General features: G+C 40.7%; 1 protein-coding gene across 1 annotated transcript; it reads right to left on the bottom strand.

The window, feature by feature from the left end:
* Window positions 1-2,996: 2,996 nt before the first annotated feature.
* cpped1 (calcineurin-like phosphoesterase domain containing 1) lies at window positions 2,997-54,908 on the bottom strand. The gene is given in 8 exon segments (XM_051939782.1): window positions 2,997-6,199; window positions 6,202-6,321; window positions 22,749-22,882; window positions 23,047-23,149; window positions 23,152-23,179; window positions 27,696-27,868; window positions 47,448-47,666; window positions 54,543-54,908. Coding segments are annotated over 8 exon segments (945 nt in total). The 5' UTR covers window positions 54,607-54,908; the 3' UTR covers window positions 2,997-6,095.
* Window positions 54,909-58,573: the final 3,665 nt, after the last annotated feature.

The following is a 58,573-nucleotide window of genomic DNA, read 5'->3' on the forward strand; positions in this document are numbered from 1 at the left end:
GCTGGATATTGGTGGGAACTGGTACACGCTGTCATATACGCCGATCCAGAGCATCTCAAACATGCTCAATGGGTGACATGTCCGGTGAGTATGCTGTCCATGCAAGAACTGCGACGTTTTCAGCTTCCAACAATTGTGTACATGCAACATGGGGCCGTGCATTATCCTGCTGCAACAGGAGGTGATGTTCTTGGATGTATGGCACAACAATGGGCCTCAGGATCTCGTCACGGTATCTCTGTGCATTCAAAATGCCATCAATAAAATGCACCTGTGTTCTTCGTCCATAACAGACGCCTGCCCATACCTTAACCCCACCGCCACCTTGGGCCACTCCATCCACAACATTGACATCAGGAAACCGCTCACCCACACGACGCCACACACGCTGTCTGCCATCTGCCCTGAACAGTGTAAACCGGGATTCATCCGTGAAGAGAACACCTCTCCAACGTGCCAGACGCCATCCAATGTGAGCATTTGTCCACTCAAGGTTACGACCACGAACTGGAGTCAGGTGGAGACCCCGATGAGGACGACGAGCATGCAGATGAGCTTCCCTGAGGCGGTTTCTGACAGTTTGTGCAGAAATTCTTTGGTTATGCAAACCCTTTGTTTCAGCAGATGTCCAAGTGGCTGGTCTCAGACCATCTTGGAGGTGAACATGCTGGATGTGGAGGTCCTGGGCTGGTGTGGTTACACGTGGTCTGTGGTTGTGAGGCTGGTTGGATGTGCTGCCAAATTCTCTGAAACGCCTTTGGAGACGGCTTATGGTAGAGAAATGAACATTCAATACATGAGCAACAGCTCTGGTTGACATTCCTGCTGTCAGCATGCCAATTGCACGCTCCCTCAAATCTTGCCACATCTGTGGCATTGTGCTGTGTAATAAAACTACACCTTTCAGAGTGGCCTTTTATTGTGGGCAGTCTAAGGCACACCTGTGCACTAATCATGGTGTCTAATCAGCATCTTGATATGACACACCTGTGAGGTGGGATGGATTATCTCAGCAAAGGAGAAGTGCTCACTGTCACAGATTTAGACAGATTTGTGAACAATATTTGAGAGAAATGGTGATATTGTGTGTGTGGAAAAAGTTTTAAATCTTCGAGTTCATCTCATAAAAAATGGGAGCAAAAGCAAAAGTGTTGCGTTTATATTTTTGTTGAGTGTAAGTGGGACGCAAAAGCTGGTCTGTGAAGAGATGCAGCCTAAATTGTGTATTTTAAATAGCTGAAAACTGTAATACTGTCTATGATTTAGTCACTGTCTTCAGCTGAAAGCACCTACATTAGACATGTGATGTCCAGACTGGACCATGCAGCAGTGGAAAACGGTGAATCATGTTTTCATTTACATCATGTGGATGGCTGGGTTTGTGTGCATTTTATAACATGATGTACTATGTAATGAAGGCACAACAATAGAGACGGTGTGATGCTCCGGGCAATGTTCTGCTGGGGAACTCGTGGATGTTATTTAAACACATATGACCCATTTAAACATTGGTATAAGCCAAATACACTCCTTCATATTCCCTGGCAGTGTCCTCTTTCAGCAGGATAATGGTCCCTGCCACACTGGAAACATCATTCAGGAGTTCAATGAGTACTGATTCGGCCTCCAGGTTCTTCAAGATCTCAATCCAATTGAGTGTCTGTGGGATGTGCTGGAAAAACAAGTCCTATCCACACAGGTAGAGCTGTCTTGGTGGCATCAGAAGGACTTACACAATATTATACAGGTGGTGTTGATGTTGTGGATGATCAATGTACAAGGTTATTCAAAAAGAATAAACCAATTTCATGACGCAATGCTTCAGTTCTCAAGCATAGTCATGGAATGAGTCAGTGGCCATTTGAAAGACTTGAAGTCTGAAAGTTCTGAATGGCTGCCATGGGGGTGCTGTAGTCGCGTCATTCCTCTGGCAATGTTCAGTTGTTGTTTACCCTTGGAACGGCGAGTCCTCAACAAAAGGCATTCTGCGTTCTTGAGTTCGCAAAAACAAATTTGGCTGTCACGGTGCAGCATGCTTTTCGAAGGTGACTCGACATTAATTTGCCCTCTCCTAAGAACATTCGATGGTGCCACTAACCTGAATGACCTTAGACATCGAATAACAACAGCGATGAACTCAGTGGATTGTGATATGCTGATCTGGGAGGAATTGTCTTATCGCAGTGATGTTGCCCATGCTGCAGGTGGTGTCCACATTGAACACTTGCAAGACAGGAAATAAACGTTGATTGTGACTAGAACACTTGTGACTTGGCTGGAGTTTTCTATTGCATACTGAAATAACCCTGTATAATACATATATATACTACCATTCAAAAGTCTGGGGTCACTTAGAAATGTCCTTATTTTTGAAAGAAAAGCAGTTTTTTTCAGTGAAGACGACATTAAATGAATCAGAAATACACTCTAGACATTATTAATGTGGTAAATGACTATTCTAGCTGGAAACGGCTCATTTTTAATGGAATATCTGCATAGGGGTACAGAGGAACATTTCCATCAACCATCACTCCTGTGTTCTAATGGTTCTTCGTGTTCGCTAATGGTGTTGAAAGGCTAATTGATGATAAGAAAACCCTTGTGCAATTGTTGGCATGTGAATAAAAATGTGAGTTTCATGGAAACATGAAATTGCCCAGGTGACCCCAAACATTTGAACGGTAGTGTATAATATGTGTACAGATTCTGGGTGTCTTTTAATAGTTTTATTTATATATTATGGTGAATATCCTGAAAATAAGCCTGACTTACTTAACTAAACCCAGCTTACCTTGTTGCACAAAACACTCAATTATAAAATAAAACACGGAAACGGGTTGATAAACACAAGCAGCTTTGTGGAAGCTGAAACCAAAACTAGTAAGTTTCCAAACAATACGAGTTAACACTAAATCTCACTACTACTTGTTTGTGCAAGTCAGGCTTTTAAAGTATAATGAATGACTTGACAAATAAACACAAGCAACGCCATGCAATCATTAGATAAAATCAACATTTATTATAAAAATACAACAGGTCATCACAGTCATGGTGTTCAGTATGGTCATTCATTAGAATTCAACACAGGAACAAGTCAAAGTGTGCAATGTTCCCCAAATCCATAGAGCAAAGCAGTGCTCTAAAACAAATTCAAACAAACACGCACAAAAAAGATAACGAACAATGTGACTGAGCTCGGCTACCATGAGGATATAAAAATAGATAAGGACATAAGGTTCCTTCTCAGACAGGAAATGAAGGAGATGGACTGACTGGTCTTTCACACATCACACTCATTATCCATTCCTCTCAGACGCCCCCTCCTCCCTCCATCACTTTGCTGACTTTTTGGGAAAGAGACAGAATCCGTCAGTGTGAAATTAGGTCAGTGATCGCGTCGCTGATGGAAAATCACCTACAGTAGCCACCAGACCACGGATGGACACAGACAGACTGGGAGGACGTACACTTTCTCCCCGACACTCGCAGCCTCTCTCGGAGACACACAGATGTGTTGCTAAAGGGTTGCCATGACAACTCTCTTACGTTCCCAGTCGGTCAGAGCGAGTGTGAGAGTCTGTGTGGAAAGCGTAATCGAGTAGAGTCATTTAGGGCTCAGAGAGAAAGTCATTTTGTTGCAGAAATGTCCATTTTAAAGACAATTTCAGGACTGGGAGCTCCCAAATAAGCCTGCAGCGAGTGCAGCGTAATACTGTGAGGTTGTTTTAGCTGTGACTAAACAGTCAGGAAATACTGTCCTCCTCCCACCAGTAATCACCAGCAGATCACATTACTATTACTGTGTTACATCGGTCTGACACCTCCTTCAGTTTGGCTTTTAACGACACAATTACACTTCATTCATTTTATTTACTGAGCACTTCTGCATGTGCAGTTTGCAGCAAGTATGCCAAACATGTGCAGATTGAAGTGATTAGATGCGCTTCAAATTTGAGCTGCTGCATCATTAATTGTAGCTGAAATTGCGGTCTAATGGTGAAATATTTACATGGCAGTGAGGGAAAATCACAGTCAGCTTGATCTATGCTTTAATAAACATGTAACTGGGAGACACCAAGTGGATGCTTCAACACTTGCACGGAAGAGTCATTTGCTGGTTGTGGAGTAATCTAATGCGATTCCAAATTTTCCTTGAGACTTTCATTAAATCAAACACCCATAGTGATGCTGTTTATGATCCCATTCAATTTTGTTTGTAATTTCCTATTAATCTAAAGGAGTTGTGTGCTAGTAGCAGGGTCCACCATTCCCACACGGCCTTCAGATTGCACACGCATATAAAAGGAATACAGCAGGCTATGCAGTTTTAAATTTGATCTCAGATATCAGCCTTTCTCTCTCACAACCCTGTATCAGAGCTACTGCTAATGCAAGACCATCACTCCCTCCTGCTGCTGCTTTACTTTCCAAGTGTATGACTGGCGAAACACAGAGCGGCTGTTAGGTTTGTGCTGACAGAATCATCTAAAACAGGCATCGCCCATCAACCGGGACTCAAGCCGTAGGGAAAACAACAACTTTAAAGCCCCTCCCTCCAGTAAAACTCAAGTTTTTCACCTGTTAACATGTCCATGTGGCGTTATATATTTGCTGGAAGACATTTCATGAAGGAAACAAGCAGTCCACGCCATGGCTGAGTACCAATGATAGTCTTAGTTGAGCTGGTGTGCTCGAGCTACAGTGAGCGTTGGAAGAATGGATGGAAAGAGAGGCAAGGATTTCACATGGAAGCCTTTTAAGGTAGGAAGGGATGACTTTCATGGAAACAAAACACTTGAATATGTAACTTGGATGCATAGAGATGAGTTTTGAGGTGTTTTAATCAATGACTAGAGGACTTAAATATTATCCTTAGTCAAAAAAAGACTGTCATTTTTGTTATAACTATTAGTCTGGGTTAAATATAATCTCTCGAGTCGACATACATTTAGATACTATAGTTTGTAGACAGTTTTTTTATCAGCTTGAGTCTTATCTTTTGTCTGCAAAGGCGGTGTCAAACAGACAACACAAATCTGATCAGAGGTCAGTCAGACAACGTACCGCACTAAACATAAAAACACAAACACACAATATGGTGATGTAAATAGCTTGCATAGGATGGCCAACAAGGCATTAGACTGCAGCAACAGCAAACAGAGTACAGCTATGACAGCTAGACAGTTTAGGATCATTAAAGGAAAATTCCAACTTATTATAAATCTGAAACTGATGAACAGTTTAAATCTGATTTATTTATTATTTCTTCTATCTCCTATTATGCTTTCAGAGAACAATCTTGAAGTCAGTTTACTAAACAAGTCCTGCAGCTGCCTGCTGTTGGTCTTTTGTTTGTCTTTGCACTTTTACCACAACTGAAACAGGAAGAAAGCTGCACCACCAAACAACAAATGTATCCTGAACCGCAGAGATCACCTCTAGTAGCTGCTTAAAAAGTGGTTTTAGATATTTCTAGACGTGGAATCTTCCTTTAATGATGGAAAACTTTGGACATATATAAAGTTACACAAACAACATCTGCACGGCACAGACAGACAGCGGGTGCCCGAGGATGTAATGCTTCTTCAGATATAGGAGGACTGTGCTTCTCCACAAAAGAACCATGAGAATAAAAACACATTCAGTGATCTCTTTGCTGCCTTTTCAGCGCAGCAGATGCAGAGATAACATCCAATTCTCCAAGAGACACTCTCAGGAAAACATTCAGTTTTGATTTTATCATGAGATTCTGTACATTGTATAATGTGTGACTGGCATGTCGCCTCATTTTTGCTGGTCTGAATTCACTATTTTTGGCTCATTTCTGATGAAATGTTCAGTATGTGCTACAATATAATGATGTTACTTCTACTTTGAGACTGGGTCATTGGTCAACCGCTGCTGGTAGTTCACAAGTTTAAAGTTGAAGCTTGTCACATTGGAGCAAATGATCTAAGAGGAATTTACATATGACTGATTTTAATATCACCCAATATTGAGTTGACCAAGGCATTAAATTAAACCAAATCAACCAACAAAATACCCAGCTTTGTTATTGACAATCCGAACTTCTCTGCTTTTCCCTCAGCCGGCCCTCAAGCCTGCAGGAGTTTCCTGAGATCCTCGTCCATGCCTTGCGCTCTGAGCTGCTCCAGGCTGTGGTAGCGATGGATGACGCTGTCGGCAGTCACTACCACCACCTGACGCCGTGGGGGTCATCGCCAAGCTGGCAGCCGATGGCTGAGCTTACGACCATGTCCAGGCCACCGTGGCAGCCGCCGGCATTTCGGTGATAATGACCGGAGAACACTGCCTTCACCCCTGTGGTGATGAAAAATGTGTAAGGATGCTGCATTAGGTACAGTAATCAAGAAACTGAACAGCATTTAATGGGGGAACTCAAAAATGAAAAGAATGTGTATAAGGAATTCAGTACCAGATGTTGCAAAAGCAGCAGCAATTTAGAGCTAAAGAAAAGTGCACACTGATCACATCTCGTCCCTCCCTTCTTGTCTTATTTGCCACCATAAATGCTGCGTACACATGAGCCAACAAAAAACATTATCCATAGTCTGCCCTGGCCTGTGTTTGTCCATTTCATCATGAGTCCGTGACACACAGCAGAGAAAACGCGCACATGGAAACAGAGAGCAGATGAAAATGGACGAGCGGTTCAAAACAGCAGTAGAAACTCTAGCACTGAGCTGAAATTGAATGAGTGCACATCAATGAGGTAAATAGCAGAAATAAAAATCCTAGAATATGGCAAATTTTTGAGCCACCGGCTGAATACTCATGGCTGATCTCTTGCTTTTACAGTGTGGGAAGTCACACGCAATCCGCTGCCAACAGTTTCAAAGTGAGGGACTCACATGCACTAATGTGTATGAACACACGCCAACATGTGTGTGGATGACCCACCCACAGCCAAAACACAGAACAGAGAAACTTAGATTAAAACACAGAGGGAGAGAGAGAATGGGACAGCTAAGGGCGTCATTACTCCACTACATCTGTACATAGTGGATAGCTGTTTGCTGCTCTATCATTGCTAAAATTGTACTTAAAATTGTACATAGAATCTCTAAATTTGTTTTAAGAGGCCTGATTTACTCTGCCTAAGCTTAAGTCACTGATCTAAATTGGGATATTAATGAGCAACGTGGCTTTAAAGGTGCAATGCAATTCACATCAAGCCTGACCCTCTGTCCCTCATGAAAATCCAAATAAAGGTGCAGCACTTACAATGATTAACACCTCATGGTACAAAATAATCTGAAAACATCTGCATGGAATTGACAGATTGCAATGCCAGGCTTTAAATAACTGTGATTACAGCTCCTCGTGTGTTTTTCAACAAGAACCTGCTGCTCTGTTTTTTTCAGTTTCTGAGAGATAAATGTATATTTAATTATAGCTCATTTACATTAGCATAATGTAATTATTAGCATGTCTCATTGATTCCGTATGCAATATACAGTAGTGCATTTTTAGAATGAAATTTAGAATCACATCTGAACCATGTTCCTTGCAACAGCGACCTGTCTAGATAAAATGTTAAAGGATACAAAAAGGGAAGAAGAAAAAACACGAGAGGAAAAAACGCAGAAAAGAATGAATAAGAGAAGGAAGAAAGAAAAAAGAAAAAAGGGGAAAATATAGTGGGTGAAAGAAGAATCAAACTGCAAAGATCAAATTTGAGGAAGAGTGGGTAGAAGAAAAAGAGAAAGAACAAACCATGGAACCCTTTACTTGTCATATATTTTGAAAACCTGGGGAACTTTCATTAAGGTGGCTGCGATTTTCAATTTGATTTCAATTTCGTTAACAACATCGTTAATAGAACGGTGAGGGTATGGTTGGGCCCTGCGGCACAGATGCCGTGTCACTACAGTTAAAATGACTGCACACTTAAAATGGCACGACAAACAAGCTTCACTTTGAATGAGGGCTGCAAAATGGGTTGCTTTTCTGTGCGAGGGCTGCATTTGTCTGAGTCTGTGAATTTGTCTCTTATTCTGGGAAGAACTAATTTGACTTTCAGGCAAGTTGTTGTCGATTTTGGCCAATTTTCACTTGAACAAGGGGAAAACACAGGGTTAGGATTGTTGGGATAAGATAAGATGAAACTGGTCATTGGGTTTAGTTGCTTCAAATTAGGATAAAAGAAGACCAAAGTGTAGTATGACTCCATGTGCATGTTCCAATCTGTGAGTGTGTGTGTGCATGTTCGAAAGCACATGCATGTGTAGGTAAGAGGATTCTGAAATGAGTTTACTGCAGCTTTTTGGCAGAGAACATGAGCTGTTCTATTTTCTAACTGCAAGTGTTTCCATGGAGGGAAGTCTGGCTGCTCACTGCCTCGTCTCCAAAGAGACACCCAGCCAAAAAAATAATGAAAACTGGCAACAAAAGAGGATAAATTGCAGCTTGTGCATGAGAAAGACATCGGTCTGTCCCAGAAATCTGCACAACAAAGACAAGGAAGATCCCTCCAAAAAAGCTTGTATGTATCCGCTGCTGATACTACTTCGATGTCAGCACCGTGAAATTGCCTTGAATCATCAAGTCGGCCACTCTGCATAATCAAACAGCACCAGAATACAAATGTGACCTAAATTTATATTAATATTTGGAGCTCTGTGAGGACAGCGGTTCCACATGCTGGACCATTAAATAATTAATCCGCCATAGATGGAAATTGATGATTTAGGCTCGTATGTGTGCATGCCTTGGCGAAATCCATTTCTAATCAAAACCTGGGACAGCACTGTGTGCAAACCCTTCTGTGACTTGTAGGTGGGCCTGCAGCCATATCATTACAGACAGACCACACATTTCATGAATCGGTTTGTGTACGTGTGTGTGTGTGTGTGTGGCCAGGAATAGTAGCCTTCCATGTAACCTTGCCACTTCTCCGGGTGACTGACTAACTGGGCAGGGTCAACATTGTTTAGTCACAATTGTGTGTTTTTGTAAATGTGCGTCCTTGATGCAGTTTCCAAATGAGGACCGAAAGGCCATAAATATCCTCTGCCCCCCTTAGCCAAAGCATGGACTCATTATTTAGTCTAACTATGTGTGTGTGTGTGTAACTGTGTTTGTGTGTGCAAGTGTGTTCTGTGGTGGGGTCCGTACATGTGTGTGCTGTTCTCTATCCCACGAGGAATTACACAGCTCGACTACAATTATTCAGACCCTGCGAATGAAAACAAAGCCAAGCAGCGACAGAAGTGTGAACCGGGGAAAATGTTTGATGGGATCACCTGATGACTCAGTTAGCGACACCGATTGTGGAAATGTTGGATTTGTTACAGTATCCACATGAGAGCTGCGCCTTCTTCGTCACCTCAGCGAGATGAGGTGGTGGGAGGAAGACACTAAGACAGTAATAGTAAAGGAGTGATAGACAAGAATTAATCCTGTAATAATGACGAATAAAGCAGCAGGAGAGGAAAAAATCCCTTTGAAGCTGAACCTCCTCTGAAACTCCTAAAGATACCGTGATTAATCATGCCACTAAATAAAGTACGTGGGAGTGTGTAAGTGTGTATATGTACACGTGTTAGTGTGTCTGCGTTCTGTCACCACATTCTGATCATCCGCATCCCACATGCACTGCATGATACTACCACGCAGCAGCAGTGAGCTCCTCCCATATGTATGTTGCATATTTGCGCCAAATCTATGTAGCTCAGTGTTTGTTGGTTGTGGTTTCAAAATGAAAACTAAGTCAAGATAGGCACATTAAAAGAATAGTTTCACATTTTGAGAAATATGCTCATTCCCATTTTTACTGAGTTAGCAACCTGAGACCCCTCTTATATCTGCTGAGTAGATATGATTAGCTTAGCATAGCATAAAGCACCTTGCACTCAAACCAAACCCTCTGCTTTTTCATATTGTTCATATTGTAACATCCCACGTCGGGCGAATTGTCGAGACGAATAAATGTTCGGATACCATCGTCATGACCGAATATTCAGATCCAGCCCCAATAGGCTTACATAGCATTCTTGAGTTACTGGTGTCGAAAGGCCTGGTTAAAAAACACAAGATGATTAAATTCAAAACTTAAAGCTTTCAAATAGTGGTCCACAAACCAAAGGGTTACACTATGGTTGCTACAAGTTCTTTGCTTGTTGGAGGACTCAATGCGAGTACGTCTCCGTAGCCTTTGTGTTAGTTAAATTCCAATAATCTTTCACTCTGAATACACAAAGAGCTACACAAATATCAATGCAGACACATAAATCTGCCTTACGAGGTGACGTCTGCTTCGTAAATTTATATGTAATGAGTATGCACTCAGAACAGCTCTGTTACAATTTTTAAATGTCTATGAACACGTCTTAGCCAAACAGAATTTTTTTTTTTGAAATAGAGACAACAATTCTGTTCTTTTAGAGATTCACCTCCTTCTTTTCCCCTGCAAGGTTGTGGGAGAGTTGTGCTTGACTAACCTGTCGATCAGACCTCTTTTAGGTCACCACGGCACACTACAGACTTTCTTTCATGGTCTTAAGTGTATCCGAGAACTGAAGTGGACTGGACCGAAAGACAATTTGTATGTTGTGGAAATTAATCAGCTTGCTCTGCTGGCTTGTTCCAGTGGCTTTTTTTTAGAGCAAAATCAATTTCATAGAAAGAATTTAGCAAAGACCCAGCGACCTACCCTGACCCGAATTCATTTGAGTGTGTCCTCTCCAGAGCAGCGTTATTTTGTGGCTTTAGAAGTCAAACCCCTCTAGCTGGGCTCTTGTTTGTTAAAAAAAAAAATCCCTGAGAGAAAAGACAGTCTGTCTGAGAAAGGAAAGCTTTTTCCATCTCCAAAAGATTGGCGTATGAATAAAAGATAAACAATTGAACAAAAAAAAAAAATTGAATAAAATGTTGAGAAAGCTGTCCCCTTTGTAATGCAGCCAGAAGATGAAGCTGACCTCTGAAATTGTCTGCCAGAAATCAATGGGTGGAGGCTGAGAGTGCCTGCATGAAACTGAAAAATGCACAAAATAAAAAGCAAAAGACATTTTGAAAGCCCCGGTAACCACATAAGAAATAGATAGTGTGTGAGATGCATATTTAGTAGCACAAGCAACAGGCGAATTAGAAGTGGAGACGGCATTAAAGGCGTACCTAGCCTACATGTTGACACAACGCTTGTCGCAAAAGCAGTATGTCAGCAGAGCAGTAGCAGCCTCTGTCCACCCTCTGCCAGCACATGGTGTGTTCAGGCACAGTACTGAGTTTCTAATTAAAACTGAACACAGATGCGGCCACCTGCACAACTACATGTCACTAGAATAACCTGGAAAAAGTGTCTCAAACTGTTGAAACCAACTTCATGATGGCAAAACAGAAGCTCCACACAAGTTGTCTGCATGACGTAGCTTAAAACAACGTACTCTTCTTCAGACATGGTATCTACTGTCTCCAAGTTGTACTAAAGCTTAAAAGGTTCTAATCTCTTGCCTGCCTGTAGCTGACCGGCTCTCTTTCTCATAAAACACTATAGTAAAATGTACCCACCTTCAAACCTGAAGGACAAGTCATGAGTGCAAACAACCGCCATAATCCTCCACTGGATGAAAACCTGAGAGCTTTTGGACTTCCATACACTGCTGTAGGCCACTGCTGCCTCCAGGAAAATGACAGCTGGCACCCTTCTGGGGAAATTGGCCTTGATTTGACAATGACGAAATATGATACGCTACCTCCCTTCACTCCCGAGTAGCACATATCATCTCTGTACATTGTTATCCAAAGTGCCTCGCAGAACAATTAGTGTGGGCGGCCCGCTGGGACTTAAACCCTCGACTGTGGTACTGTGGCTCTCGCCGTTGAGCTACATCAGCACCACACTAAACCCATTCAGCTATATAGAAAATAGAAGATAAAACCATGCAAAGTCTAAGTGTCTGGCTTTACTCAGGCGAGAGGCACACTGCGTGCTCAGAGACTGTTAAATAGCAGTATCACGTTCATTAAAGGATCGCTAAGTCCAATTTTGCCCCATTTTTTTTTTTGCCTCTTTTCAATGGCTTGCTGCATTCTTCCCATTTCCTTTCCTTGCTGAGTGGAAAACATGCACTCTCTCTGCTGATAATTCCACGTCTTGTCTCGGTCTCTGCGGAAATCCCATTTACCTGTCAGCCTTGAAACAGCACTGGTTCTTTTGTGCTTTTCTTTGTGATAAAGACTCCCATGCGGGGACTGGCCTTTGCTTGACAGACAGAGGCAGGGAGGGGGGCGACGGAGGGAGGAAGAGGAGAGGAGGGGTAGTAGAGCGATCAGAAAATACCCGGAGTAAGCAGTCGGAGTGATGAAAACATATTGAATGCAAACGGAGGAAAATTACCCACAGTCAAATTGAATTCTGGTCAGGGGTTGCAGAAAAATGCACAGAAAGGAGAGGAGAGGCGCTTCTCGTATGCACTGTATTTTGCGTATATTATAAATCTTATATGCTGCAATCATCTGAGCCACATTATCCATAATTGGTAGATCTGTTTGAATATTCTAAAGCACCTTTTACTATTTAAATGCTAATAGCTGCTGTGGCTGTAGACAGTAGAATAAAGGCATAAAAGAAGTGAAGAAAAATCAGTCCACATCTAATTAGGTTTGATGTTTGTGATCCTCCCGCCAATCTGCCCTCCCCTTCTTGCAGTTCTCACTTTCCATCATCGCCCTTTCATGTCTTGGTCACCGATTTGCAGGAAGTAAGATTGGATTTTCTAATTGCAAGCCAAGTTCCTATCTTGCCACTAAACCTCTTCCTATCAGTGAAAACCTCTAGGAGAATCATTTTCTCGCGCTTTCTCTTCTGACACGAACTCCTAATGTAGTTCTGAACAAAGCTGTCATCGGCACATCTGTGAGAACGGGCTGCGTAGGAGTGAACATCCAATGTGTGCGCGTGTATTGAAGGGCGGTTGTCATTAAAGTGCAGGTCTGGGAAATAATTCATCATGAAAATGGTGGCTGTTGATAATTTGCATGACAGAGGGATACAAAATGATGTAGCGTGGTGAGGCATCTTGCAGCCCCGGTTCCTCATAAATCACTCTCAGCCATCAGTCACCACGCAGCATCGCCTTCCTGTATCCTCCAGCAACACACACACATGCAAGGAAAAAAAAACGCGTGCACACCATCAGAAAGAGAGCTGGGAAATTAAAGTAGTCAGGATGTCATCTATTCCTCAAAGAGCATGCATGACTTTTGGCCATTAGATCCCCAATCTGGTACGTAATCATCCTGAATCCTCCAAGGTACAATCCTCATCCTTCTCTAAGTACGACGGGTCTTTGAACAGGTATGACGTTACTGATTTATCATGTGTGAATAGGGATGCCATCATTTATTAATCACGAGATTAGGAAGTTGAAGATGATGCATATTGTGCTCAGATTTCAAGACACCACAAAGAAAATGAGTGGTGAAAGTTCTATCACCATTATACGTAGGGCTGTTTGCGATGTTAAGATCATATTCCTTGAGAAACATGAAGATTTCTTATAAATCTCTTCTTGTGATTCACAGGAGAAGCCAAACTTCTTAAAAGTTAGATGTCTTAAAAGAGAGGAAGCCATTAAGGAATTTGGTTCTAATTAAACTGCACTTAGCAAAACCTTGGTGAAACATCTGACCTATCAAAAAATAAATTACCATGATAAAGTATCTCATTAGACATACAGACGTTGAAGCTGATTACGCAAAATTGCAAAGTAGGTCTGCACGATTATGGTCAGCCAGCCCGATCTCACGGGGATTCGTGAAACTGTCACGTAAGTTTTAGTTTCGGTTTCGTGTGCACCAACACGATTTCGTCATGTTTTTCGTGCCGCTCACCACGAAATGCGCACCAATGTATTTTAAACGGCGGACTTTTCGTGCCACTCAGAACGTATTTCAAAAGAATGTGTATATTATATTTTTAATGTAAAACCGTGGCGAATCCAACGCTATATTTTGCATGACATCGTCCCTAAACATAACCCTAATCATAACCCTAACCATAACCTAACCATAACCTAACCATAAGCCGGTGGTACACTTACCAATTTGCATAGGAATTTCAAGAATGTCCGGCGGCCGGCGGCCGCAAACGCGATCACACAAGCAGTATACGCCGATGGACAGCTTAGATCGTCATGAATCCGCCGGTATAAACCACTTTCAGATGTGATTACCACAGCGAAAAACATTTCGTGGTGAGCGGCACGAAAACATGACGAAATCGTGTTGGTGCGCACGAAACCGAAACTAAAACTTACGTGACAGTTTCACGAATCCCCGTGAGACCGGGTTGGGTCAGCATGATAATCGTGATTATGTTTGATCAATACTGAAATCAGTTATTTATCACAATCCTACTTGTGTTGCTTGTGCTTCATTGCTGTACTACATTCCTGCAGATTTAAAATGTTGATATACTGTTTGCTTGAAAGATATAACTGTACTCAAAATGGTTCACTTGCTAAACATCTGTTCAGCAATAGACAATACAACTGATCATTCTTCCCTAAATGCTTCACATATAGCCCACAACATGTGCTAGCTTGACGGCTGTGCTAGAGAAGACTCTAGTCTCCCTACTTGGTTACTGCAGTGCAATAACTCAAACAGGTGTGTGACCAAAAACTACTTTGAAAAGAGGGGTTCTGAACTCCTTATCCATGTTGAAATCAAGTGACTATCTGGAAAAGGATTGACTTCTGTTAGCGCAACTTTCTGTGTGAAGCATACGTCAATGTCAATATTACAGTCAATCATGTTTATTTAATTTTCATTTCACTTTGATAGAAGTGAAAATCATGATTTGTGTTTAATAAATGTGCAGCTGTATTAGGAAGGAATCACAAAACAAGAACAAAGCAGTCATATGCATCTATTTTTATGTGTGTTCATGCTGTGGAAGAGACAGATGTTGGAATCAAACTGAAACAAGGCGTGCTTCACCAGCTACAACAGTAAAACGGTAAACAAAGAGAAAATGCTTCAAGTCCCTCCATGCATATCATCCATACTCACTGTTTCAAGCATGAAGAGATAATGGATTACTATAGTAAAGCTATGCATGGTAGGGCACTCCACAAACCTGTGTCACAATTGTGTTTATATCCTCCAGACAGACAAAGTCATGGCTGATAAAGTGTACTAGAGCTTATCCAGTAATGTAAAGCAATTCTAACATTATCGTATTGCTCAAATTAGCCTCATTGTCAAAGAATAACACACCCAGATCCATGCAGCCTCTGTTTTTGTAATGAAAGCCCTGTAGGACCCGATCATCACCTTCCACTTTTGGGTGCAGGAGAAAAATAGACAGCGTAAGAAAGCAAGAAACACAAAAAGCAGAAGCAGTTTTCAATCTCATCATTAAAACAATGGGGTTAAAGGCTTAACCGTGGCCTCTTATCGAATTCCCAGTGGGTGATAACCGAATCTTCGCTTCTGAACAGAGCAGAACCCTTGCTGATAAAGACAACCAGCGGCAAGAGAGCAAGAACGAGTGAGAGACAGAGAGGAAGGATGGCGAGACTATGCAGAGCAGCACACAGCTTATCTTTGCCTCTAATTACCTACTGTACGTACAACTCTACTGCCGCCAGCAATGTTGGGAATTCCAATGAATTTCTCTTGTTTTGCGCCCCCCCCCCCCCCCCCCGCTCCCCGACACATAAACAGGGTTTGGAGGCGAATCAAGGCAGGAGGGGAAGTGTGTGGCTGTGTGTTCACTCGTCCTTGTTTGTATGCGCGCTGATCCTGAATGTAGGATATAAACCTGGGAGGAGGAGAAGGGAGAAGAAGGGAGCAACGAAATCTAATTACAGTACTCCATCTATAAGCAGAGGAGAGGCTGAGAGCCCTGCTGAGATTTCTGTTACTCCACTCGCTTCTGGGAAAAGCAGACACCCGTCCCCAGCCACGGGGATTCAATCTCGTCTGAGGAGATTCTGGGTGTGCGTAAAACCTCTTCTCCCTAAATTCGGCATCCTCAACAAGCGTGCAACCTACAACTTTTGCTTCCTTCATTTGCAGCAACTAAATGTCGGCTGAGTTGCATCTATGCATCGAGAAGCTGGCGAAGGTGGGGTTAATAAAGCCTTAGAGAGCATTATTTACTGTGATTATGGGTATGACAGTGACGAGGCAGCACAGAGGTAACCATAATGGGAGGGAAGAATTTCCTCCAGGGTGTTTTGGGCTTTGTGTGATTGTTACCAACAAACTGACTGTACTGAACTCAGCCACAAAAGAAGCAAAAACAAGTTGTTTGTCAAGCTTGTTTTGCTTTCTGTTTGTCGTAACAGTTTGCTACGCGGCAAATAAATTCCAGACATGTATGTTTGCACATTTGAAACATCCAATTAGTGATTTAAATTCAAAAGATATTAAACACAGGGAGCAAGTGCACAATTAAAAGCACGATTTAGAAATAACATAATCACTGCAAAATCACTAACTCTAGTAATTGCTTATACAGCTAAAAAAAAGCGATTGCATAATACTACCGAGAGGAGGTCATCACACAGAGTATTAATATGAGCTGGAATGCAGTCAACAGCTCCCAAAGTAGAACTGCTCGCTCTGATGAGCCAGAAGAAGCCTAATTGGCGTTGCACCTTTTCCATGTGTAGCTGTGCTGCTGAGATAACATATAGATACTGCAGAACATATCATGCATAGAAAAAGGCCCCTCTGCATAGTAATTTATATGCAAAACGCATACAAAGTATGCACACAGACGTGAGCACAAAAACATGCACAGAGCAACACACAATTACTCAAACAGCTCCTGGCTCACAAATCCTTTGAGATGAAGAAGTAGAGAGAAAATGAAAAACACCTCTGTGAGGAAAAATCAATTAAATGTATTTCTTTGTCTGCAGGGGACTATATTCTTTGTTTCCATCATATGTCACTGGAGTGGTGTGGGGGCTGCTGAAAAACACAGCAGCAGCAATAACAGCCTCGCAAATGCTGAGCCAAATCCCCAGGTGCTCCAAATCAAATGACACCATGAAAAGACACCTCTGGAGTGGTCAGAAAGCTCAGTTACACACACCACTGTGCATGCATGTACTTATGAGGATTGATCTGATGCAAATAGACATTTGTGTAACATCCAGTGATCCTATTCAAGGCTGCTTTTTGTAGTATTAGAATTACTACACAAAGAATGAGGAAAGCTGTCCAATTTTACCTCTTAGTTCTTGCCAGACTGCTGCTTGGCTTTGCTCAAATAGGAACCAATGAGAACTTTGAGGCAGCCAAGTAAGAAGAATATCCTTAGTTAAGATATCCCCGTTTTGGAACAACGTTTCCCAGTGCAAAGAACGGTGTTAGAATATCATAAAGAGCTTTCCAGTACTTTTACACAATAAAGCGTGTAATACTTCAACCGCTGATACAGCTACATTTATCTTCCAGACAAAGTTATATGAGAGTTAGCTGCAAAAACGCAGATAGAAACCTATCCTTGTCAGCAGCTTATTTTAATGAAATCTGGGAAGAAAATGACATTCATGCCGTATGTGCCAATGCTTATTAACTGTTCCTCGGTGTGCCCAACTCCTCAGAGGATAAGGCATGAGAAAGCATTGTGCATGTATGTGTGTGTGAGGTTAATGATGCTGCCCTTTACTTTAATGACAGTAATGATCACCAGAGCACATCTGGAGGCTTCAGATCAGGGGTTGCAGCGGTGACGACAGAGAAATGGCAGAGGAAGATGATGCGTTAATAACGCATGTCAAAAAGAGGAGGAAAAAAGACTATACATGCCGATGCCAATGTACGTCCAAGAGAGACATAATTTATCATGCATGAGAGGAAACGTGGTCCCTGCGACAGAGATAGAAAGACAAACAACACATTTTCTGTGGCTCCCTTTTTTATTCTTCAGTGAGCAGTAAATAACATATCCTTGTTATCTGCAATTTCTCACTCGTATCAATTGTTTTCAAAAATTGAAAACCCTTCAGTTGCTTCATTGAGACATTTTATTATTTGCTTGCCCTACAGGGAATTTCTTTTTTTCTGAACTGTTCCTACACTTCATTAACTTTACAGCTGATATCTCAAGGAAAAGTAAATCTTTGTTTTATGAACATTTTAATTTATGTGAAGGTCTTGAAACACTAATTTTACTTAAAACTACAGGTATCTGCTTTGCATTGTATGTGTCCATATTATGTGATAAAAACATGAGACACTTTTGAAAATCTTTATGATGCAGTTGGTTATGTATTAATTGATACAGTATACTTGAACTGTAAGTAAATCTGATAAAATCAATAAAAACTCATAATGTTTACATATTGAAAGGTGCAAATAATTTGCAACCTGATCGTCGAGTGGTTAGAGCACATGCCACATTGTGGCAAGTGCTGCCAGCAGTGATTCTGGGGTCAAATCCAGGCTGGCCTGGACGTTACTACATGTCATACTGCTGATGTCTAACTGGGATAATGCTGTGACTTTCAGGTCATTTGCACAATACTGTGTTCCCAGTCACTGTATTATTTCCTGCCCTTGCAGTGACCCCCGATAATTACACTGTTATGGTACTGATACGGCGTAGCAGCTTTATCACAAACTGACAACAGAGCAGTGATGATCACAGTTCTCTTTACAAGCATGCCTCCAGGACAGACTCCAGTAGATTTACAGTATAGACGTTAGAGCATCAAGTCACCAGTCACTTCTAGTAGGAGATGAAGGAAAAGAGAGAGAGTCTGAATGTGAGAAGAGAGATCAGAAGGGAGCAGAAAGAACTAAGATGAGGATGTATTATTAAACAATAACTGGTCTGATTTCCTTCATGAAAGTTTTTATGATGTGAATGAATACAGTGGTACAATTTAACATATTTAGCAGAATATTCAAGAGCTACAAATGATGACATGCATGTGCTGTGTCTCATAGCTTCATCTGTCATTGGGATGTGGAACTCAGGCCTTTTTTGAATACTTAGGCTTCCCTGTAGTCAGGGTGGGAGCCTGTTATGACTATTTTTTAACTTCTGTTTTGATTAATTAAACACGAACATAATGAAACTTGGGAAGACAAAAAATATTTGTAGTTGTGTTAATAAATTGTGATAAAATGTGGAGAGCAGACACGTTCCTTTGGCAATCAGTTGATTGATGGCACTATTGTATCAGCTGGTCAGCTGATACGGTCATGAGGTCTGGGCTCTTTTGCTTTGTGGCCACACAAATTTTTGATCGCTGAGGGACAGCAGAGTTTATATTTTTCTCTTATTTTCTGCGTCAATACAATTCTATACTGTCTGGTAAAAACAATTCAGTTGTTTGTGAAATTTCTTTGTTAATGGAAAAGCAGAAAAAAGTATGAACAATGTCTGAATGAGAAAAGGAAATAAACAGAACACAAAGACATCTGGGGATTCTGAGGGATGTTTTGTGCTTTGACCAGGTGCATTAAAAATGACAGCAAAAGAGCAGACACTAATTATAAAGTAGTCAAAAAGACTGACGGTCTTTAAATACAAGAGAATGAAGGATATTTTAACAGTAAAATAAAATCACCTCAGCTGCAGCAGAAATTTAGAGATATAACTAAGAGTTTAGGCTTCACATCACTAGGTAGAGAAGCTAAATTTTAGGGCTGCAGCAAGTTCATATTATGACCCCTACTTTGGCTTCCACACAGCTAATGATTAACTGCAATATACATTTAAAATACACTGCTGTTAAAAACAGTCTATACACTACCGGTCAAAGTTTTAGAACTCACTTTTTTTTCCTTATGCCTGTTAATGTCTCATTTACCTCTGAAATGAAAGCATAGAACAAATAACAGTTAAAAATAATCAGAAACCAAAATGCATTCTAAACATGCTTCCATTCCATGTTTTTAAGCTTACCATCCTGTTCTTTTTTCCCAAGGTAGTTATGGCATAGCTTGGACTTGTGTTTTGGGCATTATCTTGCTGTAGGATGAACCCTGACCAACTAGAACCATACCAGAGGGTACTGCATGGTGCTGCAGAATGCTGTTAGTAGCCGTTTTGGTTCAGGGTACCTCACACTTTGTACAAGTCACCAACCCTGGATCCAGCAAACAGCCTCCTCCCATGTTTGACAGTGATGTCACTCACTGAGGAAACCATCCTTTCTCCTACTCGACGGCATACAAAAATCTGTTGGATGAACCAAGATTTCAAAATTTTGATTCATCAGTCCATAATACTTTCTTCCAGTCTTCAGGAGTCCATTGCGATGTTTCAAGGTCCAGGCAAGCCTCTTTTCTTATTCTGACATCTAGCAATGGCTTTCTTGCTGCACCTCGACTGTCCAAACCTGCAACTCTCTCCTCACAGTGAAACTTAGACTTCTTACTACGACATTATTAAGCTGTGCTTGAAGCTGTTGTCCTGTGAGCTCCGATCACCAAGCTGTTGACTCTCAGGAACTTGTCTTCTGATTCTGTTGTAGATTTGGGTCTTCCAGACCTCTTCCTGTCAGACTTTCCCCAGTTTCTGAGTGCCTTTTGATGGTGAATAAAAACTGTACTTACATCTTGACTTTATTCGCATTTTCTCTGTAGGAATGACCTACATTTTTAAGTGTTATGATGGTCTGTCTCTCTTCTATTGTTAATTGCCTTTTCCTCGCCATTTTTTTTTTTAGCAACCACTACTTTCAACACATTACTTCTACAGTACGATACTGTTCAAAAAGTACTATGTTCCCACACTACTTTATGCAGACAAAGGGGTTGTAAGTAAATCAAGAACAAGTAGAGACATCTGTAGGATTTAGTAGCACCAAACTTAAGGCTTGATCAACCTCTCATTGCCTGTAGAAGAGCTTTAAGCTATTAACCCATCTTTTGCTCCCTGAAAAAGGTCTTTTTGTATAATTGTGAAATGTACATTATTTTTCAGTTTTGGGTAAACTTACCTTTTTTTTTAACTTCTGGCAGTTCACCACTTACCTTTGTACCATTTCAAGCTATTTACTGCACTTGAACTACTTGAATTTCAATTAAAAAAATGGGAAATTGGGGTGTTCTGAAACTTTTGACCGTTAGTGAATATTAAATCATTTGTTTTCAACTTAGGTAAATCTGACAGCAAAACATATTTCACATCTTTGAAAGTAATTTTTGGTCATATACCTATTTGAGTTGCTGCATTGCAGTAAGTGAGTTGGGAGAGTAGAGGCTTGACTGTGCACAGTCGCCTAGCTAGTGTTCACCACAGCTTGGATACAAGACATATATGGAACATTGAGAAATTGTAGCATCCATCGATAAGCAGATGTTCAGCTAGTACGGCCTTTTGAGCCCAATTTGGTCTATATTTTGCTTCTTAGAGGTAAATTTCTGTGAAGAAATGATTTGTATAGCATAAAATGAAAGTAACAAAATTGCTCTGCTTATTTAAATGTAAATGCGCAGTAAAATATTTTGCATTTAAAAAATAATAATGGTGAGAATAATCATGATTTTATTATTTCGGCCATAGTTGTGCAATCCCGATGCATTTCATGAGTAAATCATGACTGCTCTGAGATAAATCACATCCTTTCTCTCTGCTCCCATCAGAAGTACCATTTATTGTACTTACTCACATAAAACCTAAAGGTATAAGTATACAAACATGAAAAAGTCATGTCATGCGTACAGCTTAAAAAGAGCAGCAGCATGTCTGCTATGCATTTTAATAACCACATACATGTATGTATGTGTGTAGCTCATACAGCACATGGCCTGTATGTAGTCTGAATGTATAATTGCTGGAAGGGTACATGTGAACAAGAGTGTGGGTGGGAAAGGAACTTGCACATATCACGTACTGAGCGCACAGCAACATCCTCCATTCCTGCATATAAAAAGCTTGTGCGGATTGCCCTTTTAAATCTTTAACCAATGTTCCTTAGAGGAGCAATCCGTTATGAGAGAGGAGGGTCATCAGACCAAAACGGGTCAACACGGTTAAATACATGCTGGAATAATGGATGAATAATGAAATTACCACTCCCCCGTCAGTCACCTTGATGCATGATTGAGAAGAAGACATGTTCGTATTAGAGGTCCTGTCAATCAGTAGCGCAAATCTGTCCAGAATGCATGATGTGTTACGTGTGTCTTAGTTGAGCCAATTTTCTGTCCTTGTGAGAGTTTCCCTGTCCGGCACCCTTGTATTGTTCTGTGATAAGCCTGCTACAATGCATTTCGATTATGGAATTATTCTCCTTATAGGAAGTGAATGCATTAATTAATTCAATTATGTCTGTGCTGTCTGTGTGCCAGAAGCTCTTCCTGTAGTTCTGGATAATAGCGTATTAATCCTTTGGGCTGGGATCTTAACTGTGCTTCAGTTAGATATGCTTGAAATGAACAGGTTCAACAAGAATATTAGCTAAGACGTATTAAGACAAGAAATTTAAGAACACTTCACAGTGGCCTAAATCCATAATCAGAGAAAATGCTGCTGATATTTTAGGACTCTGGAAGAGGCATCTGCTTCACTGTTAAAACAAACTGAGATTTATCTCCTCAGTGACTTCTAATTGTAGGCAAACATAGAGAAAACTGACTCAGAAGATTAAGTATTTTAAGGAAAGAAAAGATAGTTCTTGTTAAAGTGCCCTTGAACAAAATGCTGGACACAAATGTACTGAGTCACAGTAAAGCTGGTCCCCACACAATGAACTGAGGACACACGGTTAGAAGAAAACCATCATTTCTCACCCACATTCTCCTACCTGCCTTCTTGAACCTGTCCAGCAGGTTTTGTCTGACTTCCCTCTGCAGGTTGAAGTATTGTTCCTCTTCATCTGGACTCTCCAGGTACAGAGGAATATGCTGGAACACCAGGACGTGTTTGGGTTTTGGGTTCCTGAACAGAGACACATGCAGTGGGTGAGAACATCACAGATCTCCAGTGACAGAAATTCAAACGATGTGTCCTATGGCTACAGATGGCAGCAAACACTCAGACACAGCAGCAAAAAGGAAGCATCATCCACCTGAACATCATCATGAATCAGATTAGAGTCATGCCATCCTACCGTTGAGGAGGAGGCCCTGCTCAGCTGCGCCTCCAGCCAGGTCTCCTGAGACTCCTTCAGCTGAGGGCAGGCCGAGGCGTCGTAGAACAACTGGAGTTCAGAACCAGGCAGAGAACTCCACCCACCTGAGACAACAACAGTTAGAAAGAGAGTAAAGAGAGAAAAACAACAAGTTAAATGCTTTTAAATTGCATCCATAAACCTTATGTATTGTTATTTCTATCTTCATTTTACTCTGCTAATTCACTGTAGGTTAATGGACTCAAAACCTAATTCTTGAACAGAGGATCAATAAAAATAAAAAACACAGTCACAAACTTTACTAAACATACAAACATTAATGCATGTCAATGTGAGCATATCACCATTAATTTTTTTAAGTGTTTAGAAAAGTGAGTCATGAAATTGTTGGAAATTAGAAAAAAAAGGATACAATTGCAGACAAGAGATAATTAGTGCTAGAATTCACAAAGCAAACACTCCCCCGATATCCCTCTGAATTAGACAAATATCACTGATGAACAGATCCACTTCAAAGTGCAACTCCATCAGCGCTAGCCCTTAAGCACAATGCAGACTTTTGAATTACACTCAACATTCCCTATTGTGCACCTTAAGACATATCTAACGCTTGTCAGCAACTATTTTATTCTCAGATTTCAAGGACCTAATGATACACGGATACCTGAAAATGCTGTGACTACAGCCACCTAATAAGAACTCATCTGATTGATGCACTTTGAAGACCTGATCAGTACCCGGTCTCTATACAAGGACAGACAAAGCTTGTGGGCTAACCAGAGTACTTTTTTAGTTTAATCCTTTTTTCCATTTATTAGGCAAAATTAGCTTCGCCACCGTGGCTAAACATGCTAAAAATGGGTTCGCCATCCTGAGGAAGGCTTCGCCTATGGTGAAGTGGCGAATGGCTAGCACAAGCACAGTTTGGCGTTTGTCTCCTTTCTTCTTTTGGAGTTAATGCATTACTGTCAGCTACTGGGCTGAAGTATGGAGCAGAAGTTTGTCAGCAACAAAAATATTCAATCGTAATTTAAAAAAAAAAAAAAAAAATCGACAAATTTACTGGTTGCACATGCGCAAGTAGATGAAAAATTTACTCGCACTCGCTCAAATTTTTGGTGCAAAATGTGACCATTTAGTCGCAGTCTGGAGCCCTGAACTCTATGCAGAAAGGAAGGCGAGGCCACAAACCGGAGATCTTTTAGCTGCAAAGCGAAAGTGCTAACCACCAAACCACTGTGCAGCCCTTTATCACCATCATTAAATCACTAAATGAGTAATCATCTTTTGGAAGACATTGTTCATCCCTCCAGCAGAGTTCCAGAAACTTTGACAATTAAAGACAAAGTGTATCGAAGCCTTCTGGTTGCGTGTTGAGGCCCAATACCTTGCTAAACACTTGATGTTGTATGCTGGATGTTACTCTTTCCTTTAATTTTTGCCTTCTGTGTTATGTTTCATGAACGCATCTTTAGTCACATATTATTTTTGTTTTGACCCTTAAGGTGACACTCCACTGATTTGTCATGTAAATGATTAGTGCTGCTCAGCCTGGAAAAACATACGTGGCTATAAAAATTACAAGTACAAGTCTGCACAAGTGTACAAGTACAATGTTGCTCTTTAGTGGGACTTAGCATTGATGACGAAGGTCTGTGTAATAAAATAAGGATTTGAAGTTTGCCTGGTACTTCCCAGGCAGTGAGGGTTTAATGAAAAATGTTATTCGGGTGCAATATGGAAAATACAAATCGCAACATTTTTAAAGCATGATCTACACTTGACACTGTAAGTCAGGAAATCTCAGTTAGTAATACTTTCATTGTGATCTTTTTTGTTTAAACCCTGTAAATCCTAGACTATTTTCAGGCCTAGACCACAACAGGTTCTAAGCTCTTCCCTTAAAAGAGCTTCAAAGTTATAAGGATTTATACAGGCTAGGCATACATGCTATATCTTATTTTTCTTCAGAACAGTCCAGATTTTCTAGATGTTCAATTATTGATATATATATTTCAGGACAAAATATTGTGTATAATGAAATTCTTATGTGTTTACGTGTACCTCACTAAACCATATTTGCAGTAGAGATATCTTTGTGGAAAGGAGAATGTCTGGACAATATTTGGACACTGCCTGACTTAATTTGAAAAAACATGCGCTTAGTGCCTAACAGAGATAAATGTCATTGCTTAATTCAGTAAATGTTCACATACAGTGGCCTACTGGCAGGGTTGGCAAACCAGACAAATGTTAGTGTAATGTGGCCCATATCTATGTAATGACGAGTAATTCAACAAGATCCAGGCATGGAGGTGATTTAGTTTGATGTAAATTCAAAATATAGCCGCTAACACGCCGCCCCAGAGCCGAGCAAATGGAATAGTTTCAAAGGTCAAGTTTGATATGTGGTACACCTCGAGCATATATCTCATATATGAGAGCAATTCAACAAAGTGCATCCATTGTGTTCTAGGATTACATTACTTGCTAAACTTTGTGGAAGGACAATATCTAAAAGATATTTAGTAGAGACTTGTAGTGATTTAAGTCGGGATCTTTCTGCATGGAGCTTGCATGCTCTCAGGGTTTTCTCGAGGTACTCTGACTTCCTTCTACAGTCCAAAAATATGCTGAAGTTACTTGATTATTTTAAATTGTCCGTAGGTGTAAATGTGAGTGTGATTGTTAAGTAGCCCTGTGATAGGCTGCCGATTTGCCCGAATGTCCTACTTTCACCCCAAGTTAGCTTAGGCTCCAGCCCCTCCACAACCCAAATGAGGATTAAGCGTTGTATAGATCGCAGATGAATGTCTATTAAGAGGAAAACAGAACCAAAATATAGCAATTTCACACACCAAAATCAACAATATAATCACTGCAACATAACATGTGGTGCTGTGAGGTGGGACAAAGTGTGTATACACACGTGGACAAAATTGTTGGTACCTCCTCAGTTAAAGAGGAAAAACCCACAATTCTCACTGAAATCACTTGAAACTCACAAAAGTAACAATAAATAAAAATTTATTGAAAATTAAATAATCAAAAACAGCCATTACTTTTGAATTGTTGATTAACATAATTATTTAAAAAACAAACTAATGAAACAGGCCTGGACAAAAATGATGGTACCTCTATAAAAGATTGAAAACTATTTGACCAGAGTGACATGATTAACTCAGGTGTGTCATTTAATTGACATCACAGGTGTTTCCAAACTCATAATCAGTCAGTCTGCCTATTTAAAGGGAGACAAGTAGTCACCCTGCTGTTTGGTGAAAAGGTGTGTACCACACTGAACATGGACAACAGAAAGCGAAGGAGAGAATTGTCCCAGGACATCCGAAAAAAATGATAGACAAACATCTTAAAGGTAAAGGCTATAAGACCATCTCTAAACAGCTTGAAGTTCCTGTGACAACAGTGGCTCATATTATTCAGAAGTTCAAGACCCACGGGACAGTAGCCAACCTCCCTGGACGTGGCCGCAAGAGGAAAATTGATGACAAATTGAAGAGACGGATCGTTCCAATTGTATCCAAAGAGCCCAGAGCAACCTCCAAAGAAATTAAAGGTGAACTCCAAGGCCAAGGTACATCAGTGTCAGATCGCACCATTCGTCGTTGTTTGAGCCAAAGTGGACTTCATGGGAGACGACCAAGGAGGACACCACTGCTGAAAAAAACTCATAAAAAAGCAAGACTGGAATTTGCGAAAATGCATGTTGACAAGCCACAAAGCTTCTGGGAGAATGTCCTTTGGACAGATGAGACCAAACTGGAGCTTTTTGGTAAGGCACATCAACTCTATGTTCATAGACTCAAAAACCAAGCATACGAAGAAAAGAACACTGTCCCTACGGTGAAACATGGAGGAGGCTCAGTAATGTTTTGGGGCTGCTTTGCTGCATCTGGCACAGGGTGTCTTGAAAGTGTGCAAGGTACGATGAAATCTGAAGACTATCAAGGCATTCTGGAGAGAAATGTGCTGCCTAGTGTCAGAAAGCTTGGTCTCAGTCGCAGGTCATGGGTCTTCCAACAGGACAACCATCCAAAACACACAGCCAAAAACACCCAAGAATGGCTGAGAGAAAAGCGTTGGACTATTCTAAAGTGGCCTTCTATGAGCCCAGATCTGAATCCCATTGAACATATGTGGAAGGAGCTGAAACATGCCATTTGGAGAAGACACCCATCAAACCTGAGACAACTGGAGCTGTTTGCTCATGAGGAGTGGGCCAAAATACCTGTTGACAGCTGCAGAACGCTCATTGACAAATACAGAAATCGTTTAATTGCAGTGATTGCCTCAAAAGGTTGTGCAACAAAATATTAAGTTATGGGTACCATCATTTTTGTCCAGCCCTATTTCATTAGTTTGTTTTTTTAAATAATTATGTTAATCAACAATTCAAAAGTGATGGCTGATTTTGATTATTTAATTTTCAATAAATTTTTATTTATTGTTACTTTTGTGAGTTTCAAGTGATTTCAGTGAGAATTGTGGGTTTTTCCTTCTTTAACTGAGGGGTACCAACAATTTTGTCCACGTGTGTAGGTGAGCCAGTGCCTCATGTCATAGAAATACTACTATTAAATCTATTAGGCGTCTGCTTACCCAGAAGCTGAAATAGTCGTCCCCCCAAGCATTGCAGTACTGCTCCACAGTGCTGGGGGTGGGGGTGTTCCCCAGGTCATGGTTCCCACTGACAAACACCAGCGGGATGGAGGGATCCGTCCCCTTCAGGGCCGCCTTCAGGTCTCGCTCCTGTCCATCTCTGAATGGTGTGTCTGTGGGGAGAAATGGGGAACTCACAGTCACAGCCTAAAAGACAGCTTAATATCCTCGTGACAAATATGGTGGCGGGTACAGATCGATATAAAAACAAAACAATATTGACTTGGTACTAAAAAACAGATGCTTGATTATCATAATATTTTACTTGGAGGAGATAAAGTGAGCAGGGGAGTGAGCCAGAGATGAATGTTGATGAAAACTGTCAGGCTGAGAGTGTGAAGGGTACTACAGGTGAGAGTTGCCTAAGGGAAAGGGGATTATTTGGATGATGACAGCTCAGAGACTGATCAATGCTCTGCACGGCTACACTTTATATCACCATGGTTCTGACATGATAAGTAGTGTTCTGGTGGGATCGTCTCAGTCTGCATGGCAAACCGAACCCTGCAGGCCACAGCTATGTGGAACCAAATTCAGAAGTCCACACCACACACGTTTGTTTTTCTATACCGGTGGGGACTTACCATTGACTCCCATTCATATCTAACTCCTAACCCTTACCCTAAACAAACGTTTTTTTTCAACAATATGGCCAAGAAAACGGTGTTGCCACCCGTGGGGACCTCATTTTAGGTCCCCACCTTTATAGCAAATAGTCAGGTCAAAGTCCCCACCGGTATAGCAGAAACAAGTACACACACACACACACACACACACACACACACACACACACACACACACACACACACACACACACACACACACACACACACACACACACACACACCACACGACACACACCACACGCCCCTCCCCATCACCACCTCCCGTTCCCCCACACACACACACACACACACACACACACACCACACACACACACACACCACACACAACAACCACACACACAGGTTCTTTGTTCAACGGGATCATTAACTACATGTTCAACTGATGGTTTAAAATCAGGCACATTGTGATATTAAGTCTGGAGTTACAAAGGAGAATATAAGGGTAATGTTTGAGCTTAATGAATTTTCGGCCAGTGTGAGGAAAAAAAGGCAGAGAATGAGTGAGACTTAAATCTATTTAGAATGTATATCAAACCTATCAGCCCTGCTCTTAACTCATTTCATCCCTCCCCTCTTCACCTCCTTCTTTCTTTTCCTTTTTATTCTTCTGAGTAATTATTTTATTGGCCTACTTTGGAGCAAACGTTTCCTTGGATGTTTGGATTAAGACTTATTACATAAGAGCCTTTTCCGACAGAACATCTTGTGCATGAGAAAACGTGGAATTCAAAACGTATCCAGATAAAAGGTAAGTCGTTTTCAGCTGTCATTCTACTGCAGTTAAACTAGCTCAGACCTCTAATTCCTGATGCATCAGAAAAAAACATGCAACTCAAATACAAAGAGATAAAAAATGAAGGCCCTTTTTGTTATGTAAAACAGACTCTGTGTGAAATAGTGCATTTCTAATCGGGTTAGAGAAAAGCAACTGCTTACAGTATGTTCATTTCATCACATATGACGGGTAGTATTTCATCTGGGCAATAAAATTGTGTAGTGAAATGTTCATCATCAACCATAGCAGTGAAGGAACTCATAAAGCACCTGATTGGTTGGTCAAACATGGGCTGATGACACCTGAGGGTAAATCTTGTTGAATAGTGAGCTGCAGTAAAGTTCTTGCTAGAATATATATTGCTGGGACACAAAACATGTATACAGTCATTCTCCTACTACTTTGAGTACAAACTGCAAACTAAATTTTTTTCTTATAGTAAATATTCAAGGCATTGTAGATGCCACATGTGCTGGAGATACTAGTTGATAACACCACCTAGTCTTGGTAATACAGCTAAATAACATACAGCAATAAAACGTTTAATTTTTGGTCAAAACTGCCAATGTACCATTAGAGAGTAGATTGCACATATAGCTACTATGACAAATGCTATGTGGCAAATTCACTGCAGTGCAGAACAGCGCTTCTATCTGTGGTCAACATACTAAAACAACCTAATCCATCACAACTGGAAAAAAACAAACAATTAATTCTTCAAACAGCTAAAGCAGGTAAATTGCAAAATTTTTCTCAGTTTCAACAATGTTGGAAGGATATAGAAAAACACAGTCAAACACAGAACATTAGTCTGGTTGTTTCTTAGACAATTTAAAGTGCAAAAGTTACATATTGTACCTTCTATCTAGCATACTATATTTGGCACCTCAGAACTATTTCCATAACTATTACAAAACAAACTAAATTTTAATTGTGTGGAACAAAACGCCATGAAATGATTTTAAGTCATGCATAATCAAGCTGCATTACTTATAAATTTGTAGAGTATTCATTGATTATTAATAACTACTAGATAAGTGGTCAGAGCGACGTGTTCTACCGCGAGGTAGTGCACAGTGCAACTGGAAACAACTAAACATCTGCTTTGTTTCAGGGGAGCTGGCAATTTGAAGCAGAAGCATAATGAAAATGATGACAGCTACAACAAAGTGAACTCATTATTCCACAATCACAAAATTTGACCGCTGCTACAATCATACAAACAAAGGCAGCCTCATTAATGAAGCAGAGATGGAGAATAGAGGGCATAAAGGTTGTCATTTAAAATGCTGAGGCAATTTTTGCAGCTGGTAGCTCTCAAGTAACCCTGTCGTCACAGACAAATTGATTTGTAGCCTATTTTATCCAGTTATTCACGGGGTTTAATTTTGTATAAGGTTCAGTTTTCTTCACATCTTTAACTAGGTAGAAGAATCTGGAAAGACAAGTGAATAAGAAGCACTCTACCGTCTTTTAAACACCATCAATGTGCCCCTTAGTAAGGGCACCTGACTTTGTCAGCTGCTCCAGTGGAGCTGCTCAGTGGCTAAGAACAGGAAACACATGTTTTATGCTTGATATCACCCAAGCGTGAATGTGCGTAACTAAGACCACTTTCTAGATTATCTATGACTGCTCTGTACTGTGACCGAGTACGATTTGTCCTTCTTCCCAAGTCTCCCACTGTCCAGTGTTATTTTTACATAATAAAAATGTGTGCCAAATGCAGACTTCCTACAGCTAGCTTCAACTTGGAATAGGTTTTGTTTTGGAGGCACAGACAAGGACGACACTTGACATGCTCTTGTTTGACTTCAAACTTTATCAATCATGCAAGGAAGCAGATGATAGTTGTCAGGGCCCTCTCTCACCCCCCTCCCCACCTGACATCCCTAAAAGACCCCTTTTCCCTATCTCTCTCCTCCCTATCTCTCCCTCTAGCTCCTCTCCGCTCCTCTGGCTCCCATCTGCTCCTCTGTCTCTACTTCCCTCCCTAGTGTGACACCTGAGTGGAGTGCGGGCTCACACCGGCCTCCACTCAGGCAATCAGCCTTCCCCGTGGGTCCGGACAGCTGAAGGACATCGACCTGATTACACAACCAGCAATGAGAACCGGCTCATCCTTCCACTCCCTGCCAGATTGTTGAATACTACTGACTTGTCAGTTTTCACTCTCTAGCCGCACAGTAGTCAGTTGAAACTTTGCAGTTTTTTTAACACGACTGTGTCTTTCTTCCTGCCTAGACTCTGCTGTCCAGGATCCCGTCCCCGAGTCCCTCGTCTGTGTTCCCCAGGAACTGTTCGGCACCCTGCAAACCCCCCTTGGACCCTCCAGTCAGCCCGGAACCCCCCTCCCTTTCCTGAACTCTCTCCAGTCCATCCACATCTCCCCGGAACCCGTAGCAGCACGCCGGCTGCTCCCCTGCCTCGCCTCGAACACCCGCTGGACGCCGGCCGATCCCACGCCCCGAACACCTCGGCCGCCGGAGCCTCCTCCTTCCCTCCTCGGACCGCTGTTCCCCTCCACCTGTCACCGGCCGCCAGGGATCCGTCTCCACCTTCAGCCACACTCTATCCAACTCCCACAAGAACCACTGTGGCCGTCGATCGCCAGCGCGGAACCACCCGGCCCCCCCGAAACCATTCCATCTACCGCCTTCCCAAACCTCCCCTCTCAGATGTCTCCCCCGCCATTACTCTCCACCCCTCAATAAACCTCATTCTAAATCTCCTCCGGTCTTGGTAGTGTGGCTCTCTGCTCGGGTCCAGCTCCCTAGTTTGTGACAATAGTGCCAAGACCTACATTCATGCACAGGCTTCTGAGAAGACAGGTGGTACAGGGACAGATATTTTCCTATAACCAAATTAGTAAAATTCAATTTATCCAGAGATCTTTTGGTTGGGGCTATGTTTGAAAAAGTGACAGTCAATGGAGGAATATTGATGCCATATCCTCATCAGCAGTATCCTCGCTGCTTTGGTACTGTTGGCTTTCTAAGTGGATGCATATTGCATGCCTGATTTGAACCTAAGTCCACTTCCTCCAAGCTAAACTGGACCAGACTGTTGCACTGTGCTTGGATAATGTACACAATGTTCATGCTTATTAAGCACACTGGACTTTGGGCTCAAACCCATGCTAGTGCGGCAGTGCCCTCAGTGACTCTGAAACAGGGTGGGGCAAAAACAAGAGCATCTAGCCACACTGAACTTTCTCTAGATAAATAAATGTGAATAAATAGCACTGGTAGCCACACACAGTAGCGGGGACACTGTGCTGCCTTCTGCTTCCTCACACCACCAGCTGCCTGCCCTCAACTACAGCCATCTGCTAGCATGGCATAACCATGAATCAACCATCTGCACAACACAACTCAAACCTTTCCTCAAGCAAACAACTTGAGACACCTTGCTTCAGCTTAATGGTGGTGGTGGGAGTATGTATGTCATGTGAATTACCAATTAACCCTACCAACCTCAAAACTTACCGGCAGGTTAAAAGATGTGACTAAAATTTTTTTTTTTTTAAATTTAAAAAAATTACACCATTTGTCAGAGTCAGAAACTGTAAGAAACAAGAAGAATTGTCAGATTTTCATCCCCTCGACTGAATTTGAATTAATCGTGTGTGACCTCCCATTAGGCTGCACAGTGGTTAGCACTTTCGCCTTGCAGCAAGAAGATCCCTGGTTTTCCCAGGACCTTTCTGCATGGAGTTTGCATGTGCAGGTTTTCTTCGGGTACTCCGGCTTCCTCCCACAGTCCAAAAATATGCTGAGGTTAATTGATTTCTATATTGGCCGTAGGTGTGAATGCAAGTGTGATTTGTTTGCTGTATACGTAGCCCTGCAATGGACTGGTAAACTGTCCAGGGTGTCCCCTGCCTTCGCCTGACTCAGCTGGATAGACTCCAGGCCCTTCGCGACCCTAATGACAATGCAGCAGTGTATAGATAACGGATGGATAGACTTTCCTGTTGCGTCTCCAAAAGCAACCAAATCTAAGCTTAAAATTTTCTTCACAATCCCTTTAGTCAACATTTCTCCTTAAAAAATTTGCCAAAAAAAATAACTGCAGTGACTTGTTTCTGTAAAAAATGAATAAATAAAATTCTGTACTCCCCAGCGCAACTGAAAAGCCATCGGTGACTCGCTGCGACAGTTATGTGACAAAAATTGAGGGACTACACAGCTGAACTGAGCTGAACTGCACGTTGTGTTTACACAGAACAGATGGGACAAGGATAGAAAGAAATTGAAAATGTTAGTATAATATCTCTAGTTTGTAGTCACCATTTTTTTTCTCTAGTGTTTGTAACACCCGGGGGCACTTGGAATAATCCTGAACATGTTCATTGGATTTTTTTTCCATTTTGTGTAAACAGAATAGTCATACATTTAACTTCTTTAAGACTTTCAACATAATTCTGTTATACTGCACAAAAGACAGTTCATTCAGGTGCTAGAGTTATTGCACTGTTTTCATAGAAATGTGGGACCTTATATTGCTGTGAAAAATGAGCCCAAAGTGACTGAAAATGTGCCAAGAGCAATAAACACCCAGAAGGTCTTGGAGTTCAGATGGTGAAGGTAGTCTTAAGTTACAGTTACAGGTTGTTTGGTTCAACATTCAGCTGCAGTTGAAGACAAAGACAAGACATATTTTTTATTCACAGTCATGTAAACAACCACAATGTCCTTAAACACACCATGACTGCACTCCTGCTGCTTCACTGTGTAACTGGATTTATACTATCTGCTTACAATTGGTCTTTTATCGGCATTGTAATGTGAAGCTACATCCCAGATATCAACGAGGACATGGGCAGTAAACATACAAGAGTAATTCAATTTATAGGTAAGTTTATTTCAGCAGTGATCAGGATTTCTCATGTACAAGAAGTAATGAAGCATCCCAAGCATTTATGGAACACAGTAAATTTTAATGAAAAAATTTTCGTGCCCTGCTTTCCTCCTTTGGAATAAGCAATATATATGTACAGACTAGGGGATACACAAATAAAAACACAACGCTGCTTTCCGCTCTCTCCGCAGCTCTGACAGAAAGCCCCTGTTCATTTAATGAGATTGCAACACTGATTCTCAAACCCTGACAGGAGGCTCAGGTTCTCGTTGAGCCTGTCCAACACTGTAAGCACTTCTCTCAATTTCCTTTAATGACCGGCTGTCGAGACTGCACTTGGTGCGTGGGGTCTTGCTGTCGCATACATTTTCTACACTTAAACAAGTGTATTTCTGATGTGTGGGGACCTCGGTATTTGTGACTAACTCTAGCGTGTACAGACAAATTGCGCTGATGTGGCACCTACAGTTTATGACAAGGTTTGAATGATGTCATAGTAAATGATCACACAGCCTTTCACACTTAAATATAGTGCCTTGTACTGTCAATCATAAGTGGGAAGAAATTCATAGCAAACACTTTCAGCTGTGAAAACCCCTGGTGAATTATCACCAACCAACAATAAAACGTGCTCCGTTTCCCCCTGGTTCATATGCAAAGAACGATTTTTCTGGACATCAGCCACAATGGTTTCCATTAAATGTTTGGATAATCTGTTGAAGGTGATGTGGGTCCTTCCACTAATGTGCCACTTGGTCAGTATGTACAGGTACATTGCCTGTAGGTTCATCAGCTTAACTAGAATTTGTAGCACCATGGGAATGGTGGGCTAAGGGCCTAGGCTATGAAAAGGTTCGGCTCTGGGAGTGCGTGAAATGAATGAACACAAGACTCCAAATGAATTACCTAGTAATGTATTAAAAAAAAATAATGCAACAAAATACTTGAATACATCAAGTCAAAACAATGACCAAAATAATAGAACAAAACAATAACAGAAAATCAGAGTGAGAATAAATCAACCTGTAATTCAGTAGCTTCACTTTTAACGATCAAAAGGAACAGTGCTATGTTCGGTTTGGCAATAAATTCAGGTGAGTGTGGTTCCACTGTTGCCAGTGGGTGTTAATCAAAATAATTAATTCCAAGACAAATCCATAAACCAGACAAAATAAATCCAAACAGGGTGGATCAATCGATCTAAACAAGTAAGCAAGTCCTACCACACCAGTGGGGAAGGGATGAAGCCGTGAGGCTTGAGGCTGCCAACAGTGGGTGAAGGGGTGAATTTAGCCCAACTGTTTCCAGTTCGTTCCATGGTAGCTCGCTATCAAATCAAATTCTCCATAGAAGCCTAACCTGTTCAGTAGACAGGCTTCACATTATCATCATCATCATCAATCATCATATTTCCATTAGTTTGTTCCTCACCAACATTCAGCACAGCACGGGTTCAGGTGGGTGACATCCTGACATCCAAAAGCATGGTTCCAGTGGTGAAGGCCTGTTAGCATTGGTATGAGCATTAGCATGATACTAAACAGCTTTCAACATGCTTAGCAAAAGTTTGAACTCACTTCCTCCTTAATGGTATGATTTCCAGGTGTCCAGGCTTGTGAAAAGTGAATGGTTTCCAGAGGTGTGTGGGGTGATCCTGTTGTTCAAGTTACTGCTGTGTGTGACTGAATGAAGCTGATATGCTTCGAACAAAGGAATGGGGTGGATTCCAGGTGAGAGAAAGACTGCTGGTGATTGGTTCAGGTGTTGTGACTGACAGTGAGGAGGTCTAGTAATATGGAAGTGACTGACTGACTGATTGTGACTGATAGGTTCTTGTTCACGTTGGAATCTTGATGGCCACAATGAACTATTACAGAGTGAGTGCTACAAATTTCATCCGGAAGAGCAGAAGAATCAGTACCAATGATCCTGCCTCCTGCTTCCTTTTCTGCCATATCTCCACTTGATTAGAAAAGAGGGAGAAGTCACAGCTCTCACATATTGTACATACAACAAAAAGTTCACCGAGCAAAGCTAAGATTATCTGTAGACTGGATCAAGGACTGAAATGTACTCAAAAGTTCAAGATCAACAGGTTTACTGCTGACAAAAGTGGCCGAAAGAAGTGTACATGCTTAAAGTTATGAGCCGACCTGCAAACTTTAGACTACTGAAGACGGTGACAAGATAAGAACAAGAAATCAAGTAGAAATAAAGTCCATGTGTAATCTCGCTCAGAAGGGATTTTAATGCATAAATGAAGCCACTGGGAGCATTTCAAGAATTATAATACAAGAACACAACTTGTTTTGATAAGCCCATTTTATTAAAATTAAAGTTTTTCAACCACTATGTTTAAGTAGCTTTGATAATTTAATTAGCTCACTCTTGTTTGTTTTTTATGTTTAATGAAGGAGAAGAAAAGAATTATGCATATTCTGCCTAAAGAAGTCTGATTCGATGGCAAAACTCTTGGATGGGTACAGCCCTAGTCAGAGCTGGTTCTAACCTACCTGGGGTCTCAATCAAAACTACTAAGGCGGTGTCCTAACCTCTGAGCCATGTAAGCCATATGCTGTTACCACAGAATCACACCTGAGACAGCCTGCCTCTTTTACACAGCTTCCTCCATCTGTCGGTCTAAAAAAGTTGATAACGATACTATTGTTAATTTCATTGGCTGCTTTAGGTCCATTTCAAATGTCTTCCTCAGATGAGAAATACTTGGTTATTATTTACTTAGAGATTTACATACAAATAACTAAAATTTGACTTAGAGACTGGATGACCACTGTATTGCACCTTTGAATTTTACCATCATGCATATACTTGGTGAGCTGCTCCTCAAAGTGGTTGCTGTAGGAAAGTGCAAGTTTCATTTTGTGCACAAAAGAATGCATGTTCAGGCATGACAGGGTCATCTTCTCCAAGATACCACTTAAAAACACAGCTAAAGTTGATCAAATATAATAAATAGGTGTACTTCACTCTTACTTTTGTCAGGCACGAAAGTCACAGAACGCAGCCCTGGAAGTGGCCGCAAGCAAACAAGACACAAACGGATGATAAGCATTCCCCTCCCACCATGTTGGATGTACACAATTCACACAAATGTTTTAGACTAAAAACAAAAACTGGCTATTTTGCAGGTATGAATGAGATAGTCTGAAGAACTACAACATCAGAGGGAAGCTCTGAAGAGAAATATGCTGGAAAATAGCCTGGTGGTGGTGTGAGGATCTGGAAGGACCGGGTTAAGCGTGGAAAGAACGAACACAGAAAATTGTCTACACTATTCTGTTTAGAAAACTGCCACAACAACTTGGACTTGGATAAGTCACCAAAAATGGATGACTGGTTTACCATTGTGTACCAGCCAAATCTGAGACCACACAGATGGTCAGCACAACAAGTATGCCAAATGTGCATGCTCCAGAAAAATAAAGTGCTTGTTTCATGTATCATATAAATGTCAGGATGAATGCAGTGTTTTCCACATTAGGACTGTAAGATTTGGGCAAAATATCTAATTGCATTTTTTCCTGAAATGTATTGTGATCTGATTTGCAAAACAATTTTGTAAATTAAGCTTCAGTTTAGCATTAACCGTGTAATAGATTTAAAACATGTAAATCATGTGAGTATTACCACGAGCTACAATCTAAAGCCTGACTATAATACAAGGAGGATGACTGGAACATGTGACGGTTTAAATCCATGATGAACACTGCATAATGTTCATCCTGACCTGAAGTCTTTGTAGTTAAGTACTTGCATTGTTTCAAAATTACAATTTGGATTTGAAATCCATTAAAAGTTCAGCCCTAATTGATACACATGACCCCACTTTGGTTGAATAATTCCATGCAGTTTACAACTTTAGACTTTTTCGTACCGTTTCATGCAAACACAAACATCAAAGCATCTCTTCTTCTTGCTGTCAGTAGTCAATCACGATAATGTTTTTTGTGCACGTGTGTGAAGCAAGTCCAAATAATCCCAGACTGCAGTATGCAAAGGAATTTATGCCAGTCTGCCTTTTGCATTCCTATCTACAGTTTTCCATAGATATGAAAACCATGAATTGGTCTTAAGAGGATCTTTACACATTGACATTTAAAGCTATACATCTCCTGGGAGATATTTTAAAACTTCTACACTAGTAGTCCCAAACCTCCAAAGAAATCCATTCCAGCCCACAAGGTACTGGATCAATCGGTTGGCAAAATCACACAAAACCTCCACATTCACCCACCCACTTGCAAAAAAAATCCAAAATGCTTCCACGCGTCCCAAAAACAAATTTTCCCGAGGCAGTGTCTCCTACAAACTCTCCTCCCCTTTGCTTCAGAATCCCACAGAGAGGCTCATTTTATCTCCCTTCAGTGGCAGCTTTCCACAGTTACAGAGAAGGGACAGGGAAGTCCTGAGGTAACCTTTCCTTCACCTTTATGAGTTTTACACACATGTAGAAGCACACATGTACTTAAACACTTCTCCCTGCTGTATCATGCGTAACATCCCTCACGAAACCCCTGAGACACAGCTTGAATCCTTTGTAGTGCTCATTAGCAGAGTGTCAAGTCCAGCATGTTCCTCTAATCTAATCAGCTCTCCATCTCGCTCTTTTTCTGCCTCCCCCCCTCTGCTGCCAACCCCCCCCCCTCCTGCTCTTTATCCTCTTCATTTGTCAGCTTTGAAAGTAAGTGAGAGAAAGACACAAGAAAGTGAAAGTGAGGGAGGGAGGCAAGGAGGGGCAGAGATAGGGAGGAAAAAGAGAGGCGAGATTGAAGGAAGTCCTTGAGATGAGAAAGCGTCTCTTGGGGTTTTTTTTTTTGCTTTGACTGGAGAGAGGAAACAGGGAATTGGGATCAAGGAGCGTTCTATCAGTGAAGGTCTGGTTTGCCAGGGAGCAAACACTGGCCAACATTTCTTCATCATTTTCCTTTGACCTAAGATTGTTTAGTTTTGGGGAAAGGGTTATTCCTTGTGGACCGCTGTGATGGGATGCAAATGAACGCCTTTGAGTTCATCCACGTTCCTCTCAAACTCGTGTACATAAGCGCCTCTAATCACCGCCAAGTCTTTGATAAGGAAGAGAGTTTATTAAATGGAGACATCATTTGAGTACAGTTTTTCTGCCTTCAAATCTAAATGTAAAGCTCATATGTGACACAGAAAAACACAATGACCCGTTACAGGAGCAAACAGAACCTTTGAGTCCTCAACGCTAGATTGAATTCATATAAACACTCTGTATAGATTCATCAGCGGCAAGAATAAATTACCTTGTTTGTGGATGGTGTCAGACTTGCAAATGAAGGTTGTCAAATAAGGTATGAGGCATGTGACTGCAGTAGTTTTCTAAAGAGAAGAGACAGATGATAGAGGAAAAAGACAGAAGGGAAAAGAGAATGTGAGAGCAATGGAGAGGAGAGATAGAGAGTGAAATCCGTGGGAACAGAAATACAGTTGCCAATTTCCTGTCGCCGACAGGCAGCAGTGTCAACAATGCCGGTTGACAGCCAGCTTCCCCTGGCCGCCACCCATTCATTCTGTATTGTAAATAAACAGTTTAAGGGGAAATGTCAGCCCAGAGACGGAAGGAGCAGCTCTGGCTATAAAATCTTTTTCCTCCTCCCCAACGATGCAGCAGCTCAGTTGCCAGGCAAGTGACGGACGTGGCGAGTAATGAGGATAGCACACGCAACCTGCTCTGCTGGTGCTGACAGTAACAAGGGCTGACGTCGCAGTGTTTAAAGGTCTCCAAGGCCTTGGGGTTTAAGCCCCTTCCTTACGCTATCTACTGTCCCACAGCATGTGAAATAGATCTCACTTCGACCTCTGCATGCAACTGATCGGAGGGAGACAGGGAGAGGGTGGTGAAAAATGGATGGCGGACATGTTTTGGTATAAATGGAGCAGTCATGGAGATGATAAGGATACTTGGATGCCTACAGCAAGACTCTTAGATGATAGGGAGAGACAGCTCCAGGAGTGTCCATGACTGTGGCTGTGCTGCTAAAATTGGTGGTCATTATGACCCAGAAAAGAAGAGAGGAAAGCAAGAGTTGCACTGTGACTAAGCCAAGCCAAATCTGTGTTGAATATGAATAGTTTGCCTTGAGTCAAATTTTAGAAACAGGGAGCCAAGGACATTTTACAGATGTCACACAGCACCACAAAAAACTAAATTTTCTAATTCTGTTTAATATCTTACTTTGTCCTCAGGATCGATGCCAGGGAAACTTTCATCACGATTAAATCCAACAGATTAGCAGGGTACTGACAGAGAAAACATGCAGAGATGGAGACAGACAGGTTTGCCTGCTGACTTCTTTTTTCTTCCAGGGCCCATTCCTTCAGTCAGCCAGGCAGCCACCTCTTGCTAGCCCCCTAATTGTCATGCAAAGGTAGTCTACATTGGTTGGCGACTCGCGGCACTTTTTGCTGCGCATTACTCTGCAGTGGGTCCTGCCTAGCCGTTCCTCTTACCCTGTTATAGAATCAGGCATCTTGACTTTGAAAAACATGCAACCCCCCCACAGTCACTCATTACAGCTCATTATGGCTACATCAGTAAAAGCATCCACTTGCCACTAATACCTGCCATCGTAAAGTCATGGTCTTGTGCTACTGGAATATATTGTGTACAGCTTCAAAGGGGTTCTGCATCATGAGCGAAAGGGGTTTGTTTATATTTATATGTTATGTAGTATTAATCATCCTATCTCTGTCACTACTGAGACAGAGTAACAGACAAACAGAGGGGAGCACAATGGAACACAGCATGAGTCAAACACAATGTGTCAGCTTCAAACAAGGTGGGAAATGACCAGAAAAAGGATTATTTTTGTTTACTCAACTAGTCATTTCAGGAGGTAACCAATTATTTTCAAACCCAATTTCTATTCTGAAAATCTATTTGTCTGGCTAAACAGCGAAAGCATCTGGTGCATTGGGGAAACCAGCTGCCACTGTGGCAAAAGAATTTGGCCTGCAGTTCCGATTCCAAGACATCTAATATGATTAACTGCCACAATGAGATGGATGGAGAGAAACCACCAAACGCTTTAGACAGACATTATTCACAAACTAAATGACGGAACAAAATGTCTCATTTTCTCAAAATCTGCAAGTAGTAGTCTTCTGCTGAAGCACTTAACCCGTTAAACTTCAGTGTACCGCCGGCGGTACACTTACTAATTTGCATAGGAATTTCAAGAATGTCCGAAGGCTGCAAACGGGATTATACAAACACTATACGCCGATGGAAAGCTTAGATTCTCATGAATCCACCGGTATAAACCACTTTCAGACGTGATTACCACAGCGGCTGAGAAAAACACATTTGTCCGACAAAAAAACGAATATTCATCCATCCGTTCTCTATACGTGGCTTCAACGCACATAGCGTGACTGACATTTCCGGGTTCATTATTACACACAGATGAAAATATTCCACAAAAAACGGCCATAATCCAACCTTTTACATCCAGACGACACAAGCCAGTAAACTATTTTGTCCAAAACATGTCCTGAAGTCGGTATAAAATCCACGAATCGGTCGTTTTCAAGGAAATGCACCTCGCGATGCGCGTCCAATATTCCCTGTACTTCTCGTCATATTTTGTATTTACAAATAGAATATTAGCGATTTTTTTGTACTGAAAATGGCTGGAATTGACTGCAGCTTAAAGGGCAGCACCTTCCTGCAAATATCTTGAAGGCAACCAGGTGCTTGAATAGATAAATGTTGCTTGCTGTCACACCATTTCTGATGTTTCTAAGCTGAACTTCATGGACAGGACATACAGCTAACTTTTCTGCCTCCCAGCTGAAGCTGCTGCAGTACCTGTGGACACACCAGCGGCTATCTTATACAGATTTTGTAGAATTGGACAGAAATTTAAGATTAGCCCGGTTTGATCAAAAGGTAAAATCTTCATCAGCATCAGACTGAGAATAGCCACAAGCCCTTTGCTTTCCATAGATGAATGTCAGCTTCGGACATATGGGAATACGTTGTTTACACATTTTGGCTGGCAAACGGAGACAGCTAATGTTTAAACCTACCTCAGTGAGAAATATTGTGTGACTGAACTCTCCCAAAGCCGATGTTCTTCACAGAGTGTACTAATTAGATTAGGACTGCATCATAGGGCAGCTGAGAATACAGGAATCATTATCTATATCAGACATAATTCAGTCTCTAAAGACTGATGAATGTCAGAAAACTTGCTCTGCTTCTGCTAACAACATATTTAACTGTTTGCAGCAATGGTCATAATGAGCACTGTGGGGTAGGTTTCAAGATTCAAGACATACTTCACTCCGTATGTGTACACAATTTTTTGGCAAGTGTTATTTGTTATTAGCAGAGATACAAACATGCAGCTCACGACAAACCTCCTCTACCTGCTGCACTGGGGTCAGAATGAATCATTTCTGTCTGAGGCTCAAAAATGATGTTGATTGTATCAAACAATTAGAATCACATTGGATGCCTATTCGGAATCCTCTATGACAGAAAAAGCATTAAATTTTGAAAGTTTCAGTCAGAAACACTTTTACTATTATGAAACAAATATTTGACATTGACCTAACAGCGGCTTTCAGAGTAGCTTTCTTGCTTAATCAAAGTCATCTTGCGCGGGGCAAGTCAAAAAATAAAACCTTGACTGAAAACACAGTGAGTGTAGCCACATTTCACATTGCTAAGGTGTCTGACTTCTACACATCACCATTAGATATTGAACAGTCAGAGGAAATGCTGGCTGTACTACAGATATGTTGATAATTTAAGTAATACAGAGCTCCACGCGAACTTTTCCACTTTAAAATCTCCTTGTAATCACTTAAATCCGAATTAAAAAGTTAATTACCAATAAACTTAATTCCAAATAAACTACCTGGTTTATTCCAATGTTAATTCCGATTAAACTAATTCCTGTTTACGTTCTATTCATGTATACAGCTGATTCCGCTTTAGTTAATTCCGGTCATTCTGTGGATGCTTGGCTCCTCACGTAGCGATGATGTAGCGATGTACACGTTCTGCGACCAAAGTAGTACGTTATTGTCGAGTTGCTGTTTCAAAACGACAATAAAAAGCAAAGCGAAAAGCGTGCTTATTAGTTGTTCCTCCATATTGTTGGGGAAAAGAAATGCCGGAACAAATGGAGTTTGTTTTCTTTCAGTAAACACGGATACGTCACGTCCACTCTCTGTCTAATCAGAATCCTTTCAAACGCCCAAGCGTTAAAGCGGAATTTAGAAAGGGAAATAAACATGCAGTCCATTTAAACCTTAGTTCGGAATTAATATTTCCATGTAAACACGAAGCACAAAACTTTAATTCTGAATGAGTTCATCCCAAATTAATAATTCTGAATTAAAAAACTTCATGTAAATGTGGCCAGTGTCAGTTGGTTGCACCTCACATTGACAAAACACCTCACTAGCTGAAAATCTGCTTATCGGTAGCTACAACAATTTGCCTATGTTCCCTAAATGCCTCACAGTGCAGGCTATGGTACACACGTGGACAAAATTGTTGGTACCCCTCAGTTAAAGAAGGAAAAACCCACAATTCTCACTGAAATCACTTGAAACTCACAAAAGTAACAATAAATAAAAATTTATTGAAAATTAAATAATCAAAAACAGCCATTACTTTTGAATTGTTGATTAACATAATTATTTAAAAAAACAAACTAATGAAACAGGCCTGGACAAAAATGATGGTACCTCTATAAAAGATTGAAAACTATTGGACCAGAGTGACATGATTAACTCAGGTGTGTCATTTAATTGACATCACAGGTGTTTCCAAACTCATAATCAGTCAGTCTGCCTATTTAAAGGGAGACAAGTAGTCACCCTGCTGTTTGGTGAAAAGGTGTGTACCACACTGAACATGGACAACAGAAAGCGAAGGAGAGAATTGTCCCAGGACATCCGAAAAAAAATTATAGACAAACATCTTAAAGGTAAAGGCTATAAGACCATCTCTAAACAGCTTGAAGTTCCTGTGACAACAGTGGCTCATATTATTCAGAAGTTCAAGACCCACGGGACAGTAGCCAACCTCCCTGGACGTGGCCGCAAGAGGAAAATTGATGACAAATTGAAGAGACGGATCGTTGGAATTGTATCCAAAGAGCCCAGAGCGACCTCCAAAGAAATTAAAGGTGAACTCCAAGGCCAAGGTACATCAGTGTCAGATCGCACCATTCGTCGTTGTTTGAGCCAAAGTGGACTTCATGGGAGACGACCAAGGAGGACACCACTGCTGAAAAAAACTCATAAAAAAGCCAGACTGGAATTTGCAAAAATGCATGTTGACAAGCCTCAAAGCTTCTGGGAGAATGTCCTTTGGACAGATGAGACCAAACTGGAGCTTTTTGGTAAGACACATCAACTCTATGTTCATAGACTCAAAAACCAAGCATACGAAGAAAAGAACACTGTCCCTACGGTGAAACATGGAGGAGGCTCAGTAATGTTTTGGGGCTGCTTTGCTGCATCTGGCACAGGGTGTCTTGAAAGTGTGCAAGGTACGATGAAATCTGAAGACTATCAAGGCATTCTGGAGAGAAATGTGCTGCCTAGTGTCAGAAAGCTTGGTCTCAGTCGCAGGTCATGGGTCTTCCAACAGGACAACGATCCAAAACACACAGCCAAAAACACCCAAGAATGGCTGAGAGAAAAGCGTTGGACTATTCTAAAGTGGCCTTCTATGAGCCCAGATCTGAATCCCATTGAACATATGTGGAAGGAGCTGAAACATGCCATTTGGAGAAGACACCCATCAAACCTGAGACAACTGGAGCTGTTTGCTCATGAGGAGTGGGCCAAAATACCTGTTGACAGCTGCAGAACGCTCATTGACAAATACATAAATCGTTTAATTGCAGTGATTGCCTCAAAAGGTTGTGCAACAAAATATTAAGTTATGGGTACCATCATTTTTGTCCAGCCCTATTTCATTAGTTTGTTTTTTTAAATAATTATGTTAATCAACAATTCAAAAGTGATGGCTGATTTTGATTATTTAATTTTCAATAAATTTTTATTTATTGTTACTTTTGTGAGTTTCAAGTGATTTCAGTGAGAATTGTGGGTTTTTCCTTCTTTAACTGAGGGGTACCAACAATTTTGTCCACGTGTGTATATGCTGCTAGATGGCTGCAGTGTGCTCTGATTGTGGTGTGAGCAAAAATTAGTTTGAAACGAGCAAAGTAAGGTGTTCTAATTAGGGTCATGATCAACTGATTTAATCTACCAGCCGATAAATCAGTCGGGCCCTAGTTCTAATGTCAGATTTGTCCAAGACGAAACTGAGCAATTTTATCTAGATGTGATGCTTTCTATGAGCAGAGAAAACAGCACAGATGCAGCACCCTCCATAATTATTGGCACCCCTGGTTAAGATGTGTTAAACTCAATTTTTATTGCAGAAGCATAATCTCACGTTCAAGATTGTAGAAAAATGTATTGTAGGAGAAGATTAGGTGCTGTTTTGTTGGCAAAGCGGGGTTATACAAAGTTTTAACATCAGGGGTCCTAATAACTGTGGCACACATGATTTGATGTAAAAGAATTATTTTTTAATGTGTGATTTTTGTCCCTACTGAATAAATGCACTTGAATTAAAGGTTAGATTTTCCTCTTTTTTTCATTGCGGTCCTATATTATTTAGAAAAAAAAAAAGAATTTATTAGAAGCTAAAGAACACATCCTAACCAGGGGTGTCATTAACTATGGAGGGCGCTGTAAGTGCACTATGCCGTTTATGAGCGGAGTACATTTTTACACATAAAGACTCGATCGTTTTCATATAGTGTGTAAAAGGCTTCATTCCATGACTGTGATTAATAATTATTTAGTTTAGCAACCCTGCTGCTGAGCTAGCCATTGCAATTGGTTAGCTCAGGTGTGTCCGACTGACCTCTCCCTCCTCTTTCCTCATTTTTGGTAGAGGAACATATAACAGCTCATTTCACGCATCAGACAGGAACAAGCTAATAGAGCCACAGAGGAAATAAAAGCCATACTAATAAAACAGATACATGATCATCATTTACTTGCACAAATGCAACCACTTAAAATTTTGCCTTGCACAGTCTCAAATAAAAGTCACATATGCAACCATGTTGGTTGCAGTCTGGAGCCCTGAAATAATCAAGCAATCATCTTGAAGTGAAAATATTTCATCTTACAAAGGCAGACAAGTGTCGAGAGGTGAAAGGCATATGGCAGCAGCCACAGCGTCTGGTGGTGAAGGCTGGAGTGTGGCTGCCGGTGAATTTTCAACTTATGATGCAAAGGTGGTGACTATCCAGTGGTTAGGCTGAATTTTTCAGTTCTGTCTGAGGTATGTCTAAGTAACAACCTATTTTGACATTACTTCCTTGAAAATTTACCTACAGGTTTTAGCCACTGCAAGGACTGTGATTCACCAGGTTGGACAGTTTGTGATTTCTGCTGTACATTTTTACAACAAACATTCGGCAAATTCAAAAGAAGCTCAGAAATCATGCTTTTTCATATCTTGTAAAGCCACCTCCACAGCAACGTTTCTGATTTCTGCATTCACTGCTCTACAAGAATTTGCAGCCTTGTCAGGTGAAACAGAATTTCCCTGGATATAGCTCCAGCTCTGTGAGCGCTTGGTCAATTGCCGTTCCACATCACAAAGGGAATACAAGTGTGCAAACTGTTGAATACCAATCAGGCATAAAACAAATGGACTGGTGAAATGGTGCATAGTGCATGAAATCACAGCTTGTGTTTACAAATAGTTTGCTGTTATCTGTAATTTGAGAGAGTGATTGGAAAAAAGGTGCAGCATTTGCACGAGCCTGCGTGTGGTACCAGATGCTTTGAGATAACAGTCACGGGACCACTGCTGTATCATTTGCTGTGACTTAAAGAGGATGAGCAGAGTTCAATTTCAGGCAATCGCCATCTGTGAGTTCACATTATGTCCTAAAACATTAGTGGATAATTGGAAATACCACTGGCGGATGCCAAAATCTTGTTTTTACTGTCCATGCGGTGGTGTGTCCACTGGGAACCTCTTCACTTGCTGTGGCTTGTTTTCAGTAGTAAGTGCTCGCTGTTGTGGTTTCCTTGCAAGCTTCAGAGCCCAACATGTATTTATCTCTCAGTGTAGTTAAAAGCAAAAGCAGGACCCACACCTGGTGTTTCCCCTTAACACCTGTTGAGAGCTACTAGACAGAAATATTTTAACTCTTTAAAAATGAGTGATAAGAAAGACGTCACGAGGTGACAAACTGACAAAACAACCTCTTCACTTTGATGAGAGTTTGCAGCAGTAATACTCTCATTTTGTTTTGAGACCTAAAACAATTTTAAAGAATTTCCAGTGCAGCGTGTTTGTTTTCGGTCCTCAAATCTTACCTGGCATGGCATGGACTAGGTCACCACACAGTACCATGAACTTCGGCCTGGGTCTGAGCTGGTTAACCGCCTCCACAGCCTGCTTAGTGAGCTCAACTTCCTCGGCCCATTCTTCCCCACCGTTATCGGAGTCGCCATCCCTCCAGGCCTTCATCAGGCCGAGCTGGGGGTCTGCAGCTTGGATGAAGCAAAATGGTCCCTTCCACTCACACTCAGCATCTGGAAAATAAAGAGACAAGCATGAACATACAGTTCTGCTTAATACCAAGATTACAATAGAATACAGCTTCATTTAAAGCTGCATCTGGCAGTTTTACACGTTGTGGAAACAAGACGCAAATAATAACTTTGTTAATCAATATTCTAAAATCAACTATGAATCACAAATGGAGACCATGTGGGGCATTTTAGCTTCTTTCAGCTTACGGTTTTGGTTTTACAGCCTCTAACTACAGTGTTTTACAATATAAAAATCAGCTTCTGTACATTAGTTATTCAGCACAGCGCAGCTTTTCCAGTGTTTACGGAAGTGGTTATCAGCTCTGAAACACACAGACTAGTTACATACAAGTTCAGCCATCCCACGCGGCGCTATTCAGCCAATGAAGTTTCTGATTGCAGGTGCTAAACATCGCACCTCTGTGAGCGCGTTCAGAAAACAGTTGAGAGGCGAGGGACAGACCAGACGAGAGGAGGACAGACAAAAAAGAAAAATGAATAAAGTGATAAAGTGAAAATAGCCCTGAATATGCTGACCATGTCTGGCTCAACATACAGCTGCGTGGTAGCTTTCTTAACTATGAACATAATCAAAACTAAATATCGTTCCAAGACGATTTAGGAAATGACTCAAAATACTGGCAGGACAAGCTGCAGCTCAGTCCTTCCATCAAGCAGCAGGAGATATAAAAGAGTCTTATAAGGTGGGAAAAAATGTAAAAGTGTTCAATTTATTACATTTATGGAGATTTACGTATTGTAAAAGATGCATACAAGTTGGTTCAGGTTGTTGTTTTTTTCAAGTTTTGTACTTTATTTTAAGATGTACAATTACTTCAAAAGTTATTTATTTATAAATGTTGTCAAAATCTTTTTTAACCGTACTGAATTTATTTGATTTGATGGTCAGTTATTGATTATATGCAGATGCTAATAGAACTACTAGGTTACATCAACATATATCACACTAATTCAAGATAGACATTATGACATTCCAGACCTTTGCTTCAATACATTCTCTCTGACTGGTTTGGAAATTTACTTGAATACCCTTGGCTTAATTGATAAGACAGCAGTGAGAGACATGAAAGTGGTGAAGGACCTGCAGCAAAGGGCCACGAGCTGGATTCAAACTCAAGACCGCTGCGTCTGGGACTATAGCCCCGGCTTATGGAAACATCTTCAAGCCATACTGAGGGTCTCAACTGCTTCTTCCCTCAAGCCCAATGTGGCTGAGCTGTGTGAGAGGAAGCGCTGCCAGGTCTTTGGCAGCAAGGAGTAGGCAGGAGAAGCCTATGTTCTGAAGGGACGTTCATGTTCTTTAGAACCGTTCATGTTCTTTAGAACAGCTCATATTCTGAAGAACCGTTCATGTTGAAGAATTGTTTTTGATAAAGACTGAGAAGGTTGGATCAGTTGTACTTTTTTTTGGAATGCTTGAAAGCCTGTTTTTGTGGAATACTTGCGGCCCAGTCTCACTCAGACTCTACCTAGGTAAAATGAGTTTGAGAGCCCTGCTCTAGATGAATGATAATGCTGTAAATATTTGCTGAATTTTTAAACATGCAACTGTTTCCATCAAAAATGTGATAAGGTGTTGATGCTGTGTTTTCAATGCACTGCCTTCTAGTGCACAAAAATAATGAATGAGTCCCATTGAGAGAACTGGCATTGCCATACATATCACAGCATCACCCAAATATTGAAAATGAATTTACTCATTCATTACCTGCTTTAAATGGTTTCTCAGTGTTTAATTTGAACTTAACTCATTTGCTGCCAATGACGTCTATAGACGTCAATCATGTTTTTTGACTGGGGGGGCTGCAGGATAGTCTGTCGGAGCTTGTCGGTGAAAATCCTGGAGTTTTGGAACGTGAGAGTGTTGCAGTGGGCCAAAAGAATGACAAAGACAGTGACCATGGTGGGGCGACTGCAAAAAGTGCCGTTGCCAACAGCCGCTGGCGATCAAAGCCGCGCTAGTTTTCAGTTTCGGTTTCGCCACCACCGCTCTCTTGAGCTCATCTGACGAAGCCGAGTCAGATGAGTTTAGAGCGAGCACACATACACACACAGACACACACACACAGACACACACACACCTAAAAATAGATTGTTTATATTTTGTAAGATGTATTGTTCTGAACCAAAATGTTGACTTGTGTTGTTTGTTTGTAAATAAATGATTTAGCTAACAAAAGGTTAAAAAGTTGACCTCAAAATGCTTTTTCCGAGTTGTTTGTATTGTTTCATATAAGTAAACAACTGTTCAGTTGTGTGGGATGTCACTAAACCAAAAAATATTGGCATCAAAGTGATTGATGTGCCTCTCTGTACAAAAAGCTCGTTATCTCTGTTTTTTGGTCAAAAACAGGTGTTTTTGCTGAAAGGACCCTATGTTCTGCTGCCGATAACTTTAGAACCGAAAATGCTAGAAACAAACTTTTTTTTTCTGATGAAAGAAGAGAATCTACACTTTCTTTCGATAGTTTCAATGTTTATGTAGTCTTAAAACCTGATATTCTGTAGATCTTGAAATATCTGTCAAAATTCTTAAAAACTCTGGCAGTAGGGGGCTCTTTGCTCTGAAAACAGCTGGCAGCCAGTGAGTTAAAGGGATAGTTCGGTTTAGTTGAAGGAGGGTTGTATGAAGTACTTATCCACAGCCAGTGTATTACCTGCAGTAGATGGCAGCCAGGTGGACCAGGATGGCGGCTAAGCACTGAACTGTTGTGAATGGGGGCAGCAGCAAAACCTATTTTAGCCATTTAGAAAAAGGCTCGAGTCTAGACTACATTTAGAGCATTTGCACTGCTTTACCTTGCTGGCCGAGAGCCCTTTCCAATGGGAAACGGAAGCTTTTACATCGCTCAATGCTCTCTTCAACACCCCATGACTTCTTGGACAAAAACAGTCATTTTACTGCACAGAACACAACAGTTGCTGGCCTGTTGCAGCTTCGATCTGTTAGTTTTTTTGTGCTGCTATGTGACTTTGGTGTTTTAGTACCATAGTTTGGTTTCAAACTAAGGTGTTAAAGCACCACACTTTAACAGCGGTGAATCAGTAACTCTTGTCTTCTGTGAGGTAAAAATTGCTGTTTTTGTCAATGCAGTTTGGTGGCTTTGAAGATGGCGATATAAAGGCTTTAGTTCCTCGTTGGAAAGAGCTGTCTGATGGCAGCGCAGCACTGTGACAGTATTATAGAGCGTACACATAAAGTAATATTGATTATTTTTAGGTGAGATGGTGAGGTGAGATGTCACTCACCCTGTCTTCAGTCTTTCAATGCTAGGATTCGGTGTGTTCCTTTAAATTGGAGGCACACCGACCATGATCCACTGCAGGTAACACGCTGGCTATGCAGTTCAATAAAAGTTTGAGCCGTAAAAATATGTTATTCATGTTGGAATGCATATATAATTGGGTACTTTTGCTCAAACTTAAACTTCAGTGCTCACACTTCCATCAGCAGCTGACCTTTTGATTTGTCTGCTGAGCATTATCTGGGTCTTATGACAGAATCTAAACATTTGAATTTCAATATATTTAAGTCACAGGATGCTTCCACATAACAAGAAACACTGTAATATTAAACGTAAGCATATAAGCTTCAAAGATTTGGCGTCATGACAGTATTAGTCATTTCATGGTGTAAGGCCTGCTGTGAAAGCTTCATGTGAACGTCCTCATATTCATTCAGGGAATCAGCACAACACTTGATTAGTTGAAAGCACTGTGATCAGGATTTAGGACTGGGAATAGAAGATCGGAAGTGATGTGCGTGCTCTCTCCATGAGTAACCAATGGTAAATAATTAACAAAGAGCTAGATGTTGGAGAATGAATGGCAAAGAACAAGTGTTTTACATAATCCTGATATTACGCAACAGAAGAGCCCTACAATCTAATCACTCTCAAATATTCATTAACAAGGCAAACAGTGCCTGCCTTTCCATGTGAAGAACAGAAGCAGACACTCCAAGCGGCTTGGCTGATGGTCATGACAAGCTATGGCATGGAGGACGCAAGAGAAGCTCAGTGAAGCGATGTGGAAATGGACTCTTGCTGTTGCTTGAAAATGGACAGACGCTAAGAGCAGGTGTAAACAACAGCTTTCTGCCCGGCTCATTTAGCTTCCGGAGGATGTGGAAGGAGTGCCACTGTAGCTATGCACTGCTGTCACTGAGAGACTGCATCTGCATTCTGCACAAATCCCCTCACTCACACTCAGCAGGGGATAGTAGCTGCTCAGCATCCTCTGTGTTTAACATGCTCTCCATGTATCACTCTCCCAAATGAGTTTATGATAATTCTGTCCTCCAGAGAAACTTGAGCAAAGATAGCAAAAGAAAGAGCAACGAAGAGTGGGAACGAGACAAGTAGAAGCTTTACAATGATCCCCTCCTTGTAATTGACATTTACGAAATCATGAGGGGAAGCATATTCTGCTTTTATCATTACCATCATCATCGCTTCAATCGAATTTAGAATGTTTTCCGTCCAGACTCGCCTCACATGGATCTTAACTTGTGACTACAAAGTGGGGACTGATGAATTTAACCAGCTAGCAGAATCAGTGTAGCGAACAATCAAGCTTCCTATTGTGGTACATACAGACCCAATTTATCTCACTAGTATTTCCTTCTTGAGAGGATGCAAACTTGAGCTGTTGTTTGTTTTATCAAAAACTTTCATCAGCATATTTTAAACTCCTGCAGCTCAGAAGAATTGTCTCGAATCTCCGCCTCAGCTCTATATTTTCATATAGAATTCATTAGCTGACGATGCACACACCTCCGTAAGCATATTTATTTTATAAAGGAATGTATGCAAATCACATGGTGCACATGCATTGATATACAACATGCAAATGCGCATGTGCACGCCCAATGCATGTTTCCTGCTCCTGAGTTATAAGCCATCTTCTTTTTCAGTACCTCCACCAGACACAATCTATAAACATTTCATGGAGCTCACATGCAGACCCTGCAGTTGTTTCTCTTCCACTGAGCATACTTTGTAGTATAATGTTTCTCTCTGGAGTCAGATGTGGGATTATTTTATAGACCAATGGCGAAAAAAAAGCTGGCAATGCTCTCGTGACGGGACATAAGAGACAGCAGTCTAATGTGGCTGTGTTCAAGGAGCCGAACTTCAAGCATAAATTGCTCAGATTTCTCAGGTGGCAGACGGTGCACTTAAAACAAAACTAATCATGTTTTTGATTAAAGTGCAAAGGGGGGTTACTTCTGTGGCAAATAATAAAATATTGAAGATTTCAATTTCTTCTCCTTAGTTCCCTAATACTAGCTGGTTTCCAGTAGGAGGTGCTGATAAACCAAACAGAGATGAGGGGTAAAATCTGATGGATGCATACAAAGACAGGTGACTAATAAAAGGAAAGACAACATGAAAGGTCTCAGTAAGATGTTGGGCCATTACAAGTTGCCAGTTTTCTCCAAATTTCTGAACCTCTACAAGCAGAGGGATGAACACCATATTAGATGTTCCCACGTATATTGTTTTAATGATGGTGGTGCAGAGTGCTGTTTGACACAACGATCCAAAACCTCGAAAAGCTGAATGATATGCAAAACAATTCCTACTGTGATTTTTGTGACTGATATTGTAATTGCAAAATGATTCTTGAGTTTAGCAGGAATGGTAATGTTTTTATTTCTGTTCCACTTGAAAAATCAAGTCATTTTACCTCTGTTCTGTACCAAACAAGCATGTTCCCTTCTGCCTAAAGAATTTCTGTGACACCATAAAACTTCATTAATGGTATTTTGCCTTTAACAAAACACTGCACTACCAGTGATTTGAATAGTACATCTGGCCATATTTCAAAATACTTTGATCAGTTGTTCAGCCCTACAGGCTAGTAGGTGATCAATTCCCTTGAGATCTGATGATTGTGAAGGCCATAGCATATGGTTAGCATAATTTCCATACTTGTCAAACCATTCATTGACCCCTCTTGTGACCTCTTGTGCCCTATAGATGGAGGCATTGTCATCTTAGAAGAGACTATTCCCATCAGAATAGAAATTATTAATAAGAAGATAAAGGAGATCAGTCAAAACAATTTTGTATTGATTTTCAGTGACCTTTTTCCACTATAGGGACAAGTGGACACAATCAGTGTCAGTAAAACTCCTCTAAAGCATAACAGAGTCAAAGATCCCCTCACTGCAGGGTGTTCAATGCTTCGCTTTCATTTGTCACCAGTGCAGCTCAACACTGTACTCATGATTTGAATCACTTCATATCATAGCTGCAGGGCTGAACGGTGCACTTTAACAGTTAAAAATCTAAATGTAATTCACTTATTTTTAAAACTTTTAATCCGCAGAGACAAAAAAAAAGCTGTGCTTAAAGATTTAAGCTCAAGACTGTGGTTAGAATTAGATGGACGCTTCATAATAAGACTCACACTGGGAGTCAAACGTGACTTTAGTTAAGAACTTTTGTATGACCGACTGTCCATTCTGTAACTATTCTACACGAAGTTTCGAAACTATCCCCATTCTCTCTGTTTCCTAATATATGTGGAGCGCAAAGCCAGCAGCCACTGACATCGATTCCTTCGCTGACTTGATTCATTGCTGAATCAGAGAACAACACTACCTAACGATACTTTTGTAAACACACGCTAACATGCTAGTCACCTTGACTGACTAAGGTTAACAGCGATGGCACGTTTATCAACATTAAGCTACAAAAAACCTGTCCAGGGACTGCACTCGGTTCTGTCACACCGCTGACCTGCAGCCAGCAACAACTTGTGTAACTGCCAACAAATGTTAGCTAGCGGGTTAGCATATAAGTTGACTAGCCGGCGGGGATAAACAAGCTAACGAAAGTCGGTTACCTTCAGTCAGTCCACTGAATGTCCGGTGTTTCGCCCTGAGAAATATGTTGTCACTCTCAGCCATGGTGTCCGCTGGTTGTCCGGGCAAACTACTGTGCGATTGGAGAGTCGTGCCTCCGGGCGGGACTGTTGTGTATGGGCTGTGTGACTCCAGCTGTCCCCGCGACTAGCTCGGACTGGACACTATCGGTGATCGACTACACAGCCTGCTGCTGGTTGTGTGTGACTTCTGCTGCAGCGGCCCCCAGTGTGACTGCAACGCAGACTGCAGCCGTTTACCAACAGGTCAGTCTCAGTACGTCAAAACCATAGACTGTATATATAGTGGACGAAGCATCTGGCTCCAGAATTGAAGCCAACCCGGAAGTATCAAAAACTTGCAATATCCCGCCGTCCGCTAGGGTTGGCTCCAAAAAGTTTTTTCTCCATAGAGCCCAATTCATTTTTAGTAAAAATAAAATTTGATAGACTGATTTTCTACAGCTCAGGATTTTTTTCCCGTTAGTTTTCATGGTCAAAATGAGAGATCAGGTGGCCGATCTTAAAATAAATCAATACTGAATTTTAAATAAATCATTAAAGTTGGCGGAGCCAGGGGGTGTGGCTATACTTGATAGACAGCAACAGAAGCCTCTGCGATAAAATGTGGGCGGGATAAGAGAGTCCTCAGCCAATCCTGCCCCTAGTTGCTCTCTGGTCCAGCCTATTTGATGACGCTTTTTATGTCACTGGCTCCAAAAAATCCAAAACGGCGACCAGGAAGTAGCAAAATCCAGGCTTCATTTTCTCAGCGTTGAAACCAACGGGTGATGTCACGGTAAGTTTACACCTGGTCAAAACAGACACAACCTTCAAAGTTCATGATTTTTTCAAATCTAATCGTGTATTACTATACTGCTTCAGTGTCATGGCCAGTATTACTTCATAATTTTTCGATTTCATAGAGTTATCTTAGCTTACTTCTTTTATGGTCAGTAATTTATTTATTTTATGAAGCAGTTTTATAAACAAAAATGTATCATTTCTTTTTCTGATGTTATAGTCAATCAGTTTTAGTTATTATATTTAAAAAAAACTTGTGCACACTTTATTCAATTTCTCCCTTTGCATGTTTTTCTTTTAAATTTTTTTCTCACTTTTTTTATAATTGTTTTTTTCATTAACAGTCTCTCTTAGTGAAAATCCTTTGCTTTGTGTTTTGTGGTTGTTGTATAGTTGGAGGTGTATAACATAAGCTGTTAAGATTTGAATACATATAACATTGAATACATATACCTCCCAGGTTTACAAGGGAGTAAGAATTCCACCCCGGTGCTACTTAACTACCCAACTCCTACTGTAATTGACACCTCTGGCTGTCAATCACAAAAGGAAAGGACAGCATTTTCTTTCTGAAAGGAGCTCATTGGTTTTCAGAGGACAGCAGCCTGTTAGAACAGATCTAAAATCGGAGGTTATACAGTCATAGTAAAATGAAGCATATTTGCAGTATTTTGAAACGAAAACAGATAGACACAATGTGAGGACATGTGACTCTTTCATCAATTTGCTGAAAATGGGCACAATAAGGGACCTTTAATTGATTTTACACTGCTCTGTTCTCTATTACGTTTTAATTTTTACCATTAGTCAGGCGGGATAGGTTCCACTCCCCGACAACTCTGAAGCACAGAACATCGTGTACAAATGGAAGGAAAAAAGGACTTTAATATATTTTATATCTTTGTTTGTAAAGCATTTTGAATAACCTCTGTATGGGTCAATATATATTTAACATAAGGTATCATAGTTGATATTTTTGTATATAAATCAACATGGCCACCTATAACCAAACCCCATGCAGCATTTTTACAGAAAGATTCTTCGAAATATTATATATACAATTGAGTAAAACTGAAATTAAAAGTTATTTATAAAGATATTGTAGTAAGCTTGTTGACATGCGACATCCACACTTGACTCACACACTACTTTTTAGTAAATAACTAAAAAAGCCTTGGAGTCTTTCCAGTCCTTTCTTCAGGAGGAAATGACATCTTGTGGAGCAGGTCATGTGATCTTAAATCAACACACTTCCTTGAGAGGTGTTTTTGTAATGGGTAACTTAGTCGAAAGTGATTTCTCAGACACAGATAGAATTTGTTATTTTCCGTAAAAAAATTGATACATTCCCAAAAAAGAAATATCTGCCATGATTATCTCAATGTAATAAAAAGGACACAATCAAAGCAATTTTTGAGGAAGCTCATTTTATTCATGTTTAGCTAACTAGAAGGTGGTTGTTATTAAATTTATACGGTTATTTAGTTGACATTTTAGTGATATCCAGGCATTTTTTATTAATAAATGATTGTTTCCATAATAAATAATTATAGAATTTGTAAAGACATGATTATAATGGACATAAAAACATAATTTATTTTGAACGTTTAATAAAAATGTATGCAAGATATATCCCACGGACTTCAAAAGTCCATCAATTATGTATTGACCTGCATGATACGTTGCTAAATAAACACACTTGCTTTCTGAAGTGTAACTTACAACACAGATTTTTTTTTTTTTTAAATAGTATGCTTACTGATTTAGTGTTATTCTCTGGAGTGGCTGTTAATACACTAGAGAAGCTCAGTGTTTACGGAGGGTGCTGTAGGAAATGCAAAAATGACTAAGAAAACTAATTATACTTTCATTTTATTACACAAACCACAATTAGATGCTGTAAAATGCTAATCAGGTGTTTTCCTCTCATCACCAAACATAAGCTGCTCCCAGTGACAGCTAAACCTTTAGGCTATAAACTAAACATTTTGGGTAGATTTCATGTCTTCCCCGGGGAAATTTCCAGTACCATACCATGATGAATTTTTATACTCGAATTTGCACATTTTCTTAATCGATTCAGGGTGGAAACATCTTTATTCATGTAAAGAAACACTCAAGTATTAGGCACTATTCAAAATATAACAGAATACGCAGCGAGGCTCTCAGACATTCTGCACTGCGCTTAAATATTTATTCTCCAAGATGAACTTTTCTCATTTAATATCATCCCTGCTGAGTCAGCACATGCACACATCAGGCATGTTTTGCTCTTCTGTCCTTTTTTGTGTCTTTTGTTTGGGGAAGTGACCTCTGCAAATGTGCATGTGGCACCTTTTGGCATCAATGATTGATTCATTCATTTTAATTAATTTATAACTGTCTGGACTTTAGTAGTTCATTTCAAGTCAACTTTTTTTGTCATCCCAACCCATAAGCTGTGTAATGGAATGAAACTGCAGGGCTTGCAACAACAATACAAGACACAAGATAGAAAATGTGGTATAAAGGAACCAGACATTACTGCATGTAAAAGCAGTGAGTGGGATAGTGCTGAGTGAATAAGCAATAAATATAGCTTAAAACTTTCTGTTATCCTTAGGAGTGAAAAAGAACCATGTAAAACGGTTGAAGCTATATGCTTTCAAATGTATCTTAATAGAACTATAGATTATTGTATGTAAAATTGTAAGTGCTGAAAGTGAGTTTGTGCTATAGAGGAAATAAGTAATAAAAATAGCTAATATATACACTACCAGTCAAAAGTTTGGACACACCTTCTCATTTAATGCTTTTCATTTATTTGTATTATTTTCTACATTGCATATTAATGCTGAAGATTAACACTTTGTTTACAACATAATTCCATATGTATTCTTTTATCGTTTTGATGTCTTCAGTATTAATCTATAATGTAGAAAGTGATTAAATTAAAAACATTTAATGAGAAGGTGTGTCCAAACTTTTGTTTAGGGTCACTTAGAAATGTCCCTATTTTTTAAAGATCCAATGAAGATAACATAAAATGAAGCAGAAAAACATTCTAGACATTGTTAATGTGGTAGATGACTATTCTAGCTAGAAACGGCTGATTTTTAATGGAATATTTCCATAGGGGAAGAGAGGAACATTTCCAGCAACCATCACTCCTGTGTTCTAATGCTACGTTGTGTTAGCTAATGGTGTTGAAAAGAAAACCATTGTGCAAT

This window comes from Acanthochromis polyacanthus, chromosome 19 (genome assembly GCF_021347895.1).
Source record: "Acanthochromis polyacanthus isolate Apoly-LR-REF ecotype Palm Island chromosome 19, KAUST_Apoly_ChrSc, whole genome shotgun sequence".
In the NCBI taxonomy this organism is placed as follows: domain Eukaryota; kingdom Metazoa; phylum Chordata; class Actinopteri; family Pomacentridae; genus Acanthochromis; species Acanthochromis polyacanthus.